The sequence below is a fragment of the Acomys minous genome (genome assembly GCF_964271855.1).
Source record: "Acomys minous genome assembly, chromosome: 14".
Lineage (NCBI taxonomy): Eukaryota > Metazoa > Chordata > Mammalia > Rodentia > Muridae > Acomys > Acomys minous.
In genome coordinates, this window is record NC_140496.1 from 63,989,058 (window position 1) to 64,061,146 (window position 72,089).

Consider the following 72,089-nt stretch of genomic DNA (forward strand, 5'->3'; position numbering starts at 1 on the left):
TTTGTCCTACGTTTCTTTGTTATCAGTGCATTTGGTTACCTATTCAAAAAGGCACTTCCTAGACTAAGGCAAGGAAGACCTTTCCTTCAGTTTTCTTCTAACAATATTACAGCTTTGTGTCTCACTTTCTTGTCTTAAGCCCATGTTGACATACATTTTGTTCATGGTATGAGATAAGGGCCCATTTTCTTTTTTTTTTTCCACATGTAAATATCTAGTTTTCACAATAGCATTTCAAAAAGGTGCTGCCCTTACACAATTTTGTATTCTTGACAGTTTTCAGAAACCACTAGATGATAGGTGCATGGTTTTCTTTCTGGGCTCTCTAGTCTGGCCTCTGTCTATGTGCCTGATTCTGTGACAGTTGTACTGGCTTGATTACTGTAGCTCTGTGATATATTTTAAAATGTGGAAGTGTGATACTCTCAACTTTTTTTGTCCTTGTTGTTAAAGATTGCTTTGGCTATTGTGGCTCTTTTGTAAGCTCATGTACATTTTAGAATTACTTTTTCTGATTATGTAATGGATTATCTGAAAAGTATAATTTGTCCAATAGGAGAGGACTTATTTCATCATAAAAACAACTCTTTCCATTATGTTGTCTCAATATCTTCTTCTTTACTTCAGTAATTATTATGTACTTTTCATCTATGGCCAAGAATTTACTATCCAAAGCAATGTAGATATATCTGGTTTCTACATGACAAGGACTCAAATCTTAAAGATATAAGACTACATATATTTATACCAACTATTGACCTTGTTTATGCATTATATTGTTCCAAAGACTCAAGATGACAAATGAATGGAGTATACTATTCCAAATATAGCTGCTAAATTTGAATATCAAATATACCTGTTTCCTGGCAGCCAAGACTAAGAAAAAAATCAGGTGGTTGTCTACAACTCTACATATAAAAAAAATGAAGTATTGTCTACACACACACACACACACAGAGAGAGAGAGAGAGAGAGAGAGAGAGAGCTATTAAATAAATAAATAAGTGTTTCTGTACTCTTTGCATCTTCAATTTATTTTTCTAATAGCATTTTACTTATCACTGGCTTCGTTAGGCTGCCATAAGCAGAAACAACACAAACCTTAACATATGGCTTGCCAAGAACAAATTTTTGCAAGAGTGAGTTGGACCAAAAAGCTAATTCTTGAATTTTTGTGGAGAAAGAATGTGCAATGTTTTACATATATTATCTATAGTGCTCACAGTGTCCCTGAGAAATGATATAAATATTTTTATTTCACAAATGAATAAACTAAGAAAATTAAGTAACTTTCCTGACATCGCATATTTATTCCAAAACCAGGCCTTTCTGCATCCAAATCCTGCATTTTTCTCCATTAGTCAACAGCCAATCTCAACCAAAAATATTATATAATTTCTAAAGGTGCCCTGCTGAAAACCACAGGCATATTGAGTCAGAGAGAGAATAACTCTGAATGTTTTGCATCTGACATTTTCTTAAAAGCCAACACTGGGAACTGTTTTCATTTTCTCCCTGCATCTTAAGGAGTCACAGGCACACATGTGAGCCGGGGGTGGTTTTGTTTTGTACACTGCACCAATTACTCATTTGGGGTGATGCGCTCAATACAAACTGGATGTGGGTCCACTTAGGCCTTGTTGGATGCAGGTGCATTAAATCACACCTGAGTTGGCGAGTAAATGTTCAGTATAGAGATTTACATCTCGAAAAAGTGTATGGAAAGTGTATTACAGACTGTGAAACAGATGGAGTTGGGGAACTGTTCTCCCTCTGGATTAGAGGGCTCTCTCAAATCAAGCCTTCCCTCTCCATCGCCAGTACTAGTCGCTAAGGCCAGACCCGTGGTGTCGCTTCCCTGTAAGGGATGGAAGCTTCCTAATCATCTGCCCTGCCTCCAGCCTCAGACCTCTCACCCGACTCTCCTCCACTCTGCAGCCTCACTCAGTGCTGTCCTTAAAAATGATTCTATCAGGCACTTTCCCTGCCAATTTTCATTGTTCCAAAGATCAGCTTAAAATCTTATAACAGGGAGGGCACACCAGGCATTTACTATCCGGCACTAACTTGTCACTCCAGTCAATTCCACCTTCCAATCTCTCTCCTCTTCCTGCCTTGCTAATATAACTTGCTCCAGGCACTCTGATCTCTATATTCCACACTGTGGCTTTTCATATACCTGGCTATAGGCGGTTCATTCTTCCTAGAAATACTCTCCTTTTCTTTTTCATCTCATTCTTTAAGATGCTGTCTAACATCCTATTGGGACTCTAGATGAGAGAAGCAAGGGAGAATAGCAAAGTAGAAGGATGCAGAGGGTCCTAGAAACCTACAAGTAGAATATTATGATAGGAAGATTTGGGCCCAGGGGTCTCGCTCAAACTAAGACACCAGCCAAGGACAATACAGGCCGTAAACCTTAAACCCCTACCCGGATCTAGCCAATGGACAGAACATTCTCCACAGTTGAGTGGAGAATGAGGTATGACTTTCACACATACTCTGGTGCCTCACATTTGACCATGTCCCCTGGAGGGGGAGACCTGGTGGCACTCAGAGGAAGGACAGCAGGTTATCAAGAAGAGACTTGATACCCTATGAGGGTATACAGGGGGAGGAAATTCCCCTCAGGAACAGTCATAGGGGAGGGGAATAAGGGGAAAATGGGAGGGAGGGAAGAATGGGAGGATACAAGGGATGGGATAACCATTGAGATGTAACAAGAATAAATTAATAAAAAAATTTTTTAAAAGATACTATCTAAAAGTATGTCTGACTTTCCCTATCAAAATTAGTTGCTCTCTTCTGGGATACCACTGTCATATAGCTGATAAATTATCCATGATTTGCTCTCATTATGATATTTCTAATTCTATTAATCAGCAATATATTGTTCAAACATGTACTTTCAAAGTGTGACAAAGAAAGTTCTCATCAAATTTTTCTTGGGTAAATGTCTTCATTATTGTTGCTGATTGACACAGTCAGGATTAGACAGCTACAAACTTCAAAACAGAAATGAAGATGGCATCCTATGACAAGGCATGATAACAATCACCTGTAATCCTGGCGCTGGGGAGGCTGAGGCAGGAGGACCACCACAAGTTCGAGACTAGCCTGGAATGCCTAGTGAATTTCAAAGCCAGCCTGAGTTACATGGAGAACTCTTATCTCAAAATAACTAGGGGGAGGGGAAAGAAACAGCATACCCAAGAAAAAATGAAGATGCCCTACATAAGAAAAGATAAACAGCATCCCCATGAGTCAATAGTCCATATAACATAATAATGCATCATAGTCATTATTCATGGAAATAATACAGCACCGAAACTATATCTGAATATGACCAAAAATGTAATTATAGTGACCCACATATAACCTTAGAAAAAAATCTTTGTTGAGTAAATATTTTATAATAATGTTTTTCTTAAGATATGAATTATGATATAAAACATACATATAGATAAGCAAAAAGAAGTTAAAAGTCACTCATGCTCCAACCATCTAGGAAAAATTACTCTAGGTTGACATTCGATGTAAGTTCTTTCACACTCAAGAATGTGTGCCACTTTCTAATTTAACAGTGTATTTTAAATACTTTCTGTGTGTTACGTTTTAGGCTAAACCATGACTATGTATCACTTTGTTGTGCCCATATGCAATAACAAACTGATACACTTTTTAGGGACATCAAAGTCACTCCTAATTTTTTATATAGTCTAACAGTCACCAAGTACTTTCTGCCTAAAGGCCCTCCTAAAAGACTGTGATACTTTCCTACTAACTAGCCACGTATAAGATTACCTATTTCTTTTTTTAGAATGTATATATATACATATATATATACATATATATATATATTGAAGAATATATTACATTTGAATTCTATACCACTCTATCTAGAATTAAACTTATTTTACATCTATATACAATATTCTATACCAGTGATTTAAAAATAACCTTGACAACTGAGACATTAAGTTGAAGAGTAGATTCACTAATCTACTTTTTGTTCTATCTTTCCTATATATTTCTGTATTCCCCCTTCTTTCTTTTCAATCCCTATCTCCAAACCTAAGAATGTAAGATAAAGGAAAAAAGAGACATCACCGACTACAACTTTGTTTTCTCTCTAAATAATACCCATAATAACTTGCTACCAACTCCCATTGACAATAACCTTCTATAGACCAAGAAAGCAACCAAATACCTACCTGATGCCCCTTAAAGGAAAAGAGGAGTCATTCTCTTAAGGTTTTTTCTCGGCTAATTTGGGATGAATAATACCTTCATAGGGGCCCAAATAAAATTGAGGAAATAGTTAAACAAGCTAGGAATGGTATTTGTGGTCCAGTTTCTAAATGTTGAGAAATTCCAAGCTAATTAGAGTCCTGTGTGGGACAGTCTGAAATGCTGGACCAATTGGGATTTTAAGCTTCCTTTAAAAGTGTCCTGGGAAGGACTATCTATTTCTTGTGAGGGCTCTTGAACCTTCTGGGTCCTTCCATCCTCCCATTCTTTCATACCATTCTCCATGCTCCACCAGAGTCCAGCAGGACCCAGAACCTGTCCCCATGCCCCACTGGGTGGAATCTCTCAAAGGACATCTATGTTGGGCTAATATCTATTTATTATAATTGAGTATATACCATGCATGTCTTTCTGGGCCTGGATTACCTCATCCGGGATGATTATATCTAGATCTACCTATTTGCCTGCAGTTTTCAAGATGCCCTTGTTTTTTAATAGCTGAGTGGTATTCCATTGTGTAAATGTACCACAGTTTCTTTATCCCATCAAGGATGGCAGATCTGGACCCAAGGGGATCTGTAAAAAACTGTTGCACCAACCAAGCACAATGCGTACAGTAAACCTAGACCCCCTGTTCAGATCTAGCCAATGAACAGCTCATTCTCCACGGTTGTGGGAGGAGCAGGAACTGCCACTGACATGAACTCTGGTGGCCCCTATTTGATCACTTCCCAGTGGTGGAGAGGCACACAGAGGAAGGGGAGGCAGGCTATACCGGATGAGACCTGATAGGCTGTGGGCATATGGGAGCAGGTCCCATTCTGTCGGCGGTCTAGGGAGGGGAAGAGGGAGGGAACTGGGAATGGGAAGATACAAGTGAAGGGAAAATAGTCAGGATGTAATCTGAATAAATTATAATCAATTTTTAAAAATTTAACAGTGTCTCTTTCTATTTCTCTTACTCACTTTGGGCATTTAGATTGTGATTTTTAAATTTAAAAATATAAAGATGACCTACAATATTTTATAGCTTTAAAATGATCTAACTTCAAGACGCCAGTGAGAGTTGCATTATTAGCAATGGATGTAACCAAAGATAAACATCTGCTGTTTCATCTGAGCTTATGAACATGAATTATTCTCTTTGTGCTCTACGTGACTTCTCGTGAGGAGAATGGGTGCATCGTAGCATCATATTCATGATGTTTAATGGCCTTGACTGTCAGAATCGCCCACCTCCTCTTCCTGTGGGCCTCTGCTTTCCTGGCCATACTTGACCTCTTGAAGGTTCTGATTCAGTGTCTCCCTGAAGGTCCCTGGAGCAAAGGTTGAATTCCCAGCCTGGTGCTACTGGAAGGCAGTAAAAACCCTTTGGAAGGTGGGACAACTGGAATATCTACAGATGAACAGGGCATGCTCTCAAATAGAGTTATATTTTTTTCTCTTTAAATTGGCCTAGTGCTATTATGCACTGCCTTGCCACAGCCCCCCAAATAAACTTCTTCATGGATTAATTTGTTCAGGCACTTTGTTTCAGTGATGGAAAACTGACTTACATGGGCATTTGAAGAAAACAGAATTTCCAACTAATGGCACCCAGATGCTCAGTGTAGTTCTTACTATTAATTGTCACTCAGATCCATGATCGGTCATTTAGGATGAGTGTGCTAATGAGTTTATCCCCAAGAAACTTCCTGCCCCTGGCAAAGGATTTCCAAGACTAAAATTAGAGGTAAAATCCCCGAAGGTTCCCAAAGTTACCATGCAATCATTATCTACGTGGGTGTTCATTGTTCCGTGTGGTTATTTTAGCAAACTTCTCAAACCCATCCCTGGAGATTTTGCACTCAGAAACTTAAGAATTTATACTTTTTGAGATTCCATGGCTGATTCTAACTGAGAGACAGACCAGAATCTTCATCCTGTAGGAACCAGGCCCGATTGGGCTGCCTGCCTGTCTTGCTGTTTCATGTCCTGTTTCTAGCAGCTTCCATGTCTGTGTTTATCTTGGTTAGCTAGTCGTGTTTACTGCTCTGAGGACGTGCCCCTCCCTTCCTCGAGACTTTCCCTCCTGTGTGCAATCACCTCTTGAGGGATTTCACCTGGGAGGAGGATTCCTGTTTTGCTGCCTATAAGAAGGCTCTTTGGAACTCTGGGAAGGAGAAGAATAAACCGCTGTCGCAGCTGCTGCTGTGGCTGCTGCTCTCTTAGCATGAAGGACCCACTGTGTTAGTGTGTGTGTGTGTGTGTGTGTGTGTGTGTGTGTGTGTGTGTATGAGTTAAATCCGCAGTCCCTTGCCCTGGACTCGGTACTGCACACTACCCTAAATTTAGGATCCACAGGCTGGCTTCAAACAATACCATTTATCTATTTTCTTCCTAAAACAGCAACTGGTAAGCCTAAAGATAAGAAATCTAACACAAAACGTCTTTACCACACTGCAGGCACTTTTTGAAGATTGCCTATCTTCACATTCCCATGAGTCCTAAGACTCAGTTTCCCACCTGAAAGAAACTGAGTTGATACCAAGCATTTACAGAACAGTAACTGTTGTGACTGTACTGTTATTTTAGTCAGAGCTTTTCTCCTCATTACAACTCCAGCCTAGGTGTTTTGAAATTCCATTTAAAGAGAAAGCAGAGTTAAATGTCCTAGTGGACTTTCTAGTGAGCCACATCTTGATGTTTACTTTTCAAAGCGGTTGTATGATCTGGGAAAACACTGTGTATATCTGAAAACCTGTTACTGGAAAAAAGAAAATCCCATCTCTCCAGAAACTTTTCCTTCTCTTTGCGAGTACCCTGTGGATTCTGAGAAAGGTGCCATCAACTGGACATCCGGACTGCTTCTGTAGTGGCCACAAGTATGGCGTCAGTTCTGAGAGTGAGACTTGATTTCAGATTCTCCAGACTCTATCAAAACCAGCTGCACTATGCTGAAAATGGGGAAATCCCAGGCAAAACCTACTACCCAGCCACAACTCCAGCTCCAAGCTAAAGCACTTGTAGTTTCAGAAGTATACGCAGAGAGAGATTGGGAATAAATCCCTGGATTGTGACTTAATCAGAAAAGTGACCTTTGGACTCTTGAAAAGATGAGAATTTCAAAGCAAAGATGTTAGGCAGCAATTCGTCAAAGTAGAGCAAATCCCCACACACTGACTGATCACCACGGAGCAGACTTATCAATGTAGCACAGAGTGATAAGCAGGTGTGCAGATGTGATCTCAGGCCATGATCATCATGGGAGGGTATAGTGGGTCTCACTTGACTTGCCCATATGAACTCCAGCTCTGTGGTATGTCATGGAATTAGGACTGCTTTACCCATTCCAAAGGCAATGTCAGGGAATACTATGTATAAGATTTCTTGCACAAGGCCCAGTCTGTTGATAGTCCCCCATGGAATGAGAGAGTGGGAAGGGCTATTTAATCATCACCTGAGAGTCTAGCCACTCTCTCCTGTGCCCACCTCTTTTGTCACCACCATCCCCAGCCTTGTGTAACTCTGTCCCAACTGCCCCACAGTCTCAGTACGTACTAGAGTGTATAGTTGGTAGAAGGTCAAATGATGATGACTTTATGGAAATCATTAACCATGCTGAGGTGGATTTTTTATTTCTTCAGCAATGTAGCATTTGAGGGTTCCCACATTTCTGCAAGTGATTCCAATAAATTCACTGGTTCACCAAGCTAGACATGGGTGAAATAATTACTTGGGGATGTTGTTGGTGCCCTATCTGGGATGAATAGACAAAGTTAACCCATTGTGCAGGTGGGAGATCCTGGGAGACTAATCCAGGGCACGCTCACACACTGTAGGAACAGAGCGTACAGAGACACGGGTAGGGTGAATCAACCTAGTGTCCTACGCAACTCCTTCACCTCCTACAGCATCAGAATGGAGCAGACCAGCCACGCGGCATCTTTCATGCTCACTTTTGATTCTGTTCTCAGTCCTAACCGTCTCAGCAATGAATCCTACTCATGGGAAGATGTGTGTGTGTGTGTGTGTGTGTGTGTGTGTATGATGCGTGCACATGCACATGTCTATGTGGTGCATATGTGTATGCGTGTGGAAGCCAGGGGTCTATGTCCCTGATCATTATCCACCTACATTTTTGAAACAGGATCTCTCACTAAACCTAGAGCCCACCAGTTCACCCAGGACACTCCAGGAATCTACCTGTCTCTGCCTCTCCTGAGCTGCGATTACAAATCCACAACACTACACACAGCTTTTAGGTGGGTTTTGAACTCAGATTTTTAAAAGATTTATTTATTTATTTATTTATTTATTTATTAGATATACAGTGTTCTGCCTGCATGTACACCTGCAGGTCAGGATAGGACATTATATCACATTATAGATGGTTGTAAGCCACCATGTGATTGCTGGAAATTGAACTCAGGATCTTCTGAGGAGCAGTCAGTGCTCTTAACCTCTGAGCCATCTCTCCAGCCCCCCTTGAACTCAGATCTTTATGCTTATGTGTAAGCACTTTGCCCACTAAGGAATCTCCTCACCCAGAAGGTGCTTAAAAAAAAAAAAAGATGAGTTGGCCAACTAGAATGTGCTTCCTTGTCGAAAGGGACACACCCAATCTCCAAGCAGGGGGTGGGGTGCAGGAACCCCAGTGCACTGCTCTCACATCTATCTGCACTGAGCAGCATCAGTGAGCATCAGAAAGCTGCCTTTCCTTCCACTCCTGGGTCCTTCTTTTCTCCTCACATCAGCCGAATTATATATATGAGAAGGCAAGGGATGATCAGAGTAAAGCCTTCAGAGGAGAAAAATGAGCCAGTAGAGCTGGGCTGCAGCGACATGTACTTTTACAGGGGAGGGGGAAATGCCAGTGAAGGTCCTGCTCCCAGGAAGCAGAGATGAGTATGCTGCTCAGCTCCATCAGTGGCTGGGTGGCTGTAAGCAGATTTATAAAACCCAGATCATTTTGAGTTTGCTTTTTTTTCTGTTTCAGTAACAAAGAAAAATATAGTTGAACTTCTCTGTCTCTCTCTGCCTCTGTCTCTGTCTCTCTGTCTCTCTGTTTCTCTGTCTCTCTCCATGTCTCTTTCTCTCTGTGTGTCTATCTCTCTGTCTCTCTCTGTCTCTCTGTCTCTGTGTCTCTGTCTCTCTCTCTCTCTCTCTCTCTCTCTCTCTCTCTCTCTCTCTCTCTCTCTGAATGTAGCATTAGCTGGCTCCCTCTACAATAAGCCGCCAAATAGACCGAACGCCTGAGAAGTGGGAGCAGGGAGGACAGCCCAATACCAAAATTAGAACCAAGTCCTGGGAGGCAGCAGAATCCTGGATTCTTCACAAAATCTGTCCTCCAAATCTGGATCCCAAAGCACTGCTCTTTTGCTAAACTGACAGCAGTTGCCACTAGGAACCTCAACTGTGGCTCATACTTGTCAATGTATGTCCCCCAGCAGTAAATCAGTAACTGAAAAATATCTGTTGCTGTTTCTATGCAGCATTGGACATTCCCAGTCCTCTCTAGTTCCACCTCAACGTCTCCTTTCCCTACTTGTCACTTTTTTTTTTTAGCCAAGCAACAAGCTAACAAAGGGAAAAACAAGGCCAAGCAAGTGTTGCCTTATTTCACAACTGACAGGAATAGATCAGCTGAGCTCAGCCGTTCCCTTCATTTGGTTCGCTTATGATGGTACTCTCAGCATTCAAAAACATCTTCTAAGTACCAAATCATCTTCCTTGTTCTTCTCTTGATGCAGTGCTTGTCAGCAGCCGTCATCCTTTAGGGTGGTGCCCTCAGGTGGGATGAAGTGCTTGTCCCTGTTCCTGCCCTTTCCACAGACCTCCAAACATGGGAGAATATGCTGTGAATGCGCTTGTTTAGCTCAGCAGCCCTGGATATTCAGCTGACAAGGATGCTACCAGGGAAGTAACCAAGACCAGTATAAAGAGGGAATGAACAGTGCCGGGTAGGTACTTAGCCACTGACTTGAATTGAATTGAATGGACTCAGAGGCAGATATGAATACATAACTCCTTCTGTCCTTTGACTGGCTCATCCATTCAAGTGAGAAGAGATGCTGAACACCAATGCTTGACTTCCAGCAAAACCAGGCAGTCATGCTTAGAACATGTCAGATTAAATGTATATCCAGTACTGTGATAGGTCCATATATTTTATTTAATTCATGTTTAATACAACTTAAGCTGTGTATTGTCACCCTTATCATAAATCAGGAGACTGCAGGCTCAGAGGAATTTAGAACCACAGAGACCTAAAATTCAAACGTGTGTCTTTGCATTAAAAAGCCCAGAGTTCTTTCTATGTCACCAAATCTCCTCTAGAATTTACCTGCACATATTTTGCACAGATTGTACAGTATAATAGCTTGGAATTAAAGTCAATTTAAGGAATAATCTGTAAACAAAACAGCATCAAGGACACAAGCATTTACTAAAATGGGCACATATTTTACTCCATTGTATTAGGCAAACCTATGCATATGAGAGCCTGTACTTTTTGTTTTAAGCAAGTCATATTACTTGAATGAATTACATGAAACTTAAAAGTATGCTATGTAACAATTTTTAGAAATTTTTATAGTTCCAATGCATTTTATGATAAAAAGTAATTTAAATTAAAAATTAGTATGTTAAAAACTTTTAAGACAAAGATAAATTTTAAATTGCTGGCAAATTTGATATTTAAAAACACAATATATGCTGCAGAGATTGATGCACCAACCAAGGACCACGCATGGTGAGGACCTAGAACCTCTGCTCAGATATAGTAGATAGGCAACACAGTCTCCATGTGAGTCCCATAATATGGGGAGTTGGGACTATTTATGACATAGACTCCAGCCCCCACACATTGATCACTTCACCTTGGGCCTTGCCAGGCCACAGAGGAAGAGGATACAGACAGTCCAGATGAGACTTGATAGGGTGAGGTCAGATGTTAGGGAAGAGATCATCCCTTTTCTGAGGACTAGGGGAGGGAGGGAGAGGGTATGAGGGAGGGAGTGGGCCACAATCGGAATGTAAAGTGAACAAATAAAATAATTTTTTAATGCTAAAAAAGAAGAGGAGAATGTTTAAAATACTTGAGAACAAATGCTTCTAAAAAATAAAAATAAAAACAATATATAAGTGGAGTGATACTGTTGCTAACTAGCGCCCTAGAATTTGCATATTTGAGGATAAGTTAATAGTGTTCTAATAAAAAGATGGCCTGAGAATGTTATAGAAATTAGCAAGAGGAATGTGCTGAGCACATGCAAATTGAAGTAAACAACTCATTATCATACTGAGCTCTCCAGAGTTGAAATATCCTTAGATGCAGAGAAGCAAGTGTGAAATTCTTGCAGAGGGAAAAGAGCCAACATAAACTAAAGAGCATCAAACTGATGCTTTGGGATCCATCAGATGCTAACATATCATTAGGAAAGGTTTGTACCATAAATAAAATGCTATAAATATATCTGGACAACAATACACAAACATTAATCAGAACAAAATAATTATTACTGATATTATTAGTAATCATTGTATCAGAGTATATATAATCACATGATAAATAGTGTCCTTAATGTGCTATGAGTACATATAGCTACATACAGTTATAAACTATTGTATGAAGTGCTTCAGGGATTGGTGTTCTATGTTCTCAACTTTTACATATTAAATAACTAATTTAAGAATTTTACTCATCCAGCCTTACTCAAAAGGTCATTTTCCCTGTTCATAGGTTATCACCATAACCTATGTAAAAAAAAATCCATAAAAGCCATCATCATAATTTGTAAGTGGATGCTCAGTTTTTGCAAGAAGTAATAAGCATTGCATCTTAATTAATCCATACTTGGCTTAATAATCTATTTATGAGGCTAGGAAGATTCCTTAGTGGTGAAGGCCCATGCCATGCAAGCAGAGAGTGTGAGGGCTAAAGTTTGGATTTCCAGAATGTATATAAAATACCCAAAAGATGTAGAGACACCCCTGAAATTCCAGTGTTCTGAGGGCTGAGACAAGGTGCTCTCAGAACAAGATGGCTAGCTGGTCTAACCATAAGGGTCACCTGTAGGGTCAAAAGAAGGACTCTGCCTCAATATATAAGGTGGAGAACAATCCAAGAAGACTCCCAGAATCCACCTCAGACCTCCACTTCCAAGTACAAATAAACACACTCACACTTCTGCACACATATACAAACATGCATACACACAGACATGCCACACACAGCCCACACATACACATGAAAATGGTAGTAATGGTTTTCTCATATTTCATCTATAGTATTAATTTACCTTTTAAAATTAGCTATCCACACACTCTACATTATTTTCATATACTATGCTTAACACTTTGTAGACAGATAATAAACATATAAATTGGCCTTTATCTAACTAGCCAAAATTATTTCTGGTGTCTTTTCTTCAGAGCAGAGCTCTCCAATCGTCTGTTTTTGGAATGGGAAGCAACATTTGAGAAAACATATTAGATAAACATAGCAATTTTCAGTAGTTGAACATATTTATTGTGGATGTTGCTATTCTTAGCAATCATTATCTTAATACTTTCAAGCTGTCCAGATCTTTGCTTGTAAGAAATGGCAGTGTTTATTTGGGATTTTTAAATCTCTTTTGCATCTTTAAAACAGCATGCAGAACTTTGGTGATCGTGAGCCTGTGTCAGCAATAATATTAATTGGAGTTCCATTTCTGAAGTTTATTGCCATTCCAGAAACAGGGAAAAGAAATGATCTAAGTTAGACCCCCAAGAATAAAAGAAATCACTGCTTGGTAGTATTACTTCATTAGCCAAATAAAGATAAGCTGGATAGGAGAACATTTTTGTCTCTTGCCAGAGGGCAGCCTCCTTAGTCCACTCACATCCTAATCTAAATCCTGTTCTTAACTGAGTCTTCATCAAGGGTTGGGCAGTATATACACACCGGCTAATGTCATAGCTAAGAGCCTAGCACCCCCACTAAGGTTTCTGTGTTATTAGTCTTCCAGAAGGTGGGTGAGGTAAAACAGCCCCCAGGAGTTGCAAAGTCATGCAACACCCGCCTTCACATTTCTCTCCTTTCTTGTTCCCTCAGAAAGGGTGGCAGATGATATTTTCAGACCTAGTGTCATGGGCCCACAGACCTCTGAATCCTGCATCTCCACTAAGCCGCACATCATCAGGGACAGTGTTGCAAATCAATTAGATCCATTTCACATTTCAAATTAAGTTACCTGATCTCCAACATGTCTTCTGTCCTCGAAGAACGATACATTCATCTTCATGGTTCCTTGACAGAAATTGGGCAGACGGGGGCTGAAGATGCTTCTCTGCCTCTAAATAACTGATGCTTAGCAGAAGGGACCCCCCGCCCCCCCCCCCCCCCCGCCTGTCTCTGCTCTACACTACACGACACTTTTATGGACTTTGCTGCATTAAACAAATGCGGAAGTTCCATAGGTGTATCCAAATTAGTGAACGCCTCCTCAAGCTTCTGTGAAGCTTTGGGGAGAGAGCAGGAGAATGACGTTGCAGGAAGATGACTAGAAATACATTCCACTTTGTCTCTGTGATACCTTCATGTTGAATCAAATGCTAACAGTTCTGTTCAGATGTGAAAGGACCATAATTTTACACGTTACATGCTGTCTCAGAAGTATCAGAGATCTGGGACGCAATACAAAGAATGAACATGTAGAAATAGGAGAAAAGTATATAAATGGTTGCAGAATGTGACCAAGACTCTATTTGGACATCAACAAAAAAAAAAACATACTCAGTTTTACCAGTGAGGTGGCTGGCTGCCTTGGTTAGTCAAGAAGGTGAGTAGCTCATTAAATGTACAGTTAATACCAGTGGAGAATTTCCTACTATGCAGAAAACTCCAAGCAAATCACCGAGAAAAGCAATCATGAAAAACACGGCCCTGTCCACATAAGCCAAACAGAGAGATTGTAAATGCAGACTATTTCAGAGTCGTCTAACTGTGCTGTTTCACCAAACCAAGAGATTATCCACTCACCAAGTGAACAGTTTAAAAAAAAACAGACAAAGTAAATGCATTATATTTCATGGCTATGCAAGCAATTTTCTATTGACATGTTTATTAGTTAGCAAAATAATTTCAGAAAACTCTATTTATAAGACTTTATTACATATATTAACTATTTGTATTTTGCTTGCTTATATCACAATGACTCAATAAACTGAATAAAAGTAAGTATTCCAGTATTCTAGCCATCCTGGGATTGCCTTTGGCTCAAGCACACATCATTATAAAGAGTGAGCAAGCTGTTTGCTTATTAGTTTCTCAATATCCAGAGTTGATAACGTTACTGGACAATTTACGGAACACTGAAGTACTCAGATGCACTTAAAATACTCTCGGTTTACATACTTTAATGCAAGCATCTAGAATATGCTTTTTGGTTGGCACCTTTGACTCTATTCTTTAGACTAAGGTAGGCCCAGAACCCCTCAGTATTGCGGATAATTGAGTTTCAGCGCATTTATTTAGAAATCAACTTTGAAATGGAATGTTAGGAGTACTTACAGATATATTGTCTTGCCAAACTACACAGCTAGCATTATGAGGTCATAGAGAGGCACTCACACCCATTAATCACATGAATTATTTCAGCACATTCAGCTCATTTAGCTATTATACATCGACACTTAAGGATCAAATCCCCCTTAGATTTGCCCATTTTGTTGTTCTAGGGTGAAGCAGGCCGTGTTCCTATACCTAGTTCTGAAGCCTGAGTCCTGCTAGAGTTCAACCAAGGAGCCCTCCTCAGCATCACAGCACAATAAGGAAACCAGACACCACATCCACAGTGTGACAGCACCCAGAGCATCCATTTGTATCCCCATGGGATTAGCATAACAAGAGAAATCAAGGTAGCTCGGCATTACCAAAGCAATGAGAAATGGTTTCAGGGAGAGAAAGATTTGTACAGAAATTGCAATGAGAAGTCTGGTGGGGGGGTTTAGGGAGGTACTCTAGTCCTGACTGTGTATCTGGTTGTTTGGGCTTTTTTGTGAGTTCTGTATTTATATCATTTCCACCCTAACCTTTCCTCCTCCAACTCTTCCCATGATTCCTTTTCAAATTCATGACCTCTTGTTTGTTACATATATGTACACACACACACTCACATACATACATGCACACACTCGCACACTCACACACACATACACACACACACACACACACACACACACACACATACACACACACACTACTGCCTCCATTTAGTGTTGCTCATTTGTGTACGCATTGAAGACTGAACACTTGGGATCAGATAATCCATCAGGGAGTTCATGTCTGGGGAAGACTGATTTTTCCCGCTCTTAGAAGTCATTCATTGACTGCAGCTCTTCGTCTAGAGGTGGGTTTTATGAGATGTCCCACACTCACATTTTGATGTCACCTGGTGCTGTCATTGTGCAGATCTTGTTTAGGCGACCACATTAAGATTTGTCTTTTCCAGTGGAGTCTCACTGAACACATAAGCCACTCTTCAGTGTAGGTCTCATGCTCAGGAGCAGTTAGCCAACACAAAACAAACTCAGTGGTGTTTGTTTTGTAGAGTTTTTGTCTCATAAAACTTCGTTTTTGTAATTTTTTTGTCTTATTGCTCTTTTGCTTGTATATTTTAGGTTTGGGTTTTATGGTTTTGTAGGGGTTGTGTATGAGTTTGTTGATTTGTTTGTGGGTTTTTGTTTGCTGGTTTTTTAAAGACAGAGAGAAAGAAAGGGCGTGAAATTGGGTAGGTAGGAATGTGGAAAGTGTGTGGGAGGAGTTGAGAAAGATCAGAAAACCTTGTATAAAGGTGTTGTATGAAAACAATTTTTTCAATTAAAAGTAGTTCATGGGCACTGCTCCATGTCATACATAAAAGATGCTATCTTTCCTCTGATATCCTTCTCTTCTGGATTTTATTCCACCACCCCTAGACAATGGCCCCTGAGACTGAGAGATTATGTTATAGGTTTGTCAGTTGGGGATGAGCCCCCCACAGAATGTTCTCCGCATGTTGACAGCTTGTGGGTTTTTTTTAATGTAAAAGTCTCCACCTGCTGCAAAAAGAAGCCTCTTGGATGAGGTGGTAAAGTCCACTTATTTGTGGATATAAGGATGGGTGTTTTAAAATGCAGTTGGAAAGTGGCAGTAGTGGTTCTTCTCGACCCCATGACCTCAGTAGATATGGGTACTTCGCTAGATTTACACTACTGTTCAGGAATACCCTTCTGCTGAGAAGACTTTAAATCCATAAGATACTCCCAAGATATAAGTGGCTCTATTTCACCCTTGCATATATTTTGCCATGCTGGCTGGTCATTGTTCCAATTCATAAGCATCACAGTTAGGTAAAACTATTACTTGCGTCTTTTTCCCTTTGTAGTTTTCACAGTACCAGCTAAGCATTATTAAGAGAGCTAGTCCTCAGGGAAGGAAGCTTCTGGGTCAGTTTCTGCTCAATGCTTCCAAGACCTGTGTCTAAAGGGTGTAGTGTCTTCAGCAATAGGGTCTTACCTTCAAGTTCTGGGAGGCAGCAAGGACAATGGTAATAGTATATATTCTTTTGGGGGAATCTCTTGCATCCCTCTGACCAATGACAACGTAGGTTTCCCATGCCTGGCACAGGGATTTTGTTAGATTACCTATGGGTCTTGGAAATGCATCATCAGTGCAAGTGGCATAACATATATTATGTATCTTTAAATAAGTATTAAGTGGTTTCCTACGACTCTTTCAATCAGTCTTAGTGTACCTTGTGCCTCCTCCTTCCTTCTTCCTCTGTATTGTCCTCCTCCCATCCTCAAATAACTCCTGCCCCGTCTTTCCCATTTCCCCTTCACAGCAGTGTGTCCTACCAACCTCCTCTCCAGAGCTCCCCCTACTCCCTGTCCCATGGTCCTTTTCTACCTTATTAGTTTCCACAGTGATTCCAGGTTATATAGTCACATCTGAAGACTCTGAACTGGGATTCACAAATAAAAGAAAACATGAAGCACTTGTCTTTCTAGTCTGGGTTACCTCACTAAATATATTTTCAAGTTACATCAATTTGTGTGCATATGATACGATTTTATTTTTCTTTCTATAGTATGTATGCACCACATTTTCACTATCCATTCATTAGGTGAAGGACATTTAGGTTGTTTCCATTTGCTAGCTATAGTGAATAGAGCAGCAGTGATCATGGCTGCACAAGTCCTGAGGAATAGGATGTCAAGTCCACTGCATAGCTCAAGGATTGGTATAGGTAGATCATGTGGGAGATCATATGGGAGATCTACTTTTAGCTTCCTGAGAGTTCTCCACAGTAACTTCTTCATGCACTTTTTCCACTATAGTGGAATTCCTTATAGTATTGATCTTCTTAAGTATGGACCATGATGGTTGAGGAAGGAAAAGTTGACATGCTTATTCCAGCAGGGGGAGCCTGTAGAGCCTCCAGAAAGACTTCATTGTCTGGGGCCCCTCTCAGTGCCTAGATACAAGAGGATTTGGTGGTGGACCCCAATAGAGAGGATGCCCAGGACAGAGCGTCACTGTTTTAGTGTATTATTGACAAATTAGAAAAAGAAAAGTGAGCCTAGATGTGTCCAGGGAAGTCAGGCAGGCATAATGGGTAGGCTGAGGGTGAGGCCAGACAAGGCAGCTGCAGAACTTTCTCGTACATCTTAGATCCTTAGCATACAGCCATTTACGGGTACTGCAGAAGGAGAAGGGAGTTGAGCCCAGCGGGGGAAGGGCATCACTTAAGGAACAAAAGAGTTTTAAAAAGAAAACGGTGGTGTAAGTCAAGTTACTTATCCAGAAATTAGCAAGATGGGTAATATGCCCTGGCACTGCCACTAAATATACTCCAAACTTTGGGTATGAGTTACTTAATATCTTGAGACCACAGTCACTCTGCCTGTAAATTGAATATGTAGGGTAAATCTAAACAACAGAAAGTTGACTTCAACAAGTGTTTTTGGGTGCCAACTAACTGCCGAGCACAACTTTTGAAGGGTGTGATAAGGTAGTTCTAACCAGGAGTGCATGAATGCTGGCTATACAGTATGCTTTCTGGTTCATTTTCCAAACCCTAGGTATGGGTACCCATAAACACTTGTAAGCTAAAATTAAGAGAGACCTATCAACACTTTGAGAGCCAAAAAACACAATGGGCCTGCACCACATGCCACCTTTGGCTACCAGAAATTCAAAAGTCCTAATGTCTATCATCTTTCCATTACATTTATGGTGTGCAAAAAAACAAAAAAACAAAAAAAACCCACGAGAACAAGACAAGTTACAGAGCACCTATTGGACGCATAGTAAGCAATTGAGTTTTCACATGTATAATCTCATTTAACCCTGATAGCCTATGGCTTAGATACTTTATTTTACAGGTGAGAAATTGAAACTGAGAGGTAAACATGATTTCTCAAGGTCTTAATCCCAGTTAGCTTGAATCCAAGGTTCATATTCTTCCTGCCGTACTACTACGTCAGCTTGCTGAAAATGGCATAATAGAAAAACAAAATCAAAAATGGGCTTCTCCTAAAGCTCAACATAAAAACATTTGACAGGAAGGCTGGCATCCTTCAGGTGGATTTCTAAATTCAAATGGACTGTTATACGGATAGGAAACCAGGATAATGAATCTTCTATACAGCTGATATGTATGTGCAATTCAGTACATTCATTATACAGTTCACTTAAATAATTGTGTAAGTACCAGGCATGGTGGCTTTTAATTCCAGCACTCGGGAGGCAGAGGCAGGCAGATCTTCATGAGTTCAAGGCCAGCCTGGTCTACAAAGTGAGCCGAGGACAGCCAGGGCTACACAGAGAAAACCTGTCTCAGAAAAACAAAAACAAACAAACAAAAAATGAAAACGCTATGTAAGTCATACGTCTCACTGTTCACTGGCTCAGCACTTCCGGCTCTGCCTGCCAGCCTCCATGACGCAATCATGAGGCATTCTAGAACGTTATGGGGGTAGTAAGGCTTCAGAAGGAAGATGAGAATGACAGGATGAGGTGCAAGGAGGACAAACTCAGCTTGTGAACATGTTCCTAAGGAGGCTGCGAGCTTCTCACGACATTCTCAAGAAGGAGAGTGGAATTTGAATGTTAGCTGGGAAAACTTCCTCTCAAGCCACTGGCTGATGGGAGGCCATGGGGGAGGGAAGGGTGTGGCTCAGGCACTGCTGCTAGGTGGATGGTAGAAGCTGGAAAGCTCCAGGAGGCCCAGCTAGCATGAAGATGTCATACAGGGACGCCTACTGAATGTTAAAAAAGAAAAACAGAATCTCAAGCAAAGCAGGGAGAGTTCAAAATAAGGCTTCAATCCCCACAGAGAAAATGGAGTAATAGCAGACCAAGGGGGCAGCTCAGCTCAAATGTAACGTGAACCACAGTAAGAGGTCAGAACCTCCTGATGTTTTATAGATGGTGAAGAGCCCACCTCAGATTCTCCGGGTCTAGAGCAACAGAAAAGAGTCGGGACCCACAACCAGGGATGGCAGTAGGGAAAGGTTTTCTATCAGCTTCCTGCAAGTTTGCTTAGAATGAGCTTGAGAACTGAAATGTCCCTAATCTGGAAGTGAAGATGTTCAGTGCATAAAGCTGCATCTGAGTCTGGTGGGAAAAGACACATCACAACATGCTTCGGCTTTATGTGCATCCATTTTATAACTAAACAAATAATATTAATTGCGTTGTTATCTTGGGTATAATGAAGTACCTCAAATGATTTTATTCATGTTTTTGTCATTACAATAGCTGATATTAATTCACCGTACACTTTTATTAATGTTATTGTCATTGAAAATGCAATAAAATTGTAATACAGACATATTCTTGAATCGCTATGTCAACACCATTGCAAAACCAATGAAAAGGTAATAACACTGTAAGATTAAGTGTGTAGTTTAATAAAATGGGTTTCGGCTTTCACCAGACTAGCAATACAAAAAAGAGAAAGAAAGAAACCTCAATCCAATTTGCCCTTGACTTTATGATGTTTCAACATGTGCTCAGAAGTGTTTGTAAAAGCTTTTCTGTTTCACGTTAACTTATGTTCAATAGTTCACATTAATGCCAACTCAATCACATGACTGAAACAATTCTCTTTAGCTCTTGAAATAAAGAGCTAAATTGCAGCTCACCAGTGCCTTACAACAGAGTACTTCACAGGAGACACATGAGGACACAAATTACAGGAATTCTCTAGAAATGTTTAAAACATCCTTTGTCAAATCCACTCAGGGAAAAACCTTGGTGACAGCATTATAGTACTGTTTGTAATGTTGCCCTTGCCAGAAAAATGTATGTTCGCTGGAGCTCCTGAAGCCGTTCCATTGTTTCTACTCTGTGTTGACTGTTGAGAAGATTCACATCTGCAAATGAATAATTGCTACATACCAGGAGCCTTCACAGCCTATCTCATCATTAACTGCATTTCATCTATGATTAGAGGTGTGACTGTGCCTGCTTTTTCAATAAATTAGCCAGAATCAGAAAAGGCCACGCAGGTGTTCCCTGTGCCTGCTTGTTTTCTCTCATACGCGGAGGCTCATGAAGAAAACATTGGGTTTACTTAAAATGGGACACTGGGATCCTTCCTCTTTGTTTTGATATATTTGCTGACAGGATTTTCATCCTCCCTGAACAGAAATGTTTTTCTAAAATTCACTCTGCTGTGTGAGAACACAGACTGGGCCATTCTGGGGGACAATTGAGAGCCATTTTAGCCTCAGTCAGGACCCCCGATCTGCACCTATTTCTGTAATAACTTCCTCTGTACACACAGAGCCCTTTTGAAAATATGATACAAATTCAGGAGAAATCCACTTGTAATCCTTGCATTAAAGTTAAACCCACTAACTCCTTCATCATAGTCTATCGTGTTGAATTGGTGCTTCATATTCAATTTTCTGCTGGTATACTATTTCAACAGCATCTCTCCTGTACCAACACAACATGGAGAGTAGAAATCTAAAGATGAATACACGGGCATCTAGGGCTTGAGGATGGGACTTCCTGGGGGTCAGGGCCCTTTCCTTGCTGTGTTTGTCATTGTAACCCTTGGTATTAGACAAGTGCCTCTTTTATCCGGTGCTCAGTCTCACCACCTGTGAAATGGCATGATAGGAACGCCACCTGCCTCGCAGGCTACCGCATCCGTCTAATGCCTGATCAGTGCAAAACAGCACTCTGGCTGAGTATTCTTTGAAGGGTAGTAATGGCTGACAGGGAGTGTAGAGATCTCAAAAGAAATAACTTCTAAGCAGAGATTAGACACCTTAACTCACCAGTAAGATAAAAGCAGGAGTCTCCAGCAAACCAGAGCATACGAAGCGAGCATGCGCGAAGCGTGTACACGATGGCCAGCTCAGGCCAGCTCAGGCAGCACAGGGTGCAGAGCCTTTTGCTAGACTAGGTCAAGAGCAGGTTGCCCCATCACAGCGATGCCAAGAACAGCGTGATCAAGTCTAGGTTGACAAAAATAACTCGGCTACATCCTGGAGAACGAAATACATAAAAGAAACTGAGAATGGCAAGTCTTTTACGAAACCGTTGATGCAGCCTGAACTGGGGCAGTGGTAGTGAAAAGGGAGTGGCGAGGACGGAGTTGACAAGGACGTGGAAGGGGCGTGAAAGGCACTTGCTGACCAACTGGATGAGGAGCATTTGAAGGAAGCGAGGATGACTCTGTATCCAAGAACTGAGGAAGCAAAACAGGAAGAGAGGCAAGTTGGGGAGGAGCGATAAAGAGGTGGGAGCCATAAATGTTAAGTTTGGGGTTATCTGCAGGAAGAGAATCAAGTTGGGAATTTGAAGTACATTTCTGGTGTTCAGGATAGTGTTCAGGGTGGTGGGGAAATGAAAAAGTAGAAAAAAATGAGAAGAAGGTAGAATTAAAAGGAAAACAAAGAAGCCACGCATATCAGCACAGTCCAGCTATTTCCAGAACTGGAGAGATACCAGTCCAAAATAACTCTTCTATACCAACACGAGGGGCTTGCCACCATACCAGCACACCTTATGGACTCCTCCCTAATTTTTTCTTTCCCTTAGTAAGCATATATTAAGCATTCGCTATGTGCCAAGAACTCCCTTTGGAGTTTCTGTCTCTGTGCAAGAGAAAGTGGTCAGTAAGCAAGTAACGAAATAAACACAAAACATATCTGCACAAGATTGGACATGTCAACAGCCTGCCATGGGTAGGAGCTGAAGGCCTTCCATTCCCTAAGGACTTAGCTAAGTCCTTAGCTAAAATAATGGTAGCTAGGGGTTAGGGGCTCATGAGGTCTCGCCTCTCCTTGATAATGGCTCATGGGAGAGAAACATTCTCTTCAGTAGTGTGATCGCTGATGTAGAATCCATAATCCTGTACACAATCCCCCAGAAAGATAACAGAGAGAGGTAAGTAGAACAGAGATTAGTTGGGCAAAAAAAGGGGATCAGTTGCCAGGGGAAGAGAGAGTAGTGGAAGTAAATACGCATAGGCTCGATTTTTTTTTTAACAATTATACTTTGTTATGAACTCACTAACAGAGCGTACCTCACTTACAACCTGACTAACCCGAATAATAGGAAAAGGAGATTAAAGAACACAACAATGAATCCTTAAGGATGTCAGTCTCGAGGAACGATTCACCTGGCGCAGTCAGCAGGACCTCAGCAAACCCGCAGTTCAACCAAGATCGCTGCTGGAACCTGGAACAGCCGCTGAGGCCCACAGCCTCAGCCAGAGCCCAAAGCCTGGAAGCAGTGCTCTCTAGGAGCATCTCTCGGAGTGTTGATGAACAGCCAAAACAACCCTAAGTCCTCTCCAAAGCCCCATGTTTTGGGGCTCATATAGATAGATAGATAGATAGATAGATAGATAGATAGATAGATATAGATAGATAGATAGATATAGATAGATAGATAGATAGATAGATAGATAGATAGATAGATATCCTCTCGGAGTCTTAACTAGGATGTTTTCAGCTGGCAACATCCAAGCTCCCCCACGAAGTGGGTCAACTTCTAAGTGGAAAAACATCCTGCTCTCTCACAAGTCTGTTCCCCATCCCACACTTGGGATCAACACACACAAAAAAAACGTTCATCTCTCTTACAAATATGATTTTTAAAATGCTTTATATACTATATAGCATTATGAGTTATCACCCATAGCCATTACATTGAATAAAAACACATAATTTCAGTAAATTAATGCAAGGAGGAGGGGAAGGAGATTAACAGGCCACAAATGGAAGAGAGGGGAAAGAGTATTTATTTAAAATGGGGTAGTAGCAGGAAGGGAAGGCAATTTTTCCCCTTTTACATGAAGATCTAATGTGCTGTAGCAAGCTGTGTGAAAATCTAGAGAAAGAGCATTTGAGGCACAGGGAAGAGCAGATATGACAACTGCAAGAGAAACCAGCTGGATGTGACTGAGAATCGGCATGTCCCTGCCTGGCTCCAATAGGCTACAGGTTATCATGCTGTTTCTGTACTGCTTTCTTGTATTGTAAACTAAAAGCCCTGGAATTTTCCACACACTTATATCCCCCCTTTCTCCCCCCCGCCCCAAAGTCTATGTAAGCTGAATCCTCAATAAAGACAATATCTATGTTTAAAGTTCAGAAGGCACAATACCTAGTATCCGGGTAAGTGTTCTTCCTCCATCCTTTTATCTGTAAATGTGGATTAGGATATTTCCTGATCCTGTCACATTCTCAAATACTTCAGAGCTGCTCCCAGATGTTGCTTCCCATCTGGTGAGCAAAATTCGGAGTTATTTCTAGTCCTGCTCTGGTCAGTCAGAAGCTACAGCTATATATGCGAAGAGCAAACGGAAAGGCCAGATGCCAAGAGTCGCTCGCTGCTTGCAAATCTGATGGTTTCACTGAGACTTGAATACCGAAGACTGTACAAAGCAATCCTCTCTGTTTGCCTTGCCACAGTTCTACACTTAAACATTATAATAATATTATTATTATCCCACAGGGGTGTCATGAGGATTAATGAGACATTATCAAATTACTTTGAGCTACTCCCCTGGGGGTACTAAATAAATGGTAAGCGCTCCCCCTGAAGTGCCACTTTTGACGTTGATTTGTTGCAATGGGTTCCACTGTCCGACAGCGCTGGAACGCACCCACCAACTGGTTTCCTATAGGCGGCCAAGTAGCCATCAAAAGGCAGTGGTTTTCAGTTCAAATAAGTATGAATTGAGAGAGAACAGTCAGCAATCAGATACAAGTAGGCTACTCTTAGAAATCCAGTATTTATTAAGTGCTCACAGTGATCAGCATGAAGAGTTTCCCAGTGTAATATAATACTGCAAACACTGGATTTGGAAATGATCCAAGATTTTAGGGCCAGCTCTGTCACTAACTAGCTATGAGAGCTGAACAAATTGCTATACTTCTGTGGGTCTCAAATGCAAAATAATGGCTGTCCTAACACGGCCATCATCAGACAAGGCAAATCTATGGAAGGAGTGGAAATAGGCACGCCGAAGGAAGGATGTTTCACAGCAGGGAGAAACTTGAGACCATCCATCACAGGACTGTCCTCTGCTCTAGTCTCCTTTGCCATTGATTAATATTAATTTCAGTATTAATTCCTGAAAAAAAAGAAGAATAAATCACCTTCCAAGCCAGACATAGAAGTGCACGAAACATTCCATCTTTTAAAAATAGGGACTTTGCCTTTCAGTGAGCTGTCCTTGAAGCATGCACTCTTTCTCATTCTTAGATTTACATATATGAATAACTGCTCAACTGCTCCCCTAATCACTGGCTAACACAATGTATATAAAATAGTAAGTTAACCATCGTGCAACATAATGCCCTTTAATTGTATGTTTTTTAAAAACTTATTATGTATACAGAGTTCTGTCTGCTACACCTGCACACCAGAAGAGGACATTAGATCACATTATTCTGGATGGCTGTGAACCACCGTGTGGCTGCTGGGAATTGAACTCAGGACCTTTGGAACAACAGGCAGTGTTCTTAACCACTGAGCCATCTCTTCAGCTCCTTAATTGTATGTTAAAGAGGGATTCTTATGGTTGCCCAGCTGTTTTCATCTGCCTCTACCACACTCTCTGCAGTGTCCATCACTGAGATAGCTATAAAGTGGAAGACAAAGGAATAATAAAGATTCTGGTGCTTGTTATGTACCCCCTCCCCCCCCCAAGTGAAGGCTGTAGAAACCTGTAAGGGAACTGAAGTGTGGGTGGGTTCAGCCTCCCCTCACTCCTTACCCCAAGGACCGCAATAGGGGCCTGAACTCAAAAGAAGAAATGTCTGCCTAGAGCAGACAAAAATACAAAGCGTCACTTGTTAGGGAATTCAACACAAGCAGCAAACGTTGAGTTTCTGAGATTTCCAAGGTGCTTTGATAGTTGTTAACAACTGAAATTGGGCAAACCTTCTCTGACATAGAGTTCAGTGGTTGGGAGAGGTGGTAGGAAAAGAATGACAGCAAGTCATTCTTACATCAAATTAAATTTTCAGCTCACTTCAGGGAATGAGTAGGTGTCTAGACAACAGTTCCTCTTTTGCAAATGGTTACAATGATTCAAGGGGGAAAAAAACAACTTTGTAACTATAGTACTTTCATTTGGGGTGGCTAGAATGTCTGGAAACAGAAACTAGGCTTAAAGCAACAGCAACAAATTAAAGAAAGAGTTAAGGGGGACAAATGTTTTCTGTAGGCCCAAATCAAACAGAAGAGGCACGATCTGCAAAAAACGAAGGCTTTCCCACATTAGCAGCTTTAAAAAACAAACAAAACAAAAACAAAAACAAAAACCACTTGTTTTTGTTTTGTCAAGTTCTCTACCACTGGGGCAGGTGACATTTTATTAAGTAAAATCTAGGTATTAGGCCTGCTCTTGTGTGTCCCACAGCAGACACATCATTGAATTATCTAACCACACAGATGAGGTGTGGTGAATTTTCGTAACCATTTCCCCTCTTAGCTTCCCACTGAAATAAATCTAAAATGCAGGTTGCCCTCATTAATCTCAATCAGAAACCTGACCCTAATTCCGCCCAAGCTGAGCTAGCCATTATAAAAGTGAGGTGTCTGAATGCTTAAGGTGCCCTCTTTTTAGACTGCTGGCATGATTTCAGATCCAATGTTACCCATTAACTCAGCTGGGCTTCCTGTTCAAACACAATCATTTATAGCAGCACCTACACCCAGGTTTTAGAAATCTTCTACCCTCCAAAATCTGGATGCTGGTCCCAAACTAGACTGTGCTAACCCAGACCACCTAGCCTGCAGGCCATCCTCCCACAACACTCAGGAGATCAGGAAGCCTCATTCCTCCTTCTTGGCTTGCGACTTTTGCTGCCTACTCTAGTGGGACTCGCCCTTCCTCCCACCCAGGCAAAGTGTGATGGGCCAGGAGTCTTGCATTCGAGAGAACCGAGGTGTGGTCCTTGCGCTGGTCTAGCAGCCCTGAGCTGGGGACTGACTCGGCCACGCGCGGGAAAGGAACGCGCGCTGACCAGAAGCTAGCGGAACCAAGGAATGAGGTCAGGCAGCCGGGTTCCTCCAGGGCCAGCCTGGTTGAGTAGGGGTTCTGGAGGGTCTGGGAACACGGGTGCAAGTTGGAGGTGATCCAGTGACAAAGAAAGACAAGGGAGCGCGGCCGGGAAGCGGGAAGCAGGGCGCGCGCGCGCGGTGGGCGGGAAACCCGGGGGCGGCGAAGCGGGCGGGCGGGCGCGCGCTCCCCGCGGGGAGGGGTGCGGAGGAGGAAGGAGGCGTCTGGACCTCGCAGCCCCGCTCGCCGCGCCAGCCCCAGACAGAACCCCGCGGCAGCCGCAGCAACAGGCGGCGGGCCGGGCTCGTAAGGCGGAGGCGGCGGTGGGGCGGGGAACGCAAGGAGGGGCGAGTCCGGGCCGGCCACCGCCAGCAAGGAAGGAGAGCACCGCCGCCTCCCGCGCTCAGCCGCTGCAGCCCTCCACCCGCCACCGCGCCCACCCTGAGCTGGACCCCTCGAGCGGCGGCGCGCGCACCCTGCAGAGCCCCGGCTGCGCCGAGCTGCCGCCAGACATGACGGTGGTACCCGGGGACCACCTGCTGGAGCCAGAGGCAGCGGGCGGCGGCGGCGGGGACCCGCCTCAGGGAGGCTGTGGCGGCGGCGGCGGCTGCGACCGCTACGAGCCGCTGCCGCCCGCGCTGCCCGCCGCGGGTGAGCAGGACTGCTGCGGGGAACGCGTGGTCATCAACATCTCGGGGCTGCGCTTCGAGACACAGCTCAAGACCCTCTGCCAGTTCCCTGAGACGCTGCTGGGCGACCCCAAGCGGCGCATGCGGTACTTCGATCCGCTCCGCAATGAGTATTTCTTCGACCGCAACCGACCCAGCTTCGACGCCATCCTCTACTACTACCAGTCGGGGGGCCGCATCCGCCGGCCGGTCAACGTGCCCATCGACATCTTCTCCGAGGAGATCCGCTTCTACCAGCTGGGCGAGGAGGCCATGGAGAAGTTCCGTGAGGATGAGGGCTTCCTGCGGGAGGAGGAGCGGCCCCTGCCCCACCGAGACTTCCAGCGCCAGGTGTGGCTGCTCTTCGAGTACCCCGAGAGCTCAGGGCCGGCCCGGGGCATTGCCATCGTGTCGGTTCTGGTCATCCTCATCTCCATTGTCATCTTCTGCCTGGAGACGCTGCCCGAGTTCCGCGACGAGAAAGACTACCCCGCCTCCCCGTCGCAGGACGTGTTCGAGGCTGCCAACAACAACAGCACGTCGGGGGCCTCTTCTGGAGCCTCCAGCTTCTCCGACCCCTTCTTCGTAGTGGAGACCCTGTGCATCATCTGGTTCTCCTTTGAGCTGCTGGTGCGGTTCTTCGCTTGCCCCAGTAAAGCCACCTTCTCCAGAAATATCATGAACCTGATTGACATTGTGGCCATCATCCCTTATTTCATCACTCTGGGCACTGAGCTGGCTGAGCGACAGGGTAATGGGCAGCAGGCCATGTCGCTGGCCATCCTGAGGGTCATCCGCCTAGTAAGGGTCTTCCGAATCTTCAAGCTCTCCCGCCACTCTAAGGGGCTGCAGATCCTGGGGCAGACACTGAAGGCTTCCATGCGGGAGTTGGGGCTGCTCATCTTCTTCCTCTTTATTGGGGTCATCCTTTTCTCCAGCGCAGTCTACTTTGCTGAGGCAGATGACCCTTCTTCGGGTTTTAACAGTATCCCGGATGCCTTCTGGTGGGCAGTGGTAACCATGACAACTGTCGGTTATGGTGATATGCACCCGGTGACCATAGGAGGCAAGATTGTGGGCTCCCTTTGTGCCATCGCGGGTGTCTTGACCATTGCATTGCCAGTCCCTGTAATTGTTTCCAACTTCAATTACTTCTACCACCGGGAGACCGAAGGGGAAGAGCAAGCTCAATACATGCACGTGGGAAGTTGCCAGCACCTCTCCTCTTCAGCCGAGGAGCTCCGAAAAGCCCGGAGTAACTCCACTCTGAGTAAGTCGGAGTATATGGTGATCGAAGAGGGTACGGGTATGAACCACAGCGCCTTCCCACAGACCCCTTTCAAAACCGGCAACTCCACTGCCACTTGCACCACGAACAATAATCCCAACTCCTGTGTCAACATCAAAAAGATATTCACCGATGTCTAACATGTGATACGATTGACATACTATGCCCAGTGTCGTGTGGAACATGCCCCCTTGGTCTGTGTATGTCCTTGATTTATACATTTCCAGACCATTCATCGAGGAACGTACATGAAGAAGTGGAAAAGCACACTTCATTCTCCCTCTCCCTGTTGCTTCATACTGAAACAGGTGCCTGTTTGCAAGTGGGCTGCATTCTTTCAGCTCTTTTCTTCTTCTTCTTCTTCTTCTTCTTCTTCTTCTTCTTCTTCTTCTTCTTCTTCTTCTTTTCTCTCTCTCTCTCTCTCTCTCTCTCTCTCTCTCTCTCTCTCTTTCCCTGTGTCTTAATTTTGTGACCAACAAACTTACATTAAGCTTCGTTTCTAATGCACGCCCTATGAAAAACTACATCCTGGGAGGAAATGAAACTAAAGAGTCAGAGTAACTGTTTAACCTCAAAATCAAAAAAAAAAAAAAGTCGTTTCTTTACTAAGTAAAGGAGGCAGAACTTGAATGATGCTTCTGTTTGGTGGACCTTTCAATATTATTTCTTGACTATTTAAGTTAATTACCTAGCCTCTGGATATGTGGATGGAAAGCCTAACTAGAGCAATGACTCAGAAGCCCACCATAAATTTATTTTGTTTTTGACTGTTCCTTCTATTTGAATCTTTCCTCTTAAGAATTTCAGGTTCACAATAACTTTGAACCAAAAGGGAAATGGCCCACATGTCCTGATCTGACTATTAACTCTTTGGGGTTTGCAAAGCATTTTTTAAAATATTAGACACAGATTCCAGTGAAGCTGTGAGCGCATGCCCCAGCCAATATCTACAAACGTCTAGAAACTCATTTTCAGTGCTGCCAAGAGAAACAACAAAAATTCCTAATGCATCTGAGAGATAAGCTTCTGCAGTATCACAAGAAGATTAAAGTGGCAGACACTCCTTCCAGCGGAAGTTACTAATTCGGACCTGACTGATGCAGTTCCCATAGCAACCCATGTTTCCTGGGAAACCCGAAAAAGGTTGTCATGGCATCTTTTTGCTCTTTAGCCCCACCCCACCACCTCGGCCCTGCCGTTTCTACTGTAACCTTTTCAGATGGTTCCTATTTACATGGTTTCATAAGGAAAAAAAAAAACACTATTTGAATAAACCGCACAAATTAAGTGTAAAACTACAAAGAGGTGAAATTAATCACCAAATGCTTTTTTTTTTTTTTTTTTACATTTTATGTAAGTCTTGGATGTTATCCCATAAAGACTGAATCAAAAAGGAAACAATCGTCTTTGGAATGTTACACAAAAGCCACAACAAAGCATGATCAGAATTAAGTGTTAATTGTTTGGTAACAATTTTTAAAGATGCTCCTCTACAGCTCTTTCACTGAGAAAGGACAAGCAACCAAATGAAATGAAAACAGCAATATAAACATGTTCTGTACATAAGCAAGTGAGAGTTAGTGTACCTGAAGTCTTAACTACAAGATACCGTCAGCTTTCCTCAATGAAAAGAAGAAGAAGAAAAACATCCACATCCCACAACATGACTGTCACCATCACAACACTGGAAAAGCAAAATTAACCTCAAATAGGAGAGGGATGCACATTTTAATGAGTGGATTACAGTCAATGAAAAGGAGGATCAGGAAATAAACAGAGCTTGAAAGAGCACCTGCTGAGGGCTGCCACACGCTGAGGGCTGCCAACTGACAGACAGAATCAGGTGAGCACTGTGCTCTGTGACCGACCCCACCCCCCACCCCAAGAGTGGCCCAATTTGCAGGGAACCAGGGGCATGGCATGCATAGCTAGGTTTGTGTTTGCAAAGCAGACAGTTTTATATTACATGTCAGTTGCCTTTGGAAAGATCATGATGAAATACTTCCCATTTTCCCCATGTTTCTGGCTATCTTTTTGTTTCTATTGTTCATTGAAAAGGGATGCAGAAAATTCTCTTCTGGACAGCTTTCACCCAAGCTGAACTGAAAAGAATCCCATTATTTTGACCAACCCACTGGCTTCTGAACAATTTGTTTTCCCCTTTAAGATTAATAAAAGGTAGATCCTACAACTGCTAGTCTTGTAATCCAGTTTTGATTTACATAATTACTTAGTATCAGTGTAGTTCTTGAAGCAAATGCTTAAAATTGAAATATAATTAGCATTTTGTTTCAGCACAGTTATTTTGTTTTATGCGTGTTGTATGAATTATACATAACTACTTTGGGGGCTTGATGACACATAAGCAGTCCGTCCCTAGAGTACAGAGCAGTAGCCTTAATTTTAAAGCTCATAAAATCATTTCAGATAATCTCTCATAAACCTACCTAACATATTCATACATTTAAAAGAGTGGGAAATATTAATGGAGCCTATAACAGGACAGATAAAGGAAATATGCAAAAACAGAGGCAGTTATTCTATATCTACCTGGTTGTTGTTTGTTCTTTGTGTCTAAACAGTTGGATTTGGTGTTTTTTTGTTTTGTTTTTTGTTTTTGTTTTGTTTTTGTTTTTGTTTTACCTACTTTGCTTTGCTTGTATGACCTTCTTTGAATATTGATCTACATTTTGATCTAACAGTATTCTTGGTAGAGGTACTTTTCTTTTATGACCCATTTTGATGTTAGACACATGATAGCAATCACATAAAAGACCTTAACATAAAAGTAACAATTTTATTCACACTTAGAAATGCAGACATCTAGATTAACCCAATAAACCAGTTAAGTTAGACCATATTTTTATGCTTCTTAAATAAGAGGAGTTTGAAGACCTTTTGTTTTCTTAAACGGGGAAACAGCAAAGGTTTTGAGTCATAGCTTTCAGGTGATGTAATTGCTTCCAGTCGCCATATTGGAAACTTCTTAAAGGTTATAGGTTCTGTGTTTTGATTTAGAAATGTTTGATATTTTGGGTACTGTGCCTAGCACAGAAAGTGGTGCCCTGTGTTTTTCAAGTGAATGCTGTCATCTTACAGTAGTATCTGCAGGTTTTTATTGAAGTGGCTGAAAGATGCTGTTCTGCAGTCATATATCAGGGTTTGGCTCCTGTTTCTGCTGAATGACCTTGAGAATATTACATAACTTCTCTGTTCCTTAGATTCTGCTTTGTAATATAAAAATAATAAATAGAACTTCACACATTTGTTGTGTTAAATAATTTCATGACATACATCAAATTAAGAGATTGCATTATTATGTGATCACTACTTATAAACATTGCATAAATAGTACAAAGCTAAGAAATCAGCAATCCTGTTTCCTTTTTGTAATAACACAATCATCATTTATTAAGGATCAGCAGTGTCCTGGACACTTGTCAGTTCTCTAAGGTAAGTGCCATTAACTTCATTTTAAGAGGGATGAAAACTAGATGATGGAGGTTAGAGAGATTGATACCCAGTGACTTCAAGCTAGCAAGACACCCAACCACAGTTAAAAAGTTAGGTCACTATGGCTCTAAAACCTGCTAGTTTTATTGGGCATCTTGAAAGATAAAGCAAATCCCTTATGCTTTTAAGTTTGACCTCACCTCATGCTACTAATTAATGTACAGAAACCTTTTCTCTTCAGCACATTCTTTCTTAATATTAAAATGTGTATAAGCAGAAGTTATTTAAGTCAAACCTAAGATAAATTAAGTCAGACACGTTGACTTTCCTAATAGATTATTTTTCACATAATCTGGATGCGTGCATCCGGATTTAACCTTAGAAAACGTAATCAATTATATTAAGGATATCTGCGGAGACAAGGGTATATCTTGATTTTTATATTAGTTTTCTGGTTGCATTGTTTAAGTTGGCACTGTGATAGATGGCATATATAAATTATTGTGCTTTTCTTTTCCTGTACTTTGCTTAGGTTACTGAGGAACCATGCCAGAAATCAGTGCAAACAGTTTTGACTCTTGCAAGAAAGTAAGAATTGCTTACAACAGCATAGAAAACAGGAGATTCTCAGGTCACTGAAACATGTGGCATGGGTGGCTCACCTGGCCACTCCAGGAGTCACAAAGAGACTGCTCGAAAAAAATTAGGGCATAATTTTGTCATGTCTATTGAATACAGCCCCTTCACCAAAGTCTTAAATCTTTTATACCACAAAAAATGGGTAGCGATTTGGGCTTAGAATAACATGCTAATGAATCTACATTTGCCAATTAGCTTTGCCAGCAACATGCTTCACTGTTGAACTTAGCTGAACATCTTGAGTGTTGAAAAAAAGATTCTTGTGAGTTGTGTAGCTGGCTCAATGCAACTTGCCAGCATCTTTGAGAGGATATATGTGCCCCACAGCCAGTGATCCAGAGAAGGCCTTACAAGTTAGCATTTGTAATTTCTTTCTCTTGTAAAGAGTCTTAAATTCACATTATGCCAAATTCAAACCTCTACTAACTATAGCTACAAAACCGCAGACACCTACATGGAAAGAAAGTGTTATTTCTATGCTTCTAAACAGAATGTCAGGACTAATGGGTTTTTACATGCACAGTAAAAGAAATGTAAAGTTACGGTTTACATAAAACTTATTTATGTGTTTGTCATATAACACACCCAAGCAACAGCTTTGTACACAGCATGTAACTACAGCACATGTGACACACACCTACGAAATACACAGCATATGTACAGCACATATGACATACACCAGGAGCTCACTCCTTTGAGAGCCATAACTATATTTTTACACATTTAAGTTTTCAACATTCTCTACAGCAGTGTCCAGCCCTTTCCACCTCTCATCTGTGAAGAGAGATGATAGCCCCTCCCCTCCCAGAAGCATGTGCCCTCCAGTCTGAGACTTTATGGTCTGTGACTTACGGAAACATTGGAAGACGGAGGCGAGAAGTTCTAGACCCGGGAGGAGCTATTTAGGGATTGTGTCTCATGGTGGGATCTTTTTTTTTTCTTTTCTGTTTTATAATGAGCCCTTTCAACTAAGGAAGCTAGAATTACTGCTTTGTCTGACTTCCTGTTTTGTTGAGAGGTGCGTGTGTGTGTGTGTGTGTGTGTGTGTGTGTGTGTGTGTGTGTGTGTGTTCATTTGTTTTTGGTGTTGTGTTTTTTTTTTATGTGTTCTGTGAGTTTTTTTTATCTTTGAGGAATGATATATCAGAAGGAAAAAAAAATGAAGGGAAAGCTAGACAAAGCCCAAACCTTACTTAACAAAATTTAACTTCGTGCCAGAAAATGGTCAGGGCTGTGTAGCGTTTGAGAATAATATCATCATATACTCATGCTCAGCGTGCAAATGCAGCCCGATGAGTTCGTCTTGTTTTGTAGTGATGTTGTGGCCTAATTTTCTCTTCCAAGATGCAAAGAAAATACGTTTACAAAGGACTGTTTTCATGTTCTCACTCCCTCTTCCTTCCTTCCTTCCTTCCTTCCTTCCTTCCTTCCTCTCTTCATCGCTCCATCAGGTGCATTTTCCTTGCGCCTTCAAATTTTTTTTTACCACCAGCCAACGTATATATTTAAAAGGAGACACGGAAGAGAGGCTCCATCGTTTTCTTGACTGCCATATTGTTAGCATAATCTAAGTACAGAATAGGAAGTCTGCCCTGAAAACCAGCTGGGGTTCTGGTCATTAGTAATACAACAATCACATGAGCCCCCAAAGATGTTTCACCTAGCTGGAGAGCGTTCGGACATTTCAGTGAGATCCTACCTTCATTTGAGGAATAACATGGGGAAGTGGAGAGAGCGTTTTCCTGTGAGCGTCTAAGCAGGAACTGCCACAGTACTCCTGGGAATTTCTGTTGAGATCTCCACCAGTTGTCAAACCTGTCACCGTCTCTCCTCTGGATTCTTATTGATTGACACCCCAGCTATCTCCTGACTCTGTTCTTAGCATGAAACCCTCAGTAATCCTGTCTTCTTCTTTGGTTTTTGGTTTTGTTTTGTTTGTCTGTTGTTTTGGTTTTTCCAGACAGGGTTTCTCTGTGTAGCCCTGACCATCCTGGAACTCCCAAGTGCTGCCTCCCAAATGCTGGGATTAAAGGTGTGCACCAACACTACCTGGATATTTTTATTTATTCTCTCCTACAACAAATACATCCTGACTGCAGCCTCCCCACTCCACTCCTCCCGACCACCCCAAGCTTCCCCTCTCCTCCAGATCCACTACTCTTTCCCTTCAGAAAAAAAAAAAAAAAAAAAAAGCAGAGATATCAACTGAGCACTCCATAACAAAATGCAATAAGACTAGGCAGCTCCCGTCATGTCAAGGCTGGATGAGGCAAGTCAGTAGGAGGAAAAGAGTCCCAGGAGTAGACAAAAGAGTCAGAGACAACCCCACACCCACTGTTAGGAGTCCCACAAAAACCCCAAGCCAAGCAGCCACAACATATCTGCAAAGAACCTAATGCAGGCTCTGTGTTGTCACTTGAATCTCCTGTGTTGTCACTGCAGTCTCTGTGAATGCCTATGACCTGCTTACTTGATTCTGTGGGCCCTGTTCTCGTGTCCTTGACCCCCTTGACCCCTCTGGGCCCTGTTCTGGTGTCCTTGACCCCTCTGGGCCCTGTTCTGGTGTCCTTGACCCCTCTGGGCCCTGTTCTGGTGTCCTTGACCCCTCTGGGCCCTGTTCTGGTGTCCTTGACCCCTCTGGGCCCTGTTCTGGTGTCCTTGACCTCTCTGGGCCCTGTTCTGGTGTCCTTGACCCCTCTGGGCCCTGTTCTGGTGTCCTTGACCTCTCTGGGCCCTGTTCTGGTGTCCTTGACCTCTCTGGGCCCTGTTCTGGTGTCCTTGACCCCTCTGGGCCCTGTTCTGGTGTCCTTGACCCCTCTGGGCCCTGTTCTGGTGTCCTTGACCCCTCTGGGCCCTGTTCTGGTGTCCTTGACCCCTCTGGGCCCTGTTCTGGTGTCCTTGACCCCTGGGGCCCTGTTCTGGTGTCCTTGACCCCTCTGGTTTCTTTCCTCCCCCTCTTCCTTGGGGTTTCCTGAGCTCTGCCTAATATTTGACTGTGTGTCTCTGTATCTGCTCCCTTCAGCTGCCAAAGGAAGCTTCTTTGGTGATGATTAAACACTGGACTAATCTATGAGTATGCAGAATACCATAAGGAATTGCTCATTAATGTGTTTGTTTGTTTGTTTGTTTTTGTCAGTCGTGTTTTGTTCTACCCTAGGTCTCTGGGTCATCAGCTTCCAGTTCTGGGCCAGCCATGCAGTTTGAGGCAGCTTTTTGGTTTAGTTTGGTTTTGGCTTTGGCTTTTTGGCTTTTTGGTGGGGTAGTTTAGCTTGATTTGGGGTGGGTGACTGTGGTGGTGGCGGTGATGGTGCTTAGTTGGTTTTGAGACATGGTTAGTGTGTATTTCACTCTGTAGACCAGGCTGGTCTTGAACTCCTATCAGTCTTCCCACATAGATCTGACAGTGGTCTGCAAGGCCCTAATATCTGAACTCTTTTCCCTCCTGAAGCTTGATTCACAGTGCTCTTCTTGCTCTTCTTAAAAATCCAAAAGTCATCTCCACCTTGCAGGTTTTGTGCTGGCTGCTTCCTCTGCATGGTATGCTTGAGCATGCGAGCAGCATCCTGTGACTCCGCCCATCACCTCCTCAACACACCCCTCCCTAACCAGTCTGCTGCCCCTGCATGGCCTTTGTTCCTTCTGCATTTAATATTCTTTCTAACATAGTTTGTTGCATTTATTATTTTCTCTTTCCTTCCTTGAGGTCAAGACCTGCCATAGTACCTGGAATAAATTTACACTCGATATGTATTTATTGAAGGAAGATATGGGTTTCTTTTCATGCTAAATTTTCACTGCTGTGGGGCTCAAATGCCTGCCAATGCTCTTAGTTCTGTCCACTGAAAAGGCTTCCACTTAGTGGAACATGCTTGAGATTCCTACACGAAGTTCTATCCAACTGTAAGGATGGAACCCCTTAATATAAATAACTTAACTATGAGTATCATCAAGGATGCTTAGAACTTAGGATGTTTCCTAGAGATCATGGTTCCTACACAGTAACTAATAGAGTACTTGTTATAAATAGTACTCCTCCTCATGCATATGTGCACAGACTTATTGACCCGAGGGGTACAGAAAATCCTAACAAATGATTTCCTCAGAAGACTTAACCTTTGTATTAAGCAAAGATACTGCCATGGATTCAGATAATGTTGTGACAGATGTATTCTTTTTTGCAGGATGTGTAATTCTCCTGATTTGAATAGAAATATTTTTCTATACCCCTTTTGAATTTTCTCCATTCCCTTAGTTTCTCATGCAAACCAGACCAATGGATGACCTAGATGTTTCTTCTGCATATCCAAGGGGCACAGTTTTCTCACTAAATGTGTTAACAAATTAAAATTAACATATGTCTTTGAGTTTGCATATGTAGACCAACAGAAGTTGGAAACTCCTTTCAGCAGCTTATCAAATAAGTCTACATGGGACAGACTACTCTATTCTGAACATATCCTTAGGTCTTCTTAAAGAAATGACATAAAACAAAAGTAGAAATGAATAATTTCTTTTTTGTGCTTTTAATATTTTTAATTGTGTGTGTATTTATGAATGAGTGGGTGGGAGTGTCCCACAATACAAGTGTGGATGTCAGAAGACAGCTGACTGTCAGGAGTTGCACCATATGAGTTACAAGAACTCATGTCATCAGGCTTGGTGGCAAATGCCTTTCCCTGCGGAGCCATCTTACTGCTACCGTATGTCAGACTTCTAAATGGCCACATTTATTGGGCAGGTAAAACTAAAGGCAAATAATTTTTCTAAGTTAAAAACTGTAATTTAATTGCTTTATTTATAGATCTTTTAGCTGCAAGCAACAAATCAGTAAAACTGCTTGCATCCAAGAGTTCATAACTCTAAGGCTTCAACCAGAAAACTGTACAAAATAGAGCAAGGAATTCTGCTAGTCTTTGGTCTTACTCATTATCATTTAGCTGGTGGACTTGTAGTACATTACTGGTAATGTGGCCAATTTTAAGTCCTTTAATAGATGTCAAAATACAGACACATTGTGAGAACAAACTTCCCATGAGCCTACAGTTTTTTTTAAGGACTTCCATCCTCTCATCAAATACGCATTGTTCAGCAAGCTGAGTCTATATTTATTTCATTTTGAACTTGGTAGAGTTATGAGTTGCTTCTTTGCAAATGAAAAATTCTTAAACTTTGACCATTTTTGTCCCCCCTTTGAACAGATGTCTCTAATTATAGGTCATCATTTTCTTTTCTTAATTTATTTTTTATTATTAATTTATTCAGATTGCATCTCAATTGTTATCCCATCACTTTTATCCTCTCATTCCTCCCTCCCTCCTGCTTTCACCCTATTCCCCTCTCCTAGGTCTGTGACCGAGGGGGACCTCCTCCCCCACAATATGGTCACAGGCTATCAAGTCTCATCTTGGTAGCCTGCTTATTCTTTCTTTGAGTGCCACCAGGCCTCCCCACCAATAAGAAGTGGTCAAATATGGGGCACCAGAGTTCATGTCAGAATCAGTCCCCACTCTCCACATAAATGTGGAGAATGTCCTGTCCATTGGCTAGATCAGAGTAGGGGTTTGATGTTTACTACTTGTATTGTCCTTGGTTAGTGCAGTAGCTTGAGCAGACCCCCCTGGGTCCTGATTGACCCATCACGATATTCTTCTTGTAGGTTTCTAGGACCCTCTGGATCTTTCTATTTCCCCATTCTCCCATACTTCTCTCGCCTAGAGTTCCAGTAGGATGTCCTCGCATCTATCCCAATCTCCTAGTAAGTGAAGACTTTCATGGGACATGTCTTTTGGGCTAGTGCCCAGTTGTAAATGAGTATACACCAGAATGACTAAGATCAAAAACTCAAGTGACACCACGTTCTGGTGAGGATGTGGAGAAAGAGGAACACTCCTTCACTGCTGGTGGGAATGCAAACTTGTACAACCACTTTGGAAAGCTATCTGGTGCTTTCTCAGAAAACTGGGAGTAGGGCTTCCTCAAGACCCAGCTATTCCACTCCTTGGAATATACCCACAAAATGCTCCTCCACACAAAAAGGACATATGCTCAACTATGTTCATAGTGGCCTTATTCATAATAGCCAGAACCTGGAAACAGCCTAAGTGTCCCTCAGTTGAAGAGTTGATAGAGAAACTGTGGTACATTGACGCTATGGAATACTACTCAGCTATTAAAAACAAGGAAATCCCGAAATTTGTGGGCAAATGGATGGAACTAGAAATGATCATACTGAGTGAGGTCATCATTTTCTACAGTGGCTGCTATATTGTTTTTAATGTAATTGATTTTTATACTTAATCTCTATTTGTTTCTTTTCAAGCCACTTCTGTGTCTGTGTGAGGGTGTCAGATCTTGGAGTTACAGACAGTCTCAAGCTGCCATGTGGGTGCTGGGAATCGAACCCAGGTCCTTTGGAAGAGCAGTCAGTGCTCTTAACCCCTGAGCCATGTCTCCAGCCCCTAGAAGGACAACTTTATCCACACTTATAACCTATTAAGTTGTTGTATGATGCATGCAGGCGCGCACGCACACACAAGTGCACACATGCACAGGCATATATACATGCATGCATGTTGGTGAGTATGTGTTTGTGTGGGTACATGTGTGTATGAAGGTGTATGTGCACATATGTATAGAGGCCAGAGGTCAAACTTGGGTTTCACTCCTCAGAAGCTACCCAACATGCTTTTTAGGCACACACGATCTCTCACACAGGCAGGCTGGACTGGCTGGACAGTCAGGTACAGGGTCTCCACCCGTCTCCACTTCCCCAGCATGGGCTTACAAGCACACAACACCACACCCATGCTCTCCACGTGGATCCCGGTGATAGAACTCAGGTCCTTGTGCTTGTATGGCAAGGACTTTACCAACTGAGCCATCCGTGCCCCATCCTCCAGCCTCCATGCTGTAGTTTTGTTTTTTTGTTTGTTTGTTTCGTTTTGTTTTGTTTTGTTTTTCTTTTTTGAGACAGGGTCTCTCTGTGTAGCCTTGGCTATCCTGGACTCACTTTGTAGACCAAGCTGGCCTTGAACTCACAGCGATCCACCTGCCTCTGCCTCCCGAGTGCTGGGATTAAAGGCGTGCGCCACCACGCCGGGCTGCTGTAGTATTCTTGTTTAGTAATACCAAAGGCCTTGACAGGAAGAAACGGATACATGAAAGCGCAAAGCCTGGGTCACTTTTACTGAAGGTTGTAACAGTTAACAAAGCAAGTAGAGCTGAACAGAACCAACTCAAGACAAATGCGCTGCAGTAGCACCAAGCAAAGAATAGGTACTTAGGTTCTTCGATGGAGGCGAGGTCACTCATGTTACTAGCATTTTCTTCCTAGTGGTGGTTACTAATTACATCATTGGAGTTTTCATATTTTCACAATAAAAATTAAGCATATTTTGAATATGCTTTTACTTTTTTACTCAAGAAAATAGTGTGAAGAAAGTTATGACTTTGGTCAAAATGACCATGTGTCATCTATACCAACAAGAAAAAATATTGTTTCTTCAGATGTTTGCCCAGCTCACAGTAGGCCTGGGAATGTCGCTTGATGGGTGACCCATTGTCCCATCAAAACCACAATGAAATTCCAGATCCTCATCTTTGGGTATTTATTCAGGGTTTAGGGACATCTGTTAAAGCCAGGGGTGTATGTTTGAAACTGTCTACTCTATCGATCTGATAGATAATGATCACAAATTCAACATTATTTAGCAGTCTCTGTTTGTGCCTCTGTGGGGTTCCTTTGTGTTCTAGAGTAGGCAAATGTTTCAGCTACATGACTCTAGTTTTAACGTATCCTTTTTGTATTCCTTCAACATACCTATAATGAGTACCCACAGTGGGTCAGACACTCACTAACGCAGTGACATATAAACTGTCTACTGTGTGCCTCACTCCATTCTAGATTCTGGGTAAAACTGAAAACCATTCTGTCATTATCCTTTCATATTTTTACAAATGACTGTCTGCATTTCTAAGAGGTTTTCTAGTGGGAGGAGGGGGGAGTCACCAAGCCTGTAGCCTTAATTTCTTGGTTCTCCACAACCTCTGATGATGTATTTTGTTGTTGTTGTTATCTTAATGCTCTAAAGTGGGACATAACATGCATAGTCAGATTTTAAGGATAAGCAGATTTGTAATGAAAAGGTGCTAAGCCCTAGCTCGCACTCGGTCCATAACTTTCTCCCTATTTGCCTCCCCTTTCTTTCCTGTCCTTTCCCTGGGTCTCCTTCTCCCTCTCCCAGCTCCTCACCCCCACTTCTCTCCCTGGTGCACTTCCCTAAGGATGTAAATTCTGTTCAATACTGAGAGGTCTCATTGTAGCTTACCACAGTAGGAGACAGAACCAGCAAGAAGCCTTTGGAAACCATTGAGAAGATAGTACATATGGCTAAAACTCACTCTAAACCTGGCAGTGGCCTCAAGCGTAACAATAAACTTTCTTTTTCCAAAGCATACTTACTATCCTATTGGCTTAGCTAGATCCTGGGTCATTATTAGTGGAAAAACTTATAGCCGGCATAATCTGAAACTTTCTACTTTGCAAATTGAAGTCATTCAAAATCCAGGCTGCAATATTTCAAAGAAATGGTATTTCTTGAACTTTACAGGTACACAACAGTAAGAGAACGCGAAGTTTGAAAAATTAATGAGTGGAACTCTTCTATTAGCATAAACTCTGTAATTTCAAATGCTAAATATACTGTGAATTATTGAGTCTTCTCTGTCTATCCAACAGGTCCCTCAAGAGCCCCACACAAGGAACTTAAGAGTGACCCTGATTGAAAGGACGCTCAGTCCCAGACTGCTTGGATGAGAGTGCAATGGCAGTTACATACTTCCATCTCAGTTAATACTCAGAGCTGCGCCTCTTAACAAATGCTTCATGTGATGGAAAGAACTCAGAGCTGGCGGGTACTCTTTATACTGTGAGTGGTACAAATGATATTGAGCAGGAGATAAAGAGATACATTAAAAATAAAATTGTTAGGGTATCATGTCAACCTGTTGACGATCCGGTAGAGTCAAATTGTCCAGAAACTGTAATCAATGTCACAGGTAAAGATAGCCTCATGTGCTTCGAACAAGCCAACTATTGCTGTATTATTTTTTTCATTGAAATGCTAGACTGTGTTTAATTATGGAATCTGTCTCTATAGTTTATGCTCTGCATTGTGTTTAGCTTTATCTGCGAGGGTGTGATTATACCAAAGGCTTCCATTGGTAGATTAGCCCATTTACACAAATAAGTGAAGTCAACACTGTGCCCAGATGAATGGTATTAAAGACAGACTTGCCTAAAAGAAATGTGCCTTGCTTGATGAAACATTCTTTTATTTTTTAATTCAGAATGGTAGGTTTACAAATTAGATTTTAGGTAGGCTTTAGTTGACTTTAATTTTACAAAAATATTTTAGTACTTATTCTATGTTTAAGTTGTGTGTTACCTAAATTTCAATATTTAGTTATAGACAGTTCATATATTGAATTCTATTTTATTTTCACAGGATGTTTGACATGGTGAGAAAAAGTACATTCTTAAAGATATACATAATATCTCATTTGATGTTTATAACTTTTCCTTCAAAATTATATGTGTAAAAATTTTTGACTCATTTTCTATTTTTATATTCTTTTAGAAATGGAGCTCTTTTTCAATGTAAAAAAAAGGCTAATTTTTAGTTGGAAAAGAGATTTAGGAAGTCATGAAGATGGCTTCCCATTTGGGATCATATAACTTCTGTGCCATTATTGTATTTACTGTGACATCTCAGCAGAATGGTAGCTATTTGTATATTATTTCATAAGCCTTATGGAAAGTCAAACTGTGAACATTTAAGATGTACACTATTTTATTCATTTCCATAGTTTATTGTCAAAATATGCCTGAGCAAGTGAATAAAATTAATGAGTACTTTTAGAAGTTTAACTACTATAAAAATATTTCAGACTCAATGCCAAGATTGTAAGCTTTATGATGACCTACAAAATACAGTGATGAATTTCATTAATCTAATCTATAGGAATCTTAACAGCCATTTATATATTAATTCCCAAATAGGTAGACACACAATCCAGGTAACTTTCTTTGAGGCAATGTCTAAAATGAATTTTTAGTAATCTCCCGGTAATTTCTTCATGGTCAAAACTTGGAGGTCATATCACTATAGTTTTAGTGGAGATAAAGAGATGGCAACTGTCTTTGATTTGAGTGACATGAGCCTCCAATCAAGATGGTTGTGATTAAAGTGAAAATATAGCCACTGTCTTGTTTTTGTTCGTGTTCACTAATGTAATAGAGATACTGACACAGGGAACAGTCGGCCCTTCGCAAATATCTGACTACTCATTGCTGACGGTCACAGCCTGGTTAGCAGTGAGGCAATCCCCGGTGGATGGAAACAAACCAGGGTTTTTGGTAAGGATCAGTAGGTATCGTGAAGTTATGCAGAAACTGCCTTCGTCCAATGACACAACTTCAAGCAGTGTAATAAATGTAATAGTATATCTGCTTTATGAGTATAGGCTCCTAGTAGAGACAAATCTTGGACTTTCACCCACTCACACACCAAAGAAAAGCACAGAACAACAGTATCAGGCGCGTGAGATACACCCAAACATTCACACGATGAGTAGTAAAAACAGCATGGGCTTAGGTAACAGGGTTCTGGCGTTCTTACCCACTGCCTACCTCTGGAATCCCAGATAAATCATTACTTTCCTAGGCTTTCATTTCTTGAATTGGAGAGTGTGTGCACCAGGTTTGGCAAACTCAAAGCCCTTTCCAGCTTCCAAATCCAATTATACACAAGTATTTTAAAAACGCTTTGAAGAATACTTATGTACTAAGTTTCTTTATGCATTTCTAAAGGATAACTTGAAATAAGATTTAAGCCTTGAAAGTGTCGTGGAAAATGTCTCATTCTTCAGATTGTAGAAGAGGAAATAGGATTCCTTCTCCCTCCAGATCTTTCACTCATCTGTAATAGGGCCGTGGCGATATGATGTGTCTGGGGCATCCCTTTGCAGAAAGGAAGCAGATTGATGAAACAGCTGACAAGGTGGGGCAGATATTGGTAATATCAATTGGGTGTCAAGGTGATTGGTAAAGTATGCGTGAGATGCTGAAATGGTACTCAAACTTTATTGCACGTTATGACACTAAAAGTACGAAAGGGGTAGGAACAGACTGGAGGACGGAAGTATTTGCCTTATGGACTCTTTTCTCTTTCACACTTGGGAGCTTAGGCGGGGAGCTGCAGTGCAGAGCTGGATCTGCCAATCACCCATTCACTTGCCCGGAAAGTCCCTTTAACTTCACAGAACTCCAGTCTCTTAACCTGTAAAGTGAACAGTTTAGATTTGAATTTAGCAATCTGCATATTTCTTTTCATCTTTTAATATTCTGTGGCATTTCAGGTTATTTATATATATATATATTGATCAGCATCAGTTACTATGTTACCACATAGTTCTCAAGTAATTGAACCGATTGCAGACTCAAGCATTTATATTTCTGATATTGCTATTTGACCTCAACAAGATCTGAAACACTCAGACCTCATTTTCATTCTGGTATGTCCGAATCATCAAAATTTGCCACTTCGTCTTTTAATGCTTAGTTCATTATATTAACAAATCTCTTCTAAGCTATTCTGCTTAACTTTTTGTAATTTAATAATCATTGTGTTGTATAGATGTACCAATGAACTGCGGCTGACTGTTAGGATACAGTTTTTGTCACATTTAAAAAGTAATGCCCTTTTGGTCCCAGAAGGTATAACTATAATATAAAAGAATATTCATATAAATTTTGTGAATTTTTTAATACAAAGAAGGCCTGATAGAGCCGTACTGTAGTTAGTTTTGCTCAGGAGTGAGGGAACATTCAGGGATAACCCAAAGACTTCTGCTTGGCATTAGTGGACAATTGGGGAAAGGAGGGTTATATCTTTTGTACAACAAAGATAGCAGGTAATGATGCCCATTAAATGGGAGTATTTAAATCTGGAGGCTGGTTTTAGTATAGGAAGAGATAGGTTACAAGGATGCCAGAATTTGGACACTAGAAAAGTCATTAAAATGGAAGCGGTCCATTCAATAACATAGAAATATTTTTGTCATACTGAGAGTATTTGTCCAGAAAATTAGTCTTAAATCCCTTCCATTCAGAAAGGCGGGGCATGTTTCAAAATGCCTCTGTCATAATAGGAAATGTATATTTTGACTAGTGGAGCAATTAGCTAAAGCATTTCATCTGAAATTTTTAGTTTTGTGAATCTGAAGTGTCATCTTAGGCTTAACTTAGTCTCTTGCATATGTGATAGTGCCCATGATCGTGAGAAATTATTTCACCAATTTTTTTAAGTTAAAAAATGTACTACCTGGTGATTCCAGCACCCTGTGTTAATATTGTATCTTACAGCCATGTGTGAACTGACCACGCGGAACAAACCATAGTGTTTCTCCTTCAGTAAATTGTTTCTATGGTGTGATCGTTTCATACTGGGGTACGGGGTTGGGGGTAAGTAAGTATTTAGTTTACATAAAATGTCAAAGTGGGTTTTTTAATGCCATAACATTGTGTGACAATAAGCCAAACAAGAAAATACTCCTTTTCAACTGTGAGAAAACTCTGTAGACTACTTTGGGGATTACTACCCCATAAATGCTGTCATTTGTGTTTTTAAAGAGCTTATATTACATATATATGTATATATAATGTACAATATATACCACATACAAAGGAAAGCAAACAGTGCATGTAGTGTTTCTTGGAGTCTACATGTGTTTATTTACATAGGATACTCATACACTGCAAAGATCATCAACATGTTCTGTTTAATTTCTAAAACACTGGCCACATGAATAACTAGTATCACCTGAAGTTTAGAGACTGAATAGCCAAAGTCTAGAAGAATCAAAGGACTTAACATGAACCTTGGTGCCCGTATGTGGCTCTAAATGCCGTTCTTTTTGCACCGTTTACCCTGGCGTGTTGTGTGTACTCTATTGCTGCCGTTATAGCTCAAACTGAAACTTTAACAGATGCGTTGAAGTTTTAAGGTTTCAAAGAAAAGGTGTCATTGGGATTGCGTTACATCTTTTTGGATAACTTCCAGACTGTAGGTAGCTAAACAGGAAGTACCCAACTATTTTCCCACACGAAAGCATATTAGTCCCCACACCCAAATTATACACACTCATATTCATTTAATGCCATCTTGCTAAACTAAAAAAAAAAATCTTCATCTATCTCATCCACTTGCGTTTTTAAAAGCCCATTATAACAACTAATTTCTGAAGTTTTTGTTTTGTTTTGTTTTGTTTGTTATGTTTTGTTTCAGAGCAAATTGCAGCCACTCTGATTGAGAGCAGGGGAAAGCTAGGCTCCCATGGCAATCTTTTTTTTTTTCTTTTGTTTTTGTATAAGTGGGGAGAAGGCAGAAAAGGGGGACTGGGGAGGGAGTGTGTATTTTAAGGAAACTCATCATCTCCAGTAACTATACAGAAATGCCGAATTATTTAGTCATAGGTATCAGTATTGCTAACATTAGCCATAGTTCAAATCCTGGTAAGCTTTTCACAATTCAGTGATGTACTTAAGGATTTTCCCACGTTAAGTTGCAACCCAATGGCTTTCTCAGCTTGAATATTCTTCGTATTCATATTCATGATTTAACTCATGACAGATACTACAGGGGTTTTTTTTGTTCTGAAACATCAGGTAGACACTGGTCTGCTTTCCTTTGTTAATTAGTAGTCTGTGATGCTGTCTGTATTTCTCTGTGCAATGCAGTGTTAGTGTGAGTATTTACATGGAACATGTGCTTATTGTACTGGCATTTATTATTTCCTAACATTAGCTTCAGTTTTCCTCATCAAATAGATAAGTCAAATAAGTATTATTTTGTATAAAATGGAGTAATAATTATTCTTAATAACAACAGGATTCTAGCTACAGTGTAAAATCCAACGTGCATTTTATATTTTTATATTTATTTTCTTTTGCCATAGAGTTAGTTCAATGTACCACATAGTAATAATGTAAAGTTAAATTCTTATATCATGTTCTGTACTTAATTAGTGGCCTTTTGTTAAGTAAATACCTATGAGTTTTGATTGTGTGATGTTTCCTTGTGATGACTGGTGTTTTTGTTTTTTTAATTTGTCATTGGACTTGAAATGTTACAGATGTTATAAACAGAATCCAATAAAACACCTGGAAACGTCCTGTTGCAGTAATAACTCCAAATGACTATGCATTTCCTTTCTTTACACGTCACGTCTCTCTCCTGTCCTCCCTTTCCCTTTCTTCCTTTCTTTCCCTCCCGCATTCTCTTATTCCTTTATTTTGTTTTTGCAAAAAAGAAAGAAACATTTCAAAAGCTAAGCTCTTGTCAAGGGTTTCGGCATCGGCTGTCTTTGGGTCATCTATCATGTGCCTCCCCTCACAGCAAAGCCTGCTAACATTTCCTACATGTTTTTCCACTGCCCCCCTGGCTTACAGTTCCAAGAGACCCACAAAGTCTCAAGAAAAATAGATGTTTCATAATAATGATGTGAAGTTATACCTTATCCCAGTCATAGAGTAAATTATGACATTATTTCATTTAAAATTAGTAATCATGTTCATCCCCATGTACTGCCTTGTTCAAAACATTGTGAAATTATTGTGGTCAGTATGGAGATGACCCTGTGGTTTTTTTGGTTTGTTTTTTTTTAACTGTCCTAAATTATACGTTTTAAACTTTTTATTTGTGAATTTCACATCATGTACCCTCATCCAACTCATGTCCCAGTCCTGCCATTTCCCTAAAACAAATAATAAATAAAATAAATAAAAATTTAAAAAATTATTGAAAATCATAGAAGCTGCAGCATGCCACAACGTATACCCTTTTGCCCAAACAGCTTTTCCTGAAAATGTTCATTGCAGTGAGTCATTGGTCTGGTTTGAGGCCTCTGGCTTCTGCTACCCCGTCAATACAGTCCTTAACCAGACTCCTCTGAGATATATCCTGTTGTTGCCCGGTCATAAAGATGCTGCAGCCTTTGATCTGCAGGAAAGTCCCCTTCACACGCCCCAGCAGCTCTTAGATGGGGTGAATGTTGGGGTAAATGTCAAAGCCCTGGATCTGAACCTGGCTGATAGCTATGTTAGCCTGCCAGCTCACCCACACCTAAGCCACCAGGAGCAGCGATAGATTATACATAGATAGTCAGGTATTCCAAAGTCCGTAGATTTGGAGAGTAATTATTTATATCCAGAGCAGAGGTGTTAAGGACATTTCATTCTCACTATGAAATCTCCCTATATCTCCAGTTTGTTTGTTTTTTTAACACCATTAAAGAGTCTAATATCTGACAAGCACCTACCCATTACAACCATTGTGTGACCAGCAATGTTGATCTTCATTCTTTCCCTAACAGCAGCTCCTCCCGTGTGTTTGTGCTTTAGGGCTGTCAGCAGAGGCTACATCATCAGCACAGGTCCTCTCTAGTTTCCATTTGGGATTCTACTTCATCTAAAACAGACAAAAAACAAGCGAAGCCGTAAACAGCCTTATGTGCATGTTGAGTGGTTATAAAGAAGAAAGCATATACATACATACATATATATGCTTTCACTTTCTATAAGAAATAACTGTTTTAAGCTCTCTAGCAATACAATTCTGCTGGCCCACTGCATGAAACATAAACATCATTTGTTTCATTTTCCTTTTTTTTTTTTTTTTTTTTTTTTTTTTTGAGACAGGGTTTCTTTGTCTAGCCTTGGCTGCCCTGGACTTGCTCTGTAGACCAGGCTGGCCTCGAACTCACAAAGATCCACCTGCTTCTGTTATTTCCAAGATATTACTATCTGTAATTAGTCTCTGAACTAAAATAATCTTCATATAGGTAGACAAACGGACGGATGGAAGAAAGAATTTTTTGGACATTGAGAAGTTAGCATGCTGCACACTTCCTGTGCCTTGGGCCATTAGAATGTCATCTCATTTTCTGGGCTTAGTTTTGTCTGTCTTGTGCCTTTCTCCCCTTTCAGCAACTACCTAGAGGTTTCACTAGTCACAGCCAAAAGGAGGCTACTTTATTTTGTTTTAAAATTGTTCTTTTTGTTCACTCTAAATAATACCTGGCTTGAATCGTAGAAGAAACCAAGGAGAAGGCCTAAGACCCGATGGCAATATGCCCTCAAAACTTAAGGTCAGTTAAGTTGGGGGTGAGTTTGGGGGGATGTTGTTGTTATTATTATCTGTTTTAAATGAAACAAGAGAAAGAGAAAAGTGAATAGCCCAGAAATCTGATTTCAAAACCCATAATTGACTAAAATAAATAAAATAAAAAGCATCTGTGGCAGAGTCTATGCTTTTATGTGACCATGAGGAGCACGTGGGTTCACAGGCACTATCATTAACCTCCAGTGACAGGTGTTATTTAGTGAAAACCCGTAATGCTAACCACGGAAAGAGCTGGTTGTTTCCACACAGCCTGTGCAGTAGTTTGAAAGAAAATGGCCCCTATAGGCTCATAAGGAATGGCACAATTAGGAGGTGTGGCCTTCTTGGAGGAAGTGTGTCACTAAGGGGTGGGCTTTGAGGTCCAGGAAGCTCAAATCCAGGAGGACTGGCTCATGATGTCTCTTTTGTTACCTGTAGAGCAAGAGATAGAACTCTCGGCTGCCTCTTCAGCACCATGTCTGCCTGCGTGTCCCCATGCTCCCTGCCATGACGAGAGTGGACTAAACCTCTGAAACTATAAGACAATTAAACATTTTCCTTTGTGAGAGTTTGCAGTGGTCACGGGGTCACTTCACAGAAATAGACAACCCGAACCTGTAAATAATCAGAGACTAACCGGCATGTTAGAGGTTCTGTCTGGAATCTAGAAGCTGGACTACAAGGTGGTGATTATACTTTTAAGGATTTGGTTTTCAGTATCTCCACAGAGAAGCTTAGGTAGAAGAAAATGACTGCGTTAGCTTTTTATTTGTGCCAGCGGAGATGAGAATAATTAGGGAAGAGAAATAGCATTCAAATATTGTGGTAGCAAATTTTTGGGACAGAATTAATTTTTGCCTTATAATTTCTGGAGGCAGTTTGTAAGACTCTTAGAATGTTATGCGTCTTACTCTCAAGAAAGTAATGAATTTGTGATTTTAATATGTTTGTCCCTCTGGGCATATTATGCCAGCGAGAATGCTAAGCACTGTCAGGTTAAGCCGCCAGCATGTGTCATAGCCAAGAGAGAGCCTAGCAAACAGCCCTCCAGAAGCACACTGTATGTGTTACACAGTTAGGCCAGATGAGAGATTGCTGCTGGGCACACCTCAGAGGCACTTCAGACACCCAGGATGAATGAGTATATATTAATGGGACCTTCCATCTATACTGTAATTTCCAATAAGTAGACTTCAAGCACACACATTTGAAACACGTGCATCTGTGTGTATGTATGCAAGTGTGTGCATGTGTGTGTGCATGTGTATGGGTACAGGTGGGTGTGTGTGGAGGTGGTGTGTACATGTGTGTTTGCACGTGTGTGTGCATGTGTATGTGTAAGCAATCTGTGAAACTGTGAGCTAGGTAGAGATAGTGATGTGCTGTAATTATTTCCATCTTCATTGCCCAAAACACTGTCATCCCTCTGTGTCTGGTTTCTGCCTCCATGCCTTCACTGAGCATTTCCTCACGACTGCTTTCCTTGTCATTCTTCAGCTGTCAACCTCCGCAAATCTCTGTGGAACTGGCATTATTGGCTGGCACCTCTTTCCTTCTAGGTTGTCAACACTTCATCTCTTTCCGTCTCTTCTCGGTCACTTTCATTGGTTCACCTTCCTCTTGTTGCCTCTCTTAAGTGCTGCTGCTCCCCGAGGAGCTGATCTTTTTAGAGTCTAGATTCTGGCTCTGTAATCTCACCTGCCACCTTAGCTTTCCCCCTCTCCATACTATCTCTGCCCCAGATCACAGCAACTGCTGCTAACTTGAGGTGTTAGGGGTTTTTTGTTTTGTTTTGTTTTGTTTTTTGTTTTTTGGAGTTTTTGTTTGTTTGTTTTGTTTTTGTTTTTGTTTTGTTTGTTTGTTTGTTTGTTTGTTTTTGCAGCCAATCATGAACCCTGCTCACATGACTTTCATAGAAAACTTGCCACTCTACAGTCTAGAAGGGACAGCCCGAAAACCCATGTCAGCCCATATTCCGTCCAGGGTGCATCACCTGAACAAATGAGACCTTTTCTCCTTGGAACTCAGAACAGAGACTTGGAAGTAGAAACTAATAATTGCAAAGTCATCAGGTGTTGTTTCACACCACCTTGTTAGGAGAAAAAGGAAGCAAACATCACGAGCAGTAATATTGCTGCGGTGAAAAGATAGAAAGTACCTAGTTTTCTAGGCCAAACCTTCCAGTGTGGAGAGACCAAACTCTGCTCACTACCGTTGGGATCTATGAGATTCATCTAACCCTAATAAGCTATGATGATACTAGCCAGCTCCATGGAGTTTTCGTCCCTCACTAATAACTTATCTTCTGTCTATCAGTTTCCTTGGTAGTGATATTACCTAGGCTTGTCTCTAGACTATGAAAATTTCTCAAACTTGCCATGTTCAGGCCAAGAGCACCGCCCAGTCAGTAACCCACCCTATGTATGACCATGGGCAATCAGGCTAATGCTTCATAATGCAGAAGCTTAGAGGCCTGGGATCAATTAACCTCAGACCTCTCCCTCAGCCTTCACAGGAGTTCATTCTGACTTCTGCAACCAGCCTCCACATCTGGATTTCTTCTGCATCTGTGATTTCTTGCTCGTGTTGTGGTAGTTGCCTAAAATGGTCATGCTACAGGCAACGTGAGCTCTCTCATTCCTGGCTAAAATATTTCAAAGACTCTCCCTTTATCACTTTAGAATAAAAGCCAAAACCTTTTTCACATCCAAGACCCATTATGATCCCTCATGAAACCTTCCTTCTATATGTCACTTTTGCTGATCCAACAGCCCAGAGTTAATCACAGCTTTTACCCTCCACACCCACACTGTTAGATTCAGTGAGGTAGCCACTCAAAACTGAATGACACCTTCTCTAGGAAGAGCTGGTAAGTGTCCCTCTGATGTGCCCCCGACAGCCTATTGTCAAACTTTTTTAAATTAAGTTATTCAGATTACATCTCAATTGTTATCCCATCTCCTGTATCCTCCTGTTCCTCCTTCCCTCCCACTTTCACCCTATTCCCCTCCCCTAGGTCTGTGACAGAAAGGGACCTCCTCCCCCACCATATGGTCACAGCCTATCAGGTCTCATCTTGGCAGCCTGCCTATTCTTTCTCTGTGTGCCACCAGGCCTCCCCACGAAGGGGAAGTGGTCAAATATGGGTCATCAGAGTTCATGTCAGAGTCAGTCCCCACTCTCCACACAGCTGTGGAGAATGTCCTGTCCATTGGCTAGATCAGAGTAGGAGTTCGATGTTTACTGCATGTGTTGTCCTTGGCTGGTGCAATAGTTGGAGCAGGACCCCTGGGTCCAGATCCGCCCATCATGATGTTCTTGTTGTAGGTTTCTAGGACCCTCTGGATCCTTCTATTTCCCCATTCTCCCATACTTCTTTCACCTAGAGTCCCAATAGGAAGTCCCTGCATCTATCCTAATCTCCTGGTAATTGAAGACTTTCATGAGACATCCCTTTTGGGCTAGTGTTCAGTTATAAGTGAGTATATATCATGAGTCTTTCTGAGTCTGGGTTAATTCACTCAGTATGATCATTTCTAGTTCCATTCATTTGCCCTCAGATTTCAGGATTTCCTTGTTTTTAATATAGCTGAGTAGTATTCTATACTGTAAGTGCACTACAGTTTCTTTATCCATTCTTCAAATGAGGGACATTTAGGTTGTTTCCAGGTTCTGGCTATTATGAATAAGGCTGCTATGAACATGGTTGAGCATATGTCCTTGTTGTGTGGTGGAGCATCTTCTGGGTAAATTCAAAGGAGTGGAATAGCTGAGGTAGCCCTATTCCCAGTTTTCTGAGAAAGCACCAGATAGATTTCCAAAGTGGTTGTACAAGTTTGCATTCCCACCAGCAATGAAGGAGTGTTCCCCTTTCTCCACATCCTCACCAGCATGTGCTATCACTTGAGGTTTTGATCTTAACCATTCTGATGGGTGTAAGATGGAATCTCAGAGTCATTTTGATTTGCATTCCTCAGATGACTAAGGATGTTGAGCATTTCTTTAAGTGTTTCTCAGCCATTCGATATTCCCCTGTTGAGAATTCTCTGTTTAATTCTGAGCCCCATTTCTTTTTTTGGTTTTGTTTTGTTTTGTTTTTGTTTTTCAAGACAGGGTCTCTCTGTGTAGTCTTGGCTGTCCTGGACTTGCTTTGTAGACCAGGCTGGCCTCAAACTCACAGTGATCCACCTGCCTCTGCCTCCTGAGTGCTGGGATTAAGGGCGTGCACCATCACACCGGCTATGAGTCCCATTTCTTAATTGCGTTATTTGGTTTGATGGTGTTTAATTTCTTGAGTTCTTCATATATTTTGGATATTAGACCTTTGTCAGATGTAGGGTTGGTGAAGATCTTTTCCCAGTCTGTAAGCTGTCACTTTGTTCTGTTGACAGTGTCTTTTGCCTTACAGAAGCTTCTCGGCCTCATGAGGTCCCATTTATTAATTGTTGACCTTAAGGCCTGGGCTGTTGGAGTTCTGTTTAGGAAGTTGTCTCCTTGCCAATGTGTTCCATGCCCTTCCCCACTTTTTCTTCTAACAGATTTAGTGTCTCTGGTTTTAATCCACTTGGACTTGAGTTTTGTACATGTCAATAAATATGGGTCTACTTGTATTTTTCTACATGTAGACATCCAGTTAGACCAGCACCATTTGTTGAAGATGCTATCCTTTTTCTATTGAATAGATTTGGCTTCTTTGTCAAAAATCAAGTGTCCATTTGTGTGTGAATTTATTTCTGGGCTTTCAATTCAATTCATTAATCAACCATCCTATTGCTGTGCCAGTACCATGCTGTTTTAAGTACTGTTGCTCTATAGTACAGCTTGAGATCAGGTATGGAGATTCCTCCAGAAGATCTTTTATTGTAGAGGACTGTTTTGGCTATTCCGGGTTGGTTTTTTTTTTTTTTCAAACTTAACACAAAGCAGTTACCTGTTCTTTCGACCCCTTTGGAGAAGTGAAGAACCTGGCAGCTGACTCAGCTGGCCATCTCTGGGTGCATGGTGCCTGATACACAGGGGAAGTCCAGTACATGTTTGCTGAATGAAGGCTACACCGAGAAGATGTGCTTCTGCCCTCGATAAGTTGTAAAAGTGGAAAAGAAAAGTCCTCTAATCCTGGCATGACAGCAAGCTCTGTTTGCAGGCAGAGAGAAAGAAGAGAAAATAAGAGGAGAGATGAGGCGTAATGTGTGAGTAGAAAAGATTAAGAGCGGCAAAGTGACGAAAGGATTCTAGCTCTTTGCAGCCAGGGCCAAAATACCTATACAGTTACAAAACCAGCTACACATCAGTGCTCCCAACACTAGATTGGTAAGGCAGATGCAGCCTGGAAGAAACTAAATAATTGTCTTAGCAGTATAAAACATTTTTTTGTTTTATTAATTTGGAAATTTACTTTATATTTACATAGTATACATTTGGCAGAAATCATTATAAAATCCTGCACTGGATACAAATTGATGATATGAATCAGTAATGAATATAACACACAATTAAGTATTGTAATATAATGCATAATATTTGTGCATTTAATTTTGATTATCATGGAGCTCAATAATACCTAAAGCCTATTCATAATCCACCACACCTGGCATGGTACTTATATTTCCAAAGGAAGCTTTAGTTCCACGTGGTACCACGTGCTCTTACTACTAGCACTTGGGAAGTAGAGGCTCGAGGATCAGAGTTTAAGGTCATCATCCACTACAAAGGGGGTTAGAGGCCAATCCGAACTACAAAACCCTGTCTCAAAAAACAAGTGAATAGAAAATAAAAGAAATCAATAGGCTGTCATCGTTAAGCAGTAGAACACTTTTTGAAAATGTGTTGAACTATTGCAGTATTTTGGATTCAGTAAAACTCCAAATACTTCTCTTATCTCTCTTGGAAATTCTCTCTCTGAATCTTAAATCATGAACGGTGTTGAGGAAATTAATCTGCACTTCCAAGTCAGCCACACTTACGTCATGCAGTTGCTGAAGAAGCGGTAGAGTGTTATTCCAGGAACCTTCAAGTCCTCATTGTAAGCTTTCTGCTTAGCAACAGGAAATCAGATTTTATCTGAAGTGTGATTTTAACCTCAATATTTAAACATTTCCAGTAGTTTCTAGACTTCATACTTTAATCTCCCCCCCCCTTTGAAGTATTCTGCTCAGATCACAGCTCTTCTGTGTAAACTGATTTCTCTATAAATCCCAGTCAAAATGACTTTCAGTTCAAACACACACACACACACACACACACACACACACACGCATACACAGGTCTCTCATTCCTGTGGAATCTACTAGAAGTTAGCTTACTTAAGACTTTAAGCACCAAACATAAAATGACAAGTTCTGGCAGGTCTGTGAAGGAAAAATCATACATTGTTGGTGAGAATGCAAGATAATATGGCCTTAGCAGAGACCATTATTGAGGCTCCTGAACAAACTACATGACCCAGTTACGCCATATCTGGGTGCCTATCTAAAGGAAATGAAAGCAGCACATCAAAGAGACGCCTCCTCTCCCCTGCTTGCTGCAGGACTAGTCACAGTAGCTAAGTTATACAATCAACCCAGGGCCCATCAGCAGATTAATAGACAAAAAAATGTGCTGCCTGTGTCTACACACTGTGCAGCCAAATAGGTGGCTTTGGGAGGCCTTAACTGAGGTAAACCAGACATGAAAGGACAAACTAGTACAGTGTGTTCTCTTTCTCATGTAAAAGTAGCCAGCCTGAGTGTGCAATAGTGATAAATAGAGGCTTGGAAGATGGAGGCAGAGGAAATAAAGGAGAACTGGGTCAGGGCATACTGTACATGCACTGAAATCCCTCACTTAATTCCATTGACATGTGTGTGAATACATAGTATAAACGGTAACTTAGAATAAGACTTCAGGTACCAGTAATTCTAAGTAAAGTTCTCCACAAAACTTAAAATAAGGATGAGGTTTCTATCTGCACTAAAGAAGAACGTAGATTATTCTAAAGGAAGTACTAACTCTGAACCCTGCACATGGGCCTCAATACCCAGTCATCTCAAATCTTTCAGGTCTGTGGAACGGGTTAGAGAGTCAAGGAGTGGGGTATAATTAATGTAGCAGGTGATGGGGACTTTTTTCAGAGCCTTCTCTTCCTGTCTCTTCCCAGTGAGTGTCTGTCAACTGAGAAGGCTTTCATCTGGAATCCAGGTGGGTGGTTTCAGTTCAAATTTTTTCAGTGTCTCCAAGCTCCCTAGCGCTGCAGCAAACTTTACATCTTCAAATGTGCATTTGTGTACAGTCTTTTGTGCTCTCCAATGCCCAGTCTGAATTGTTACTGGCCGAATGAACTGGCATCATCAAAGACATTACTATCGGAGCACTTAACTCCTTAGTCGGCATCAACATACCTCCAGTTGTGAGTCTTTTTCATAGATGATATTGGACTAGAACAATGACAATTTCTACACAGTAAAACAGATAGACTGCTTCCCTGTGCTAACAGGGAACAGATTACCTGGCTAGTGCTCTAAATTGAAATAACCTTCCTAATGAAAATGAGCACACATAGATGTCTTACCATCCTTTGGGTCACGTAACCTAAACTTCAGAGAGGAAGTCTAGTTTACATTTCTTCTAATTTAACATACTCCTTCCCAATTTGCCCACCCCTCCGAGGAAAATGCACAACTACCAAGACTTTTAAGTCACATGACTCATGAGTCTGAGTCACAGGCTGATTCATCCTACCAACAGCCAGCCCCTCCCATCTTATAATCAGGCCTTTAATTCCACTGGTAATTCAGAAGTGAGCTTGCAGCTGGTGTGTATCACCAGTATTGTTCGTTGTTAAAAGTATGTCAAGAATACCATCTGCGTTTTTTTTTTCTTTTTAACAAAGCTTTTACTGAAATAAGAGCTTATCAGAGATGTATAATGGAAAAGCAATACTTTTAAATGGAACTTAAAGTTTCCAGTTAATATTTTGATGATTGAGTCTTCATTTGGCTCAACTTCAGTTGTGCTTTGGTCCAAACATTGAGGGTTTTTAAAAAAATATTCTGACTAAATCAAACACCATTACCCGCCCCCCCCCAAAAAAGCCTTAGCAACAATCAGAAAAAAATAGTAAGTTTCTTATATTTTGGGGGGTTAAGAACAAAACAAAATGAGGAGTGAAAGTAAAACCCTTTCATAATTCAGACATCTCTGAGCTTTATGCCTCCCCCCCAAATTTTTAAAGACAGGTCTCTGTAACTTCCCTTGCCAAAACCTCAGGAAAAGAACAGGCTTCTGGTGTCCAATGATCACTCACAATGTCCTTCTCTCTCGGGTGTCTGGATCTGTTCACGCTGGGTAATTCCAGCCTTGTTTCAGAATAAGAAATGTAACCCCTCCTCCCAACCCGCAGCAGAATTCAAAGATGTCTTTGGGAGGAACTGGCCTCAAAAGGCCAAAAAGCAGAAGGTAAGAGACTGGCCAACGTTCAGCCCTAAATGGAAGCTCTACATCACTTCCTCTTTCCCCAACACTCAGAGATCAGTGTGGAAGGATAGGAGAGCAAAGGCGATGGATTGCCACAAGTCTTCTAGATGCAGCAGGGCTGCTGCACGTATGATCTCACAGTGGTTGTGACAACAGGCAAAAGACCTGTGCAAGCTCCAAATCCCAGTATGGATATGGAATGTGGGCACAAAAATCCCATTCTTAGCCAAGGAGCTGTTGGCAACTGAGGACTGCCAGGAGACGGATAATCCGTTTTCCTTAAGACTGTAGCCTTCTGGGTAGTTCTGTAAGACCATGCACCACTGGAAGGCCACACGTTGAGACTATACATAGGCAGCACAAATTAGATTTTATTTGCTTGGTTTAAAAAAAAAAATAGAACATCCTGGGGAGATGGCTCAGTGTTTCAGAGCACTGGCTGTTCTTCCAGAAGACCTGAGTTCAGTTTCCAACACCTGTATGACCATCTGTAAGTGCAGTCCCAGGGGATACGATGACCTCTTCTGGTTTCCTGTGAACGCCAGGCAAGAGAGGGTACGAAGGCATGCATGCAGGAATAACCACACCTATTTTTAAAATACAGGAATAGACTTTGGAAAGCACATCCACAATGGCAGCATGGCTGCAATAACGTTCTGGAAAAATAGAACACAAAGTCAGGTGGGTAGGGAAGTGGGGTGAATCTGAGAGAAGCTGGGGAAACGGTGTACAGGACTAAGACATATTGTACAAAGTTCTGAAATAATAATTTCAAAACCTCATAATGTTGAGACTCACTGGTCCTGGGGCCAAAGAATCAGCATTCCCTATGTGCTTTATAGACATTCAGAAATTAAGGCTCCACCCGCCAGCCCACTGCATCACAATAATAACTTTAATGAATTCTCCAGTTTGTTTGTCTGTACGCGGAAGGGTGAGAGTCACCACTGGCAGTTTACTATGCAGTCTCACTCAGCCTTTCTACCTGTGAGCGACCAGAATAGGTTAAGAGCATAAATCCAAATTAGGCTACACCCAAATAGCCTGGCTTGCTTTCATAAAGACCTAAAATGTGGGGATAAAGGAGCCACTTTCATGACCACACTCTAAGAGTTGAGAGCTTGCTGACTCATCCTATCAAATAGCTAGCGCTCTCATCTTATAACCTGGGCTTTTAACTCACCTGGTGGTTCGGAAGTGAGCACAGCTACCATTTATCACCATTACTGTTAGCTATTAAGAACCAGGCCACGTTGTTTCGGTTCACAATTGCATTATACGTCTCAGTGTAGACTAGAGTGTGTTTTGTCTCTCATTCCATGACCAAATGGCCCCTGCCAACTCTTTTTCATCTGGCTTATCACTATAGCCGCAGCGCCTAGCAAAGCCCCAAGATTGATATCATCTTTCTGGATTTTCATAAGTTACTAAATTAATAATTCCTATTTATCAAGCCCTCACCTGTATTGACTTACTGGAGCCTCAAAACAACACTAAACTATGGATCCTTCTGCCACCATCCCCATTTTAGAGATTTAGGAGCTGATCATTGGAGAAGGCAAATAGCTCCCGTCGCCATGAGGCAGCAGCTGAGCAGCAAAGTACAAGTTATGTCTCCACCAAGTGCTTAAGGCACAGCACTTCTGCTTCTCACGGCTGGTCCTGCAGGGGGCCTGGGGACATGACTCACCACTAAGATGCTTACAGTACAAACGTGAGGATACAGGTTCTACAGCCAGCATCGATGCAGAAGCAGGAACTAAGCATCCACCTATAGTCCCAGTGCTGAGGAATCAGAGACAGGAGGATCCGTGAGGCTTACTGGCCAGCCAGCTCAGCCAAACTGACAAAAAAAATCTAGGTCCAGTGAGAGACAGTATCTCAGAAAGTACTGCAGAGAGTGGTTGAGGAGGACAACTGATAGGAATCTCTAGCTTCCACACATATGCACTCCCACACACAAACATGTACATCCACAGACAACACACGGTCCTGCAAGGGAGGTATTGTAGACAGATGACAACACTCCGTTAGCTTGTACACAGTGATGCTTGCGTTCTGCCCTTCATTCATGCTGTCTTCTGTTCGCCTTCCATGTTGCAAATCTCCCAGCTTTTCCTAATGAGCTGGGTATGACATCTCAACTAAATACAGCTAGAATTCAGAAGCATAGTTTCCTCTGTCATTGTAATAAAGATAATAACAGCACACTTCCCACCTCTCCCTCCATCCACATGCAGCATGTTTGTGGGTTTTTTGTTTGTTTGTTTGTTTTAGTATAACCAGCTTGGTGTATTTCATAAGACTTAGATTTCAGTTCTGTCAGTATATGTATCTTGATACATACAGGTCACATTGTGCACATGGGCTTAGATGAAGTCTGAACATACATATGTCTACCGATGTGACTGTCAGGAAGGGTTCCTCACTCCCTAGGCGGAAGCCATATTTGAGCCATTAGTATTCTGGTCAGAGACGAAACCTCCCTTGCCGAGCTGTGGTAGGAGGGACTGCAGCTTTGTGCACTATAAATAGTGATCTTTATTAAAATGTTGAGAAATGGGAGAGAGGTAGGGGTAAAGAGGTTGCCATGACAACTCAACCATTACCTCAGCTTTCGAAGAGTGGGGAAGACTAGGGAATAGTAAATAAAGGGGAAAATAGAGGCGCCTAAATAGCATGTGATCACAGTGGAATGAGATAGAGTAGAGAGAATAATTTCTTTTTTTTTCTTTTTTTTTTTTTCCAGAATTATTTCGAGTTGAGTAATAGGCTGTGAGAACAATGGATGCGTTTCATGAAGATGTCCCTTCTTGGGAGCAGGGAGACCACCAGAGGTACATCTTGCTCATAGTTTTCATAGCTCAGCCACAGCACTATTCTTAACAAATGATGCGCAGATCAGTGACAGTTTCTTCTGAGGAAGCAGGAATGCTCCTCCTGGACGCTGCTACCCCTCCGTCCTTATACACTTTTAGACATTAACTCCCAAATCACAATTCTCCATCCCCATTCCTCACTCCAGGAAGATCAAGAAAGAGTAGTACTGACCAGAACTCCACCCACTCCTAAGACATAGGTTAAGTCACACGTATTTTAAAGATCCAGCTATGCTATTGAGGACTAGTATAAAGGGATAATCTTTATTCATCACCTCACAGATTATCGCGTTCTTACACATTATCTCATTCACGCTGTAGCACCATCTCGGCGATCTGGAGTTGCTTCACTTTGCCATGAAACTTGATGACAGAACAACCTAATTGCTGTCTCCTGCATGTAAAAATTCCTCATCTTTCCTAGGGAAGAGTTTCAGTGCTGATAGTTTGCATGATATGCAGCTGGTCTCAGTCACATATTATGACAGTTTAAACTGCTCTCTGCTCATTAATTAGCACTTCGGGAAGTGTGGGGTGTGTGTGTGTGTGTGTGTGTGTGTGTGTGTGTGTGTGTGTGTGTTAGAGGGGGGAGCAGATTCATGTAAGTTCGCACAAGCAATCCTACATCATTTATTTTAGCAGGGAGGAAATAAAAGTTAATCAAAGGTCACTCTACGGACTTTATAATGCACTTTAAATATCCTGGGTTATGGCAGAGACTAGAGCAGATGTTTAAGATAATTTTCCTCCATACTCTAAAAGGGATAATGAAGGAAGTTCTCAGGGGAAAGGGCGAGCACCAAAAACAGGTTCCAAATAACCCACACATCATCTTGCTGGAGTAGATCCATGGCGCTTACATCTGGAGTACCACCAAACAAACCTCATGTAGGTAACGGTCAAGAAAGGAAACAAGAAGGCCTCGTTTGAGCATGGCAAGGACCCCTCAAACAAGAAAACAAGGAAGGATTAGAGGAAAGAATCTGGGGGAGAGGATGCATACCTGATTATAATAATCAGCTTCTGGAATACTTTTCCTAAAAGGTTAATTTCCTTGAGGTAAATAAATTTAGAGGAAACTTTTTTAAAACAGCCTAAACAAAAGGCGTGTCAGAATTTAGTCTTCATATGTGAAAGCAGAAGAAAAAGGAGATGTTTGGGAAATGACAGAAGTGCATGTTTGGGTGGGGAGGAGAGACGGTGATTAAAAACTAGAAAAAAAGCAGTATTTTTGACCGATAGATATGAGTGAATGATACCACTGCAGGATTAGCTCAAACACAGGAAAGTCCAACTTGTGATTCCATAATTTGCATTTGTGAATATTGGTGCCCTCCGTTAGTAAGAGCGTGAAACCTTCATCAGACTTTAGTATTTAGTGGTAAGACCTTTGGGGTGTAATTACTATTAGTACTTGGCTAACAGGGCTCTGGTTTTATAAAAAGAGCTCTAGCTAGGGCATTCTGTTTTGTCCTGTTATGTCTGCGAGTCTCCTTGGGATTGTATAGAAAGTCCCATCATCAAGAAGGTTCTTACCAGGGGCTGGAGAGATGACTCAGAAGTTTAGAGCACTGACTGTTCTTCCAGAGGTCCTGAGTTCAATTCCCAGCAACCGTATGGTGGCTCACAACCATCTATAATGTGAACTAATGCCCTCTTCTGGAGTGCAGGCACACATGCAGGCAGAACATTGTATAAATAATAAATAAATAAATCTTTTAAAGAAGAAGAAGAAGAAGAAGAAGAAGAAGAAGAAGAAGAAGAAGAAGAAGAAGAAGAAGAAGAAGAAGAAGAAGAAGAAGGTTCTTACCAGAGGCGATCTTCCCAGATCTCAGAACTATGAGCAGAACAAACCTTTTTTTCTTTACAAGTCATCAAGTTTTTCGTACTCTGTTTCTATTATAGCAACAAATGAAAACAGTCAATTTATGGAGCACATACATGCATCTGCACACATACAAATATAAAATAAAATACAACACAAGTGCCATGAAAACTGCTATTATCCATGTTATCAGGTGGGACTTGTCGAGAGAAATGGGGTCAGCCACTTACAGGAAGCCTCATGGTTATTGGTAACCTAGCCACGCATCTGGAGTTCAGTGCACTGCTTTCACTTCATGACCTTTGCCTGGCTCACATTTTCAATGTATTAGATATTGTCAACAATGTTTTCCCTAAAAAATATGGGTTTCCCCTGGGCCTAGTGTGCAGGCTTGTAGTTCCCAGTGTTTGGAAGGTCAAGGCAAGAGTATCATAAGTCCAAGGTCTGTCTAGTCTGTGCATGAATTCAAGGTGAACCTGGACAACCCTGTATCAAAATCTTAAAAAAAAAAATACAAAGAGCATTGAAGATTTATCTCAGCTTGGCAGAAACCTTGCATAGCAGTACACGCCCCCCCAAAATTAATTAATTTCATGCATTTATTTAAGTGTATGGGTATTTTGGCTGCATATATTAGTGTATGTATAGGGGTGTGTGTGTGTGTGTGTGTGTGTGTGTGTGTGTGTGTGTGTGTGTGTGTGTGTGTGTGTGTGTACCATGTACATGTCTGGTGCCTGTGAAGGCCAAAGGAGGGTGTTTGATCCCCTGGGATTGGAATTACAATGATTGCAAGCTAGCTTGTGGTGCTGGAAATCAAAGCCAGATCCTCTGGACAAGCAGCCAGTCTTAACTACTGAGCCACCTCTGGGCCCCGGGTGGCTTTTATTTAGCTCAAAACCATAAAATTCTATGTCACAGCATCTTACTGTTTTCTTGGTGATTGTGTTTACATGTGTTCTCAAGACATCATCTCCATTTCTGCTGCTGACATCTATTTTTTTAATTTCCTAGCATCTGGCAACCATCCAACCCTTTATCTAGTTTCAAACTTAGTTTAAGCAAAGAATATATATGACCCAAACAACCTTAGTAGCTCATCTCTCCCATTAGTTCCTCAAACCTCTTATGACCCCACACAGTCCTTTGAAGTGTTTCTTCTTCCACTGCCGAACTCATACTCTGCCCTCCATAAAAAGCCACGCAGAGGTGACAGTGGCTTCCAGAAGGCTTTCCTTGGCATTTACCTACTTGGACTTGCCTGGGTTCTGCCTTCCATGCTATTGAACACATTTCTCGTTGGTAACTATTCCCTTTCACTGTCCTACAGCTCCTCTTCATTTGGCTTTCCTTCAGTGCCCATCACTACGTTTCACCCTTTGGTTCACTTCTACGATTTCTCCCCACGTCATCACATGTGTTCGCGTGCCTTGACTTTCTTTGGGACTAAGTCACACATTTCCATCATTAGCTTCTCTCTTATCTCCTCCTCTGTGTTTTTTTTTAAATATTTTATTAATTTATTCATATAACATCTCAATTGTTAGCCCATCCCTTGTATCCTCTCATTCCTCCCTCCCTCCCACTTTCCCCCTACTCCCCTCCTCTACCCTCCTCTGTTTCTGATGCTCTGCCAGTCAGGGTCTCTAGGATGAGTCGCTGACACTTAACATGCAAACTGCCCAGGCAAAGTATCCCTTTCTCTCAGCGCAGCAGCCCTGTCCCTCTGATGCCCTTCCTTTCTATCAGATGCCACCATAGCTTTGTCACCCAGGCAAAAGCAAAGCTATGCTGTCATCTTTGCTCCCTCCATTTTCTTCACCCATTATATTCTATTACTTTTTAAAATATGAAAATGATCCTACTTTTTGTGTCTTTTATTACTACCATGCTGGAAAATCTTCAGTGGACTTTGGTCTCATTATTTTTTTTTTAATGCCTGCCTTTGCATGCCACTCACTCCATTGGTGGCTCAAACCTGTCTACAACTATAGTAGACTCCACTTCAGTCTCAGATACACGGCCGACTTTCCTGCCTTCCCACTCTGGTTCATACTACTCCTGATACTTTCTTGTCCAACACAAAAAAGGGCTTTCCTCACAACCCTATGCACAGTGGAACAATCTGATCTGAGCTACCCATCAAAGACCTACATGTTAAAGGCTCAGCTGCTATTCTATGGAACTACTGTGAAGTGGTAAAATCCTTTAGGATCTAGTGTGAGGAAGTCAAGTCACTGTGGGGTTCTCTCTCTCTCTCTCTCTCTCTCTTTCTCTCTCTCTCTCTCTCTCTCTCTCTCTCTCTCTCTCTCTCTCCTCCCACCCCTTTGTTGTGTGTCTTCACTCATTTGATGTCTCTTTCTTCTCTCCCTCTACCCAACACTCTGACTCCAGGGGCCGGGGAAGTAAGCGACTTTATTTGCCAAGCTCTCCCACCAGAATGCACTGATTTATTTGCCAATGGCCTACAGAGCAAGGACCAGACAGGCATGGAATTGAGCATACAGAACTGTGAGTCAAAATGCACTCTCCCTGTTCCTAAGTTGTTTGTCTTCGGTTTGCTGTCACAGTGATTAACTGATTAACTGATTAACACATTGTCCCAGATCTTGTGGCCTCTTATCATGATCTACGATTTTTTTATGTGTCTATTTAACCTCCAGGGTTAGGCAAAAGATGTGATGCTTTGAGAAGCAGCCTTCTCACATCACACACACATGCCTTGAACCTAGCAAGTCCTCACTATACAGCTGAAGAATTGGAGGGAGATGACCCTCGGTATAGGACATGCCAAGTTCTCAGAATTCCTCTTCTCTTGAAACCAGAAAACTACAAGATAGCCCCTTAGGTATTTTATTTTATCATCTTCAAATTGGATATCTCTTTCCCCTTGCAGCTGAAACTTCTACTGTTTACCTCTGCAGTGAAAAGTCAGCCATGGTATCATCCACAGGTCCCACCAGTCTATGCAACTGCCTGTGACCTCTAGACTTGTCAATCCTTCCTTCTCTCATCCAAAAGAATATTGGTTGTAGCTATCAAGTCCTACCCATATGCCAGGAAGCATGAGCACATTTCAAGTTCTTTAAACCGCTCAGCAACCTCTGAATGGCACTATGTTCCTGGGTTACAGATGAAGGAACTGAGGCAGGGAACGTGCCTGTGGCAGTGGTGAGCTCAAACAGCTCGTGTGAGAGAGCTGAGCTTGCCTTCATCTCAAGTGCCCCTGCACCACCTCTGTGCTACAAGGGAATGCAAAGTCAAAAGGAAGACATTTTATTTGTAGGTTTGGGAGGTCCAAATCTTAAAATTCACAGCCTGGGCTGGCTTTTACATGTTTGGCCAGCCATGTATACGTGTGTGCTTTCTTGGTTTTGTGCAATGGAGCATAGGGAGGGAGCATAGGGAGCAGTTGCATGCTGCTATTTAGCTTGTCTTTGAAGGTTTGTTATGCTTTACCAGTACAAGCTTTCCAAGAGAAGGCTGTGCCTGCCACTTTAGTCTCACAAGGACATCTGATCTAGAATCATGATACAGCAAGTGAGCCATACAGTTTTGACTGAATTATATTTTATTTAAGTCAGTATTCACGTCATGCTTCTGCTCTTCCTTGCACACACACACACACACACACACACACACACACACACATACACACATGCACACACTCACACACACACACTCACAGAGCAGCACTTCAGCAGAATATAAACAATTCAGCTCTGAATGTCAGAATGAGATTTTTTTTACATACTTCTTAATTTTGGAGAACCAGGAGAACAGCAAATAAACATCTCAATGGGGTCATGCTTCGAAATCTATGCAACCCTCCTTCGTCTAATGTTTAATTTGAAGTCAATGGTCTGAACAGTTCTTCAGAGCTACTCAGACCCAAGCTGTGAGACATGTCTGCAGATAGTAACACAGTAGCAATAGAGGTGCGATATGAAAGCCATGAGGATGGGTGCCTAGAGAGCAGAGGCTGCAAAACTTCTCCCTAAAGGACAATCAAGTCAAGCGCAGACAGGAAGCCTGAGCCCTGTCATCTCATAAGCTAGGCTGCCCATCAGGACGTTGGCTAGTGATTGCATAGGAAGGTAAGCTCTTGACCAGCACTACCTCCCAGCAGTCCTTGCCTCAGGCCATCTACATGGGACACACACACACACACACACACACACACACACACACACACACACACACACACCCTAAGGGTGAGGCAGGGACTGCTTACTCACCGATGCTCTCTGGTCGCCGTGATATGTAGGTATCAGGTCAATAGTTACTGAAAGGAAAAAAGGGGGGGGCAATGAGGGGTATATTATACAAGAGTAGAGATGCAGAGAGGGCAAGAGATGCGGAGGTCAACTGCCGCAGCATACACAGCTCACATCATTTACCCACCAGTCCTAAGCACACGTGTCATTATAGCACCATCCCCAAGCACCTCCTCCGCTGTCTGCCTTTCTGTGGTCTCCAGACCCGATGGTCCTGCCCACTCTCACCCTGGCTTGAGCTCTGCATGTCTGGCAGACAAGGGCATATACACTGCTGCTCCCACAGCCTATACATCTCCGCTTCCTCTCCTCCAAATAGCTCCTTGAAAGCACGGATGTGCCTGTTCTTGGCTCAGCATCCCAAGATCAGAGAGCACATCCTGCTCTCAGAGCCAGGAGCTACACGAAGGCTCAAGACCCAGAACCATATCAGCTACGCCACATGACTCCAATAGAAAGCTTCCCTGGTTCCAGTGGGACCCAGCCACCAAAGCATCCCTTATCAGACCCACAGCCCAAGCATCCTGAAACACTGGAATACTCCATCACAGACCAAAGTGATAATGAGGATTTAACATTCCTCTGGCTGTTCAGCCTGGAAGGATGACTGCTGAGCAAATGCCTGCTGCAAAGGAAGGGTTGTCAGTAAACAGAAGCAAGTGAATGAAGCAGAGAAACAAGAAACAAAGGACGATCCCACCCCACCCCCATCACCTAGTGCTCGGAAGTCCCCCACCTCTTTCTGAGCATCCCCAAGTGGAAGCAAATCACTCTAGAAAATGAACTCCTTCCTACTAAATCTTGGTCCTGATTAAATATAATTTGGTCACGCATCAGAAAAACAGCCCTAAACCAGGACCATTGGCTTGGCCATTTAGAATGACCAAGGGCTGAATTACCTTGGGCTGGGACCTCTGGCTGCCCTGCTGAGGTCAATGACAAGGAAATCATCACAGGGCTGTGCTGATGGCTGTGGAAATTAAAAGTAAAATCAAGAGACATGCAGAAAGCTGCCAGGCCATGTGGAACAGACAGGAGAAAGATGCTACAGACCAATCCTCCACCACACAGCATGGCTGGCCATAGGCACATAGAGCCAGGCAGCCATGTCGAGCATTGCAAGAGGAGGAAGGCATCCAGAGACCTGGCCAACACTATGTCACCCTGCGCTGGCAGAGAAAGAGTCCCAGATGCCCAGAGGCCTGCCTGCTGCTGCCTTCCACATGGTTGGGCTGAAGACACCCAGAGATGGCCAGGCTCCTGAGGCAGATGAGGTCACCCCAGAGGCCTGTTGGCAGCAGTGGCATGGCCCACCTGCAGCAGGAGCCACTACAGCGTGCAAGTGTGTGATGCACCGATGGGAGAAAAAGGAGAAGCAGAACAGTTTGAGCCCTGGGAAGGGAGGTGGAAATGGAGATTCGAGGAAGGAGAGGACTAGCCTGTTGTGAGCAACCAGCCCCACTACGTGAGGCCATGGTGAAATCCAGGCCTGTGATGGTGCTGAGAGCCATGTCTGGGTTCATGGCTATGCAGGGGTAGGGGTCAGTGTCGATGTCCATGCTCATATTATCACTAGAGACCATGGGGGCGTCCCTGGTCTGGCAGTAGCCTGGGACCATGCAGATGCCCAGGGGCTGTGCTGAACTGGCCCCGCCCCTCACTGGTTACAGCACTCTGAAGAGCTGACTCCACCTCGCACCCTCTCAAACTCTCACAGGGAAGCAGCACTTGGGAGAGCAGGCCCTGTGCCTTGCCCTGGCACCACAGTGGAGCTGACCCTGAAGGCAGGGACACAGGTGAGAGCTGAACCCGCCACTCACCGCTCATCCGATGTGAGGTGGAGCAGATATGGAGGTAATGCCTCCCTACTCCCACCCCCCCACCTCTTGATGCCTGAGAGAGGGAGAGCTGGTCCTGCACCTCACCTGGACAGCATCCTAGAGTGAGAACACAGAAATGCTGTCCCCGCTGCTCCTCTGTCATGAAGTGGCACAGGGGTAGAAGTGATGCTCTCCACACCCTTACCGCTTGCCGTCCGCACCAGTTCGGAGAGCTAGTCCCGGGGTCATGAGAGTGGAGAGCTATCCCTGCCCCTCACTGGCTGGAGAAAGCACCCTGCACCTCCCCTGGGCAACACAGTGGAGCTGGCTTAGGAAGGCTGAGTGTGTGCATGAGGGCCTGAGAACAGGAGAAGTGACCCTGCCTCCTGCTGATGGCTGCATTGGGTGGCCTAGCCAGAACAGTGCTGGAGAGCTCACCCTGGTGGCACGGAGAAGACAGAAAAGGCAGGCTGTCCCGTCAGCTACCACCCTGGACCAGATCCAAGGCTTTGAGTTGGCCTACACCAAAATCTACATCATCAGTGAGCAGTTGGGACATGTGAAAGGACCATTCTATTGATCCAAAGCAGCAGGCTCTCCATGACACAGGACGGCAACAGGATAACTGGGAGGAGTCCCTGTGAGAATCCAATATTGATGGTGTCACAGAATCCAGAGACTTCAAACCAAACCAATGACTCATTGCAATGAACTTTCACAAGTCAAGATATGTGGACAGAGGGGTGTATTGTAAGGCATACTGTGACACACTAAAGCTTCAACAACAAGAGGTTTTCTATACTTTGTTTTGTTTAGTGTGTGTGTGTGTGTGTGTGTGTGTTTATTTGAAGAGGAGGCTGCAAGTGATAAGGGTAGACATGAGGGAACCAAGAGGTGAGCAGGACTGGGGTACCATAATGTGAAACTCACAAAAAATCAATAAAAAGTAAAATAATAATAATAATAATAATAATAATAATAATAATAATAATAATAATAAAGTATCAAGGGCTGGAAAGGTGGCTCAGAGGTTAAGAGCACTGACTGCTCTTCCAGAGGTCCTGAGTTCAATTCCCAGCAACCACATGGTGGCTCACAACCATCCATAATGTGATCTGATGTCCTCTTCTGGCTTTCAAGTGTACATGCAGGCAGAGCACTGTATACATAATAATAAATAAATATATCTTTTTTTTTTAAGTATCCAGGAGAACTCCTATATGGCCCATGTATTTCAGAGATTCTTGCTGGCTAGTTCTCCCTCCGGTCCAGGTTTTTACCCAGGTCACAGTCTCTTTGTGAGACAAAGCTCCACCCTGCAGGGCAGTGCCATAGCAGCCAGGAGCCAAAGGGCTCTTGCCAGGTGCTTCAGTCAGAGCTACATCTTTCTGTAAAATGTTTTACAACCCAAGATTCACACGATTATCCCACACCAAGGTAAGCAAACTGGCTCCTTGATCTAATAGTTTCAAAGGTAACCCCATAACTCTAGTCTAAAGTGTTGACTAGAACAGGGTTGCGAACTGCAATACTTATTGGGGCTAGAAATCTGGGCCTCCCTAAAAGTGAATAAGTGTAAGGAAAGCGTGGGGGGTTAGGAGGAGGAGAAAATGATGGACTAGAAGAGGCAGCCACCACCCAATTCTCATGTATATAGTATAGTATAACAGTTTGAAGCTAGTTTGTGAGATTTTTCGTAATTTTCAAGAAAGCCTATAAATATGGATTTTTAAATACAAAATTTTCCATTTTATATTAGCAATAAAGGCAGCTTTTTAAAAATCACTCTGGAAGCCTACACTGACTCCTCTAGGCACATCCCATAAGCAAGATTGCCAGCAGTTACCCATCGTGAATCACTCTAGAGCCCAGGAGCCTAACCAGTGGACGGTCGCATGTTAAAACAAAGAGGCTCATCGCTGATGCACCACGAATGCTCCCCCTAAGATTTCCATCGATCCCAGCGTCAGTTCGGCCATTTGCAGCTACACGGATTCCACAACAGCACCTTCCTGTTCTCTTCTGTAGACTTTGCTACTCTGGCCCCACTATCCCAGGCACACCCCAGCAAGTCCAGCCAGATCACGTGATTACCAAGTGCTACGGCTTGGACCTTACCTTTCACACCTGGTCTGTGCAGATTAAGAGGGACTCTCAGGCCACAAGGACTCGGGACTCGTACAACAACAGAACCAACATCACTGAGCTTCCTTAGCAGCTAAAGATTTACCTCAGTTTAGGTGAAGGCATTTAGCACTGCCCCTCCCCCATCCCCCTTAGACAGAGGTTATCTCAGTCTCAGCAATGACTGTCACCATTGTGAGATGTAACGTGGCAGCCACCATCCCTTTCCACCATGGCCCTGGAAAGCTTTCCAGATCATTTGAATCCTTGCAGGGACTGCCCCAGGGTCATCCTTTAACATCTGTGGCTTGCAGGCCTCGCTGGCTAAACATATAAGCCGTGGTCCAAGAATCCAGTGTTCTGAGTTATAAAGCAAGTTGCATCCTCCTACTGGTGCCTCTTTTTTTTTTTTTTTTTTAAATATTTGGAGGGTGTTCTCCATGAGTGCAGAGTAAGGGCTTTTTTCCTGAGGTTAGAATTTTCAGTGATCATACAATCCTATCTGCAGACTATAAACATGGCTATGGCCACCTGCGAAGGCTAGAAGTAAAACTGAAAAAAACATGTGCAGACCATACACATGATGAGAGCTGTGGGCCAGATGTGAGGGGGAAGCCCCAGAGGGTCAGGGGAGCAAAAGTCTTTCCCCTCCACTGTCATGAGCTTTACTCTTTCTGAAGGTTCTAGTCCCTTCTCTCAACTTCCTTTGTGAAATGGGGAACTGAAATTACGCCAAGCTCCTACAGAAACCGAGAAAGCCTATGTGGTCTATCTTCCCTTCACCCTGCCTTTGAGCTCTTCTCCATAGCTACTGGGGCTGAGCCTGAGCCCAGCAGCTGGGTTTTCCCCCTGAATGGTGAGTCACAGATGTAGCTTCTCTGGCACAGGTTCTCAGAATGGTCCCAGCTAGACAGGCCTCCTGGTGGCCGAGTGATCTATCCCAGCTGCCAGGCCTGAGGCAGGGCTCCCAGCTGGTGCTAGGTGACAAAGAACAGGACCAGGCTTGTTGGCTACAAGACCTGACTGTCCACTCACTAGATTCATCATCATCAAAGGTCCTGGGAAAAAGCTGAACCCATCAAAGCCACGTTAGTAATGCCGAATTTGGGAGACAGCATTGCTACTAGCACCAAATGGCACGCACAGATCACTGCATGCAATACAGAGACATCCAGGGATGTTGTGTACCAACCAAGGATTAGGCTTCAAAACCGACAGGGCTATGCAGAAGATAAGACGCCCACCAGAGGCGCCCTACATTCAACATATAAACATATAATGTAAAACCTTTGTAGACAAGCCAAACTTGCAGGGTGAGGGTGGGTCAGATCACACATGTAAACACCATGCTAGGATGCAGATTCCTCATCCCAAACAACATCTCATACAAAAGCTGCACATCCAAGAGCAGATCCTCATGTCAACACCATAGTGGATCCAGAAAACATCCACAGTGTTCCCCTTAACTCCCCACCTAATGCTCTTCCACCAAATTATGGGGTCTTTGCCTGCCACAGTTAAAAGCCAACATCCTGCTTCAACCCCTATTGTTCAAGATTAAGCTGGAAGAACATGGTATGCATTCTCCAAAGGCATGTGGTGAATATGGTTTGTTTGTTTTTTTTTTAACAGAATTTTTTAAAATCTT

The 72,089-nt window shown here is 42.3% G+C and overlaps 1 protein-coding gene across 1 annotated transcript; it reads left to right on the forward strand.

Annotated features, from left to right (window-relative positions):
- The first annotated feature begins 26,937 nt into the window (after window positions 1–26,937).
- KCNA3 (potassium voltage-gated channel subfamily A member 3) lies at window positions 26,938–47,102 on the forward strand. Its single transcript, XM_084755392.1, has 2 exons — window positions 26,938–30,600; window positions 41,586–47,102. Exon 1 carries the CDS (start codon window positions 27,314–27,316, stop codon window positions 28,895–28,897), a length of 1,584 nt encoding a protein of 527 aa, XP_084611518.1. The 5' UTR covers window positions 26,938–27,313; the 3' UTR covers window positions 28,898–30,600; window positions 41,586–47,102.
- Window positions 47,103–72,089: the final 24,987 nt, after the last annotated feature.

Excerpts from the sequence above, each read along its gene's own strand:
- KCNA3 (XM_084755392.1), top strand. The coding sequence starts at position 27,314 with ATGACGGTGGTACCCGGGGACCACCTGCTGGAGCCAGAGGCAGCGGGC.